The sequence below is a fragment of the Pyrus communis genome, chromosome 10 (assembly GCF_041283825.1).
Source record: "Pyrus communis isolate YQ-2024b chromosome 10, ASM4128382v1, whole genome shotgun sequence".
Taxonomy (NCBI): Eukaryota; Viridiplantae; Streptophyta; class Magnoliopsida; order Rosales; family Rosaceae; genus Pyrus; species Pyrus communis.
Window position 1 is genome coordinate 26,935,106 of NC_142574.1, and position 68,609 is coordinate 27,003,714.

At 35.0% G+C, this 68,609-nt stretch overlaps 5 protein-coding genes and 1 pseudogene across 6 annotated transcripts in view; 3 read left to right on the top strand and 3 right to left on the bottom strand.

Annotated features, from left to right (window-relative positions):
- The window catches only part of LOC137729491 (CBBY-like protein), a 3,929-nt gene extending 3,653 nt beyond the window's left edge, over positions 1-276 (bottom strand). The window contains exon 1 of the mRNA XM_068468452.2: positions 1-276. This exon is cut by the window's left edge and continues 48 nt beyond it. Coding sequence (XP_068324553.2) covers positions 1-230 — 230 coding nt within the window. The 5' untranslated portion in view covers positions 231-276.
- A 3,747-nt stretch (positions 277-4,023) lies between these two features.
- Positions 4,024-8,362, bottom strand: LOC137729492 (CBBY-like protein). The gene is made up of 11 exons (XM_068468453.2): positions 7,995-8,362; positions 7,765-7,814; positions 7,599-7,662; positions 7,182-7,230; positions 7,001-7,069; positions 6,293-6,354; positions 5,698-5,778; positions 5,211-5,365; positions 5,018-5,102; positions 4,452-4,595; positions 4,024-4,352 (listed from the first exon to the last, which is right to left on the bottom strand). Exons 1-11 carry the CDS (start codon positions 8,270-8,272, stop codon positions 4,250-4,252), a joined length of 1,140 nt encoding a protein of 379 aa, XP_068324554.2. The 5' UTR covers positions 8,273-8,362; the 3' UTR covers positions 4,024-4,249.
- A 13,543-nt stretch (positions 8,363-21,905) lies between these two features.
- Positions 21,906-23,403, top strand: LOC137730351 (transcription factor JUNGBRUNNEN 1). The gene is made up of 3 exons (XM_068469413.2): positions 21,906-22,172; positions 22,363-22,664; positions 22,952-23,403. Exons 1-3 carry the CDS (start codon positions 21,956-21,958, stop codon positions 23,348-23,350), a joined length of 918 nt encoding a protein of 305 aa, XP_068325514.2. The 5' UTR covers positions 21,906-21,955; the 3' UTR covers positions 23,351-23,403.
- A 2,488-nt stretch (positions 23,404-25,891) lies between these two features.
- LOC137728796 (nucleotide/nucleic acid binding protein) lies at positions 25,892-34,053 on the bottom strand. The gene is made up of 12 exons (XM_068467562.2): positions 32,352-34,053; positions 31,182-32,252; positions 30,748-30,837; positions 30,485-30,608; positions 29,856-30,179; positions 28,882-28,946; positions 28,037-28,211; positions 27,172-27,276; positions 26,994-27,095; positions 26,740-26,910; positions 26,332-26,463; positions 25,892-26,246 (listed from the first exon to the last, which is right to left on the bottom strand). Coding segments are annotated over exons 1-12 (2,514 nt in total). The 5' UTR covers positions 32,354-34,053; the 3' UTR covers positions 25,892-26,093.
- A 2,535-nt stretch (positions 34,054-36,588) lies between these two features.
- On the top strand, positions 36,589-42,024 carry LOC137727267 (putative phospholipid-transporting ATPase 4). The gene is made up of 10 exons (XM_068466134.2): positions 36,589-37,115; positions 37,473-38,932; positions 39,017-39,127; positions 39,266-39,542; positions 39,635-39,723; positions 39,844-39,937; positions 40,118-40,327; positions 40,400-40,624; positions 40,703-40,894; positions 41,031-42,024. Exons 1-10 carry the CDS (start codon positions 36,705-36,707, stop codon positions 41,727-41,729), a joined length of 3,768 nt encoding a protein of 1,255 aa, XP_068322235.2. The 5' UTR covers positions 36,589-36,704; the 3' UTR covers positions 41,730-42,024.
- Positions 42,025-43,011: 987 nt separating this feature from the next.
- Positions 43,012-48,205, top strand: LOC137729511 (uncharacterized; annotated as a pseudogene). The gene is made up of 3 exons (XR_015951802.1): positions 43,012-43,168; positions 43,371-43,473; positions 47,898-48,205. The product of XR_015951802.1 is annotated as an uncharacterized LOC137729511 (transcript).
- The last annotated feature ends 20,404 nt before the right edge of the window (positions 48,206-68,609 follow it).

Genomic DNA, 68,609 nt, shown 5'->3' on the forward strand with positions numbered 1-68,609 from the left:
TTAGCGCCGGAGAGCGAGCTGAATGCGGCGAACCGATCGAAGTGCAGACATTTTCCGGGAAAAGTTGAGTTTCTTGGGAAAGTGGAGGAAAATGGACGGACCAAGTTGGGGTTGCGGTTGTTCTTCGGGAGGGCGAGGAAGCGAGCGGTGGTGTTGTTACTTGACAGGAAAATGGCGGCGGTAGAAGAAAAGGGCTGAGCTCGGAGAATTGAGCGCGAAGCGGAATCCATGGCAGTTAGAAGAAGAAAGGTGCTTGCTTGAAAACGGTTATTGTTGATTTGCAGCTGACTGGAAGAAAAAATCAGCTTTTATAGCAGAATAATGGCGGTTATTCGTGAAATGACACATATACCCTTCCTGGATTTTCTACCTCGCGTGTCCTCGCGACCCGAAACCAACCCGAGAAAAAACCCGATATAATATGGGGGTGATCCGGCATGTCCAATTTCTGTTAAAAGCCCTTGAAGTTCAATATTTTTTTTTTTTAAATTAATTTATTATTATTTTCTTTTTAAAAGCACCAGCTTGATGGCTTCACAGTCCACCATTGGAGAATGGAAAGACTCACAAAGGCATTTTAGCGTTTTTTCGGCCACATCGTGTGATTGACTAGCGCAAAAAATTGAATCCAAAATGTATCTCATGGAATACGAGCCTGGAATTTGTCCCCAATTGTTAACCGTGATAGTTCCCATGAAGTTCAAGCTCGTTTTTGGGGATTTTGACCCAAAGTGTTAATTATAAGTTTGAAGACAATACAGTGATGGTGAAGTCACTAAACCCAGAAGAAAGATTTGTTACGTCTCTTCGTGCCTGCATCCTTTCTTCCATGCGTGAATTTCGTCAAGGATGGGATTCTGTTACTTGTTTCTAAAGGCATACATAATTCTTAGCAATTACATCCTCGTTGGAAATTCATCTGCATGATTGGATGCATAGAATTAACCGTGCTAAGATATCCTCTCACATTAGAAACGGTCTTCTAGCAGCTTGTTGGTTTTTATGACGTATATGTTCAACAAGTCTTGAATTTGACGGACATAAAATCACTGATTATTAGAGAATTAATTTTTTTTTTTTAAAAGCACCAGCTTGATTGCTTCACAGTCCACCATTGGAGAATGGAAAGACTCACAAAGGCATTTTAGCGTTTTTTCGGCCACATCGTGTGATTGACTAGCGCAAAAAATTGAATCCAAAATGTATCTCATGGAATACGAGCCTGGAATTTGTCCCCAATTGTTAACCGTGATAGTTCCCATGAAGTTCAAGCTCGTTTTTGGGGATTTTGACCCAAAGTGTTAATTATAAGTTTGAAGACAATACAGTGATGGTGAAGTCACTAAACCCAGAAGAAAGATTTGTTACGTCTCTTCGTGCCTGCATCCTTTCTTCCATGCGTGAATTTCGTCAAGGATGGGATTCTGTTACTTGTTTCTCAAGGCATACATAATTCTTAGCAATTACATCCTCGTTGGAAATTCATCTGCATGATTGGATGCATAGAATTAACCGTGCTAAGATATCCTCTCACATTAGAAACGGTCTTCTAGCAGCTTGTTGGTTTTTATGACGTATATGTTCAACAAGTCTTGAATTTGACGGACATAAAATCACTGATTATTAGAGAATAGAGACTATTGGATAGTGTATTGAGCAATTATAGGGTTAACTTTTGTTAAAGACCAAACTCTATGTAGTCAGGTTTTTATGTGTTTCAGTTTATAAAATTATTAAATAAATTATATAATGATTATATATTATTACTTAAATTACTTATTTGAGGACACCCAGTACACTACATTAGCATTTTTTCTTTGTTTAAGTGGGAATTCTTAGGTTCGATTTTATGTGGATGACGAGTTTGATACTAATTTATTATGACTTGGTCACTGTGTAACTTAGCCAAAAAATCCCTCCACCTCTAAGCGTAAATAATAACGTTGTATTAGAAATGAAAGAAAATTACGTACTTGTGAAACTTTATACACACACAGACACACGCACTAGTATATGCCCACATAAAAAGTGTGTGTGAGGAGAGAGAGGTTGTTTTTTATTTTATTTTTTTAAATTAGAGATGATAAACTTACATGTAGGTGAAGTTTAGAACAAAAAAAACAGCAAAATTTTGTTTTATGAAATTACTTTACTGTCCTTAACTTTTTTGATAAGATTTTCACATTTTTTAGTTGACAAATAGAGTTTCATTTATGTAGTTTTATATATCCCTTTTTTTGTGCAAGTCTCTTAAGATTTTGGCGGTCATGGCTACCATTGACTTGGATGACAAACCAAATTATGTTGAAGAAATCCTCTTTTCTTGTGCATGAGCTCCTCCATTATATGAAACAAGAAGATGATGATGGAACTAATAATATGGCGCTAAAGCTTGATATGGCGAAAGTTTATGATCGTGTTGAGTGGGCATTTTTTAATGCTATGATGCGTAAATTAGGTTTTGATGATACTTTTTGTCTGTGGATTTGGAAAATACTTGGGTCTTCACGCTGACTTTGGAGCATCGAAGAAGAAAATACTTGGGTATGTCTGGATAAACTTGTTTGGCACCGTACGAAGATTGGGGTGTATTATGTTTAAGCCCGGTTATTGGATTGCTCAAGAACTTAATCGCAATGGGGAGCTAGGGCGGAAGGGAGTTGGGGAGTCAGAGTGCAGGGTAAAATAAGGATAAGGTGTGGTCTTCTATTTGGCGTTTGGAGGTTCCACATAAACTCCGGCATTTTATTTGGAGGTGCTGTAAAAATATATTAGCGGTTCACTTTAACCTTAACTGGCGGATAATTCTACTCAATACTACATGCTCAAATTGTGAGGATGCGATGGAAACACAAGACCATTTATTTTTCCAATGCCCATATGCTCGGGTGTTTTGGTTTGGGAGTCCACTCCAACTAGACTCGACTTTGGTTCAGGGAGAGGATTTTTTCAAAAAATGGAAGTGGTTATCCAATCGGTATGAGAATGTTGAAGAAAATGGGAAAATAACGAGATGGGTGGTGTGTGGATTATGGAGACTTTGGAAATGCAAGAATAGTTTGGTTTTTGAGAAGCATGTTGTTCAACCAATTGAAGCTGTTAGGATGTTACAACAACAATGGAGGGAGGTAGAGCTAAGGGGAACAAGGTTTACGAATGGAGGTAGGGCATCGGCAGGCTAGGGTGGAGAGTGCGTTGCCATCGTGTTGGTAGCGGTCTCCATTTCGTACAATTAAAATTAATTGTGATGGAGCTTGGGTTAGAGAAACGGGACCGGGAGGATATGGTTGGGTGGCATGAAATTTTGCTATAATTTTTAAAGCCTCATAAGGTGTGGGTAACATTTTTTGTGAGTCCAGTCTTATGGCGGAGGCGGAGGCAATACGTGCAGGATTAGTGGCGTGTGTGGATAAAGGGTTTGATGTTGTCCAGGTGGAATCGGATTAAAAAGAACTTGTGGATATGATCAGCGGAATCACTCAACCAAACGTCGTGATTGAAGGTTTTTTTTTATATACATTTAGTGTATACAAATGCAATTGAGGTCAGTAGATTTTATTCTTGCTCCCCGGGTTTGTAATCGAGCAGCACATCTAGTGGCGTCTTTTGTCTTATGTATAAGAGGATTTCATACATAGGATTCATTTGAGCCAGAATGATTGTTGAACACTTTGGCTTCTGATGTAAACGTTTTTATTCGAGTTTAATAAAATCTTTCTTTCGACCAAAAAAATTAAAAAAAAAAGGTTTAATGAAAGCTACTTAATTACGCAACGGATTAGCTCTTATCTCACATTTAACTTAATTTATTCCCAATTTTCTTATTGTGGCTAATGTGACTGATTGATTGGAATCAATTAGGATTTGTACTTTAATTTGTTCCATGTCCCGTTTTATTTCTTGTTAGTACTTTAATTTGTCTTCCTTGTAGCCCAATTGGTTAAGAGCATTCTCCCGTTCACTCGAGTACAAATTGGTTAAGAGCATTCTCAAGTTTGCTTCTAGTTGAAGGTACACATTAGATTATAAAAGTTGAATTCATACTCTTATATTGCAAACTGTGGCTTAAAAATGTTACAAAGCAGCTCTAAGCTGAATAAACTATACTGCATCAGATTAACAGCTCTAGTTCTGTTCTAACTTTTGACAGATCCCTCTATGGGAGATGAATCTTCCGGCATATCCACAATGGAAAGAAAAATTTACAGCTCTGCTAATAGTCCGGCAAAAGGAGGAACATGATTTGATTTCATGACCGTCTCTTGTTTCGCAGTTTAGGGATGGTCAGGTCTGCTCCTCCAAACCCATCCATTATCGCATTTGCTGAAGGGAACTCAGCTCTAGCCGTCAAACTACAGAAATCACACGAAAAAACTTGATTCAATAACAAGGATTTAAAGAAGTTGTAAACTGGCAGGAGTTTGTTCCAAGCAACTCAAACAAGCCTTCACCTGCTTCTTAAAACAACACATGGCATGCCCACTCGCTCAGCTCCAGCCACACCAGACTGGCTTCCTGCAATAAGAACACAATCGCATACAGGTAGACCGGCAACTTCAGCCCCAGCTCGCAATGCAGCAATGATCTTCTCTAAGCTGGCAGAAAACAATTAACACACCAAAGGGAACAAGAGTCACTTAGGCACACATTACTACTCACTCATAAAGAGTATGAGAAAGAATAGACTATATGACACTGAAACACTAAACTTGAGATCAAGAAAAGTCAATGCAACAGCTAAGAAAAGAAGGAGAGGAACTTGTACCATAACAGCAAAGGATTAAACACTAGATATATGATATCACACTTTAAGTTGAGTGCTGAATCATACATGCATAACCGCACAAACGGTTCAAATTGGTATATAATCTCTTCCTGGTCTAATGCAATCACAAGTTTCTCTTAAACCCTGAACATCATAAAAACCCTAAAACAAAAATAATAGGTAGACACAAACCAACTCTGATGGGGCCGAATTAACAACAACAAACAATAAAACGAAACGAAATATGCTAACCTTTCAGACGGGCTAGTATCAATATCTACACTCAGCTTTAGCAATGATGCAACCTCCTCTGCAATCCTTTGCTTCTCAGCAGAAACTGCCCCAGAAATCAATAACAGAGCCCTTTAGTACCCAACCTTCTGCACTGGAAAAATGTATATCACAAAACATATACATGACTAATTAACGAAGATGAAGAGTCTACCTGATTTTATTGCCTCCTTAGCTAGTTGCTCATCCATTCCAGAAGATAATCCTGTATCATTTACCAGCTGGCTATACAAACTCTGTTCTACCTCCTTATCTCCAACAATCTTTAGCTTTGAAACTCTTTCCTGACCAAGCTTTTCAACAATTGATCTGACATTTACAACGAGACAAATAGGTATTAGCGTAGTCCTCTACCATTGACGGAGTACCAGAAATGCGATTTTTTAATCAGAATAGCACCAGAAGCACATTGCAAGAGGAGAAATGTGTCACAGTATTCTAGAGCAGTAGAAAGTATTCAACCCATTCAGAAACAGGAACTAAAATCATAATAAAAAAACTAATCATTTCCTGTCTATTTGTACTTAATTACAGAATGTAACTTGCTAAAAAAAAAAAAAAAAAAAAAAAAAAAAAGAGCTAATGAAACTTAGGTTGTTAACTGTCTGGAAACTTAACACAATAAAAACGTATGTTAATACCTGGCAATTTGATCCCCACTCTTACTATAAGTTGTCAGTACGACCACAGGTATTCCTTCCTTGTATGCCTCATCAATAAACCTGCAAATGGAAAGGAGAAAATGAGTCTAACTAAACATGGCATTGACATGCATATGAAATCTCACTAAAAGCCAACTGATTATTTTGGTTAATCACTTATAGCTTCCTATAGATTGAGGATCATCAGTTCATCTAACCAATAGACTTCTGAATATTTATCAAGAATAAACTCACAGCAGGCCCACTCTAAGCCAAAACTTTTGAGAACAAAGTCTGGTATTCTTGACATAAAATAACAGCGCTTTGATACATAGGTAGCAAGCTAGCTTCGATTTGACATCATTTCCTTGGCAACACTTCAGAAAAATTTCCAAATGTTGGTAGAAAAGTATAGCTGAAGCCAAGAATGACTAAATGAGTACTGATAAAGAGGTTTTGACATGGTTTTGGTCTATGCTATTCATATTTGAAGCAGGTAAAAATGTAAAGCAGAAATTTAGACTCGGTATATTTGAGAGCTAAAAGATTGTGTAATCATCCAAGTAAGTTTTCTGTAATCAGATCAGAAACTCACTCTTCAACTCCAGGTCGTAACATCAAACTTTCTGACATCAAAAACTCATCCATTGCAATTTTCTGTCAAGAACAAACTAATATTAGCTACTTTCATTGTACAAGTGGAAAATAAAATAATGGGAGAGCTAAAAGGATATTTATTAAGACCTCTCCCATTCATTAATGTGTTTTACACTTTTACCTTGTACTGTAAGATATAAAATAATAAACTATCAAAGTAACAAGTGAAATGAGTTTGCAATTACATCACATAAGCAGCTATATCTTTTGTGTAAAAACGATAGTTTTCATATGTAGCTTCAAGCAGAAAATCAAAAAAAGGTTCTGTTGTTTTTAAATCAGCCTGCTCACCCACCCTGGAAAAATATACAAGCAGTATACAGTGTTTAACCAAAAGAAGATTCCTAATTGGCCCTGGAATTATAAATTTTTCCTTTTTTTTATTCCTCAGTATAAATAACTATATGATCAAAATATATTGATTCAAAGACTATAACATTTCCTTTTGTGTATGTCCTATTTTCCGATGCAATGCTGGACTTTAAGCTTTGAAAAAATCATTGATCATAATCCTACCAAACCAGCAAAACTAATCCATCCAGCCAAGTAAAATAAATTAACTAATAATAATTTAAGCCTTGTACGAATGACCTAAGTCTAGACTTGTATCCCTAAAACCTAACTTAAGCACTGAATAAGACCGTACCTTCTTTTGCAGAACATTTTTCACAAATGACGCCTTCTCACTTGTCGGCAATGAACTAGGCCAACCAATCTGCAAGACAGATTATAGTAGAGTCAGAAGAAAAAGATACATAACGAAGGAAGTTTCAAAGAGCTACTTCAAGCTATTCATACTTTTCAAAGACAACAAAAGAGTAACACACCCGATTAAAATACAAATTCACCATCTTTTCCTCATCACCAGCACTCATCCTGAAAGATTAACATAAACTGTATCTAAGAACCTTTGGTATAAAAACTGATATAAGCTTTATCCATATGCTTTCACACTTTTTTCAAAACTAAATATGAGGAAAATAAGGCAAGGCATGTCTGTAAAGCGAACAAGTAATCTGGGTCCGAATCTTGTAATTTCCACATCGAAAAACTCTTACGACCCAGATACACATGTGGAAATGTCATTCAATTGACTCATACTAGATTGAAGCAAAGTCATGAATCATGATTTCAAGCCTACTAAATAACTTAAAGAAAAAGCAACCAAATAAATAACTTAAAGAACAAGAAACCAAATAAATAATCTAAATTCATGATCTTTACTCATAATTTTAATTTCCTACCTTAGGAGGTCCAAGTAAACAGGCTCTGGCCAACTTGCACAGTCAAGTCCAAGCTTCTTAAATGCTGCCAATATATCACAAGATAATACAGTGAGATTAACACATAAAAACACAATTTAATAAAAAAGACTTAAGACATTAGGATTAAATTACTGCATTTCCACACCTGCATTGAAGCTTTGGCGGTTCCCCAACCGATAAGCATCCATAAGAACTCTGAAAGAAACAAAGAGAATCATCAAGAAAAAGGTATCCGAGAAAACCCAACTCCAATTGCAGCAATAAATCAAGGGAACCACCAAAACACGAAAATGAAATCAAAGAAGCAAGAAAATGTGAAAAGAAAACAAATTAATCGAAATGCTTGGAGTAAGAAGGGGAAAGAAATCGTCCTACCCGTCGACTTCGAGAAGAACAGCCAGTTCCTGAGATGGGTTCTGGTCCTGAACGCCGGAGAGCGAGCTGAATGCGGAGAACCGATCGAAGTGCAGACATTTTCCGGGAAAAGTTGAGTTTCTTGGGAAAGTGGAGGAAAATGGAGGGACCAAGTTGGAGTTGCGGTTGCTCTTCGGGAGGGCGAAGAAGCGGGCGGTGGTGTTGTTACCTGGCGGGAAAACGGCCGCGGCGGAAGAAAAGGGCTGAGCTCGGAGAATTGAGCACGAAGCGGAATCCATGGCAATTAGAAGAAGAAAGGTGCTTGCTTGAAAACGGATATCGTTGATTTACAGGTGACTGTAAGAAAATATCACTCGTCTCCCTCATGGATTATCTGTGTAGCGTGTCTCGACGACCCGAAACCAACCGGAGAAAAACCGATGTTATTTGGGCCTGATTCTGCAAAGTCCAAATTCTGTTAAAAGCCCATGAAGTTAATAAATTAGCTCGTTTTGGGGGTTTTGACCCAAAATGTTAGTTAATAAATTAGCCCATTCTTATTGATTAAAAAAGAATCAACATTTAATCATTGTTTAAAATTTCTTTTGATACGATCGATATTTACATAGAAATATCTAAAAAATCAAAGAAAGATATGAAAATAGGGGGTGAAGTTTGAACTTCACTTCATGTCAGGGAAACTCTTAAGTTTAGGCTAACATCGACATATATCGTTCATATTTCTGACACATCTGTAAAACATCGAAGAAACTCTTATATTTCGTCCAAACCAAGGTTTGATAATCCCTAAAGTTATATTACGTCCAAACCGATATCAATATTCGATATATCCGTTGATATTTCTCCAAATATGCATATCAATATTTTCATCGATACTAATAATTTTAAACATCACATTTAATATGAGGTTTGACTCCAGCTCCGAGGTTTATGCCAAGGCGATAATGACTTGAGCTAAATGTCATAGATGAAAAATCCACAAAATGGATAATAGGAACGATCATCACTAGATGACTCTGATAGTCTAGGTCATAAATTTGATCATGTATGTATTTGGTTATGGAATTTTGCTAAGAATGTTATATCTAGAAAAAGGGTATGTTTGAAAGTGCTTTTAATAAGTAAAAGTACTTTTAGATCACCAAAAGCGGTTCTAACTGTGTTACGTAGAAAAGTTAGAAGCAGAATGAGGACGGACCTACTTATATGTTACAAGTTTAGGGTTTAGCCCAAGTGCAGCCAGTGGCGGAGCGAAGATTTATTGTGAGGAGGGGCCTCACACAAGTATAGAAGAAAACTAAACCAATAATGATTATAAACTTACTAATGCAAAACATCATAACATATATCGAAATAATTAAGTAGTCAAAATTAACATATGCATAGTTAATTTTATCTATTTATAGTAATTATAATTATTCTCGACGAGTTTCATATTTTGAAACCATTGCATGATGTCATCTATACTACTTGAAGTATTATTAAACTCAATAGAGAACATTACTAAAAATTTTGCAAACCCTAAAACTCAAGGAAGAGGCAGGATAGAATAGAAACAAATATTTTATAGAGAATAATGGAGTTTCACAAACCTTATTGTTCTTTATTCAATAAATTTGGGATTTGGAATGGCTACTTATATGAAATTCAAGAAGAATAGGTGGAATAGCTCTGCTAGTGCATAAGTGAAAGACAATTTTTTTAATTAAAAGTGAATAATGGGTTTTAATTTAATGTCATTGGTTTGTGATAATGACTATTTGATATATTATACTTAATTTTGGGATGAGATTTGGATGAAAAGATAGATAAATGATTGGATTTTTGTGTTAAGTGTTGAGAAGGGTTGCAAAGCAATAAATAAGTATAATACTAATCTTGTTTTTTAAAATTAGGGTAGGCCTAGGACTACTCTAATCCTCATGTGCCTCCACGGCGGCGAAAAAGGTATTTCAAAGCTCAACCATGCAAGGAAGACAAGGGTTCTGTTGTATTGGATGAAATGAACGTTTCAGTAAGGGAAATATTTTTGCTCATCACCCTTAAGTGATGGTGATACTTACCACATTATTTATCACCGTTGAATAAATTTAAATTTTGAGATTTATGTATATTCACATTACATATCCCAAAATTTAAATTCGTCTAACGATTAGAAATAAGATGATCAGCATAGTGAGAAAAACTGATACCTTTGACTAAAAGGATTGGCTTCTCTATCTTTTCTCCATTTCCCTTTCCATTTGGAAAATAGAAAAATGAAACCCTGAAGTCAAATTTAGAATTTTGACCATTCTTCGTCATAAACAGACTTTCTTTTTCTTTTTCTTTTTTTTTTTTAAAAACAGAACTTTCTATTTTAGTGATGAGTCAATAATAGTTTAATAGTTTCGGTTACAATTTTTCTATTTTGGTCCTATCTATATATTTTTTTAGGTAGCGATTAATTATGAGATTCATAACACATCGAATTTCAACGATCCGATCTGTCTATTTTTTGAAGTTGCGCTTTATAGGTCATCCTTATAAAATATTAGTCAGACTACTAATATTTAAGGCATCTGATGGAGTTCAAAGATTTGATGAACATTATGTTATAAGAAATATTTAAATTTCATCGTGATAGTTAAATGAGGAATGATTTCAGGTTAAATTAAATTTTCGTAAAACTGATCTATGAATCAAGACGTAGCAAATAAACAATTTGGATAATTTAAAAAAAAAAAAAATGAAAATCTCTTTACTTAAAGAACCTGATTATGCATGTATTTATAAAATTGTATGTTTTGATTATTGCATGTTACGTTTTCAATTGTACATGAACATAACATTACCTATAATACAGAATTCTAATGTTATACAATATTTACGGTGAAGGTAACAAATTTATATCTGTCTCAAATGTATACACTTACACATCAAGATATATAATTGCCACTATTTATATTAAAATCTTATTAATCTCCTTAACCATCGGTACGTAATTGAATACAACAAACAGATATGTATGGCTTAAAAATACGTAGAAAATCTAATTTGTAGCTTTTAAAAGAATAAAAAAAAAATCGAACGATGTACGATCCTTGATCTCGACATCAAATTCACACTCATCTTTTGATGATTGAAGATAATTTTTTTTATAAAAGAGGGAAAAGTCTCATCTCATGCCGTCATTGATCACACCCTGACTCTGGGGCAGGGAAGTGACTTTGAATCTTCTTATCTTACTATTAAAACTGTCTTAATTCTCACCGACTGACAAAGATTTTTGCTCTGTCCTGTTTTTATAGATGATGAGATGGGAACCGGATCCCCTCCTGAGCAAAGGATCCGAATCGTTAAAATTTGATTAAACGATTATAAATAGGAGGTTCTTCTAAAAGTTATAATAATTACAATCGTTAGATCAAATTTCATCAGTCCTTGTGATTTGCTTAGGAGGTGGATAGGAGGGGATCCGGTTCCGATGAGATGAACTTTAGTTTCGTAATCTGACTTTTAGCATTACCCTTTATGCTCATACGATCAATTTCATTAATACTGATCTGGGAGCAATGCCAAAGAACTCTCTTGAAAATGACTTTCTAGACTTTCTATAATCACCTTATAATTTGACACAATATATTATATTTTTAACAAAAAAATACAAGATTACAAAGAATTTATAAAAAATTTCAATTAAAGAAAATCTCGTCAGCATTTCTCTTGGTTTAAAATTATTTTCCATTATCAAACCCCCACTCCCATTCCTCCTAGTTTAGTCGTAGAGTGTCATCATTTCTTTCTTTTTCTTTTTAGCCAACATAGAAAGACTTGGCACTGGACTAACTATATTATATAAATTTCCACTAATCTAGAAAGAACAACATAAAAAAGTTTAATTTTCCTTAGCTTGACGTGGATGATAAAATGTTCAGGGTTACTTTTCCTCGTGCCTAAAACCAACAAAAAAAAATAAAAAAATGAAGAAGACAAGTACTTTAGAAGCCTCGACTTTGTCAACCGATCATATATAAACATATATATGTGTACTTACACGTATACCATGAACATGAACATGGACTATTGATCAAGTTGATTAACTCCTATATGAATTCTTTAAACGTATGCACTATGACAATACAAAATAAGTTCTCAAAAGATTTTGCATCAACATTTCAACCTTGTGTAAGATTAAAATCCAATTTTAGTCCCCCGTACATTTAATCATATCATTTATTAGTTATATTTTGATGTTTTATTTAGGAGTTTTTGAACATTTGTGACATCCCACATCGTCCGGAGGAGTGATCCTTATATGTATATTCTCATCCCTACCTAGCATGAGGCCTTTTGAGAGCTCACTGGCTTCGGGTTTCATAGGAACTCCGAAGTTAAGCGAGAAGAGGGCTAGAGCAATCCCATGATGGGTGGCTTCGGGTTCCGTGGGAACTCCGAAGTTAAGCGAGAAGGGGGCTAGAGCAATCCCATGATGGGTGACCCACTGGGAAGTTACTCGTGAGTTCCCAAAAACAAAACCGTGAGGAAATAGTAAGCCCAAAGATGACAATATCGTGCTACGGTGGTGGAGCGGGCCAGGAAAGTGGTTCCGCCCCGGGCTAGGATGTGACAACATTAGTCCTTGCAAAAGATTAAGATTAAAATTAAAAAAAAAGAAAAAAAAAGCCCTCGTGCTAGATTAAATATTCAATTTAATCCCTTGAAGAGTGCTTTTATCAAAATTTACATTCAATTTTTGTTATTTAATGTGTATTTTTATTTAATCTCTCCATATTTTATTAATATGCACATATTTATTTATTTTTAACTATAAATGAACGTAAATGAGAAAATATTAAAAGACATTTGTGATACAAAAATATATAAAATTGACTTTTTTGTACCGAAATATTTGTACCTACATGATTGTACCGAAATATATTATAATGAACCTAAATGTATGTACCGAAATGTATTATATTGAATTAGTGTACCTAAATATCAATACCGAAATGTATGTACCAAAATGTACGTACCTAAATCTCAATACCGAAATGTATGTATGTAAATATCAATACCGAAATGTATGTACCAAAATGTACGTATCTAAATGTATTTACCGAAATATAATATATTGAATTAATGTACCTAAAAGTCAATACTCAAATGTGTGCACCAAAATGTACGTAACGAAATGCATTATATTGAATCAATGTAATTACATGTTTGTACCGATGGATATACCGAAATATTCAAATATATTAATGTACCTAAATGAAGAACATACAAAATTGTTATCGGAATATATATTATAAAAGAATTAGTTACCCAAATGTTGAATGTGACATCCCACATCGCCCAGGGGAGTGATCCTTAAATGTATATTCCAATCCCTACCTAGCACGAGGCCTTTTGGGAGCTCACTGGCTTCGGGCTCCGTAGGAACTCCGAAGTTAAGCGAGAAGGGGGCTAGAGCAATCCCATGATGGGTGACCCACTGGGAAGTTGCTCGTGAGTTCCCAAAAACAAAACCGTGAGGGAATGGTAAGCCCAAAGCGGACAATATCGTGCTACGGTGGTGGAGCGGGCCCGGGAAGTGGTCCGTCCCGGGCCGGGATGTGACAATTGGTATCAGAGCCTAACCCTGGTCGCGTGTGTGCCGACGAGGACGTTGGGCCCCTAAGGGGGGTGGATTGTGACATCCCACATCGCCCAGGGGAGTGATCCTTAAATGTATATTCCCATCCCTACCTAGCACGAGGCCTTTTGGGAGCTCACTGGCTTTAGGTTCCGTAGGAACTCCGAAGTTAAGCGAGAAGGGGGCTAGAGCAATCCCATGATGGGTGACCCACTGGGAAGTTGCTCGTGAGTTCCCAAAAACAAAACCGTGAGGGAATGGTAAGCCCAAAGCGAACAATATCGTGCTACGGTGGTGGAGCGGACCCGGGAAGTGGTTCGTCCCGGGCCAGGATGTGACATTGACGTTAAAATATATTATGATGAATGAAATAAAAATTAAATTTACATGTAATTGATACATTAAAATAAAAATAAAAAGATAAATAAAATAGAAAACTTGATTTTAATCCTTAAAAAAGATGAGTTTTAGATTATAACCTTTTGAGAGATTAAAATCTAATTTTAGTCCCTAGTACATTTAATCATCTCATTTATTAGTTATATTTTGATGTTTTATTTATCTTTTTAGTCCTATTTTAATGTATAAATTACATTTAAATTTAATTTTCATTTCATTCATCATAATATATTTTAATGTTTATATTTAGACAACTAAGTTGTTTTATAATATATATTCCGATAACAAGTTTGTATGTTCTTCATTTAGGTACATTAATAGTACGTTTGAAAATTTTGGTATATCTATCGATACAAACATATAGGTACATTAATTCATATAATGCATTTCGGTATGTACATTTTGGTACACACATTTGAGTATTGACTTTTAGGTACATTAATTCAATATATTATATTTCAGTATTGACATTTAGGTACATTAATCCAATATAATACATTTCAGTACATACATTCAGGTTCATTATAATATATTTCGGTACAATCATGTAGGTACAAATATTTCGGTATAAAAAAGCGAATTTTATATATTTTGGCACAATCACTTCTGTACACTTATGTATTTATATATTTTTGTATCACAAATTTCTTTTAATATTTTCTCATTTATGTTCATTTATAATTAAAGAACTAAATATGTGCATATTAATAACATTAAAATTTAATGTGGAGAGATTAAATAAAAATACACATTAAATAACAAAAATTGAATATAAATTTTAATAAAAATACACTTCAAAGAATTAAATTAAATATGTAATGTAGCACCTGATTTTTCTAAAATTTTAATATTTTACAATGACTAATGTTAAAAAACCCCTTTATTTTTTCTGATATGTTGACCATTCTTGTCATTTGAATTTGAGCGTTTGCTTGTCTGTACATACACAATTGATCAGACAAATAATCCGCGAACACGAGCCCAGTCAAACAATCATGGCCTGCCGCGGGAGAAGGAATGGCCGCCACCTAACAATTGGCATGCAAATTCAATATCTGTATGATTTCACAAGAAGTAATCAAGGGACGTTTAGATTAAAAGTCACTAAAATGTATCGAAAAGTTTGACCTTTTTGTAAAGATAGTAATCAAGTTTTTCCGGATGAAAGTTTTTCATCTTCGGTTTTACGTATGAATGAGAGACGAGAGTAAATAACTTTACATGGAACCCAATGAGAGCTTTAACATATATAATTAACGGTTGTAGCTTAAGTTCATCTTCCCTTCGAACTCTTTGCAACCAATTTAAACATGAATGCAACACGACTGCATGAGGCACCAGTGGAGCCAATTAAGGTCCACAAGGGCCACTTTATCCTTCTCACCCTTTTGAAAATATGTCTTATATGTTACATCCAAATTTTTTCATATTTGTCCATTAAACGTAATCTAATATTATATTATATGTGATTAAGTGTGAGAATGTAAAAGGAAAAGAGTCTCACATTAGTGAAAGGTGAAGTCTTGCGAGAACTTAAAAGAGGTTAGATTACTCCCTGTATTGCCAAGTTTTATATGGAACACTAAATTTCTTCATGGTATCAGAGTAGGTTAGCCCATGTGTGAAGCCCCAATGGCTACATGCACTCCACGTCATCCAATTTGTGTTGTCTACGCGTTTGGCTTAAAAATTCGCCACATGTGAGAAGGCATGTGAGAATGTGAAAGTAAAAGAGTCTCACATTGATGAAAAGAGAAACCTTGCAAGGACACGTGAGGGGACGTGTGAGAATGTGAAGGTAAAAGAGTCTCACATTAATGAAAGGATAAACTTTGCAAGGACTTATACGAGGTTGGGTTACACTCCATATTACCAATTGGTTTTATTGTGAAATACCAACTTTCTTCATTAAGGATCCTGAGACTCAGGACACTTAGGTTTACAGGTGCATGTCACTTCATTCCTTGCCTCAAATTTTTTAATTGATTCACATGTGTGTCTTGAATTTGTTTGAGTTTTTTCAGATAAATTTAAATAAGTATTTAATACTCTTATTGTTTGTTTTATCTTTTCAATATCTTTCCTCGATATAATTTTGCTTATACTTGTATTAAAAAAATTGGTTCTATGTAGCATTAGTATTATTATCATGTATCAAATGATTTTGGAATGATAACACGATTAGGTTGTAAATATCAAACTTGTATTATTCATAATTATTATTATTAAGGAAAACTAATGAAAATGGTTTAAAATTTTTGAGTTTTAATGATAAGGACAAAATAAAGGATAAAGTGAATAGTACCAGATTTGACTTTTTAGTGTAAAAATGTGGTTTTTCGTTACAGTGAACAGTACCATGGTTTTTCGTTAAAACTCCCTTATTATTATTGACGTGTAAGATTCTACATTTAAAATTAGGTTGGCCCTCCTAACTCCTTATTAAAATCCTGGCTATGCCACTAACATGAGGTGATGAAAATGACATGAATTACATGCATAGAGATTGAGACTTAACAATACTGGGAAGGGGAATCGTATTTTGCAAACAAATATAAGTAGCATTTACGCACATCTTTTTTGTTCCCTTTTCTTTTTTCAGAGTGGCATAATAACGTTTGTAGAGTGTCAATAATAGTTTAATTATGAAAAATTGCATAAGACCCTAAGAGTGAGAAGTGAAAATGCCAACAAGGAAGCCAATTTTTGTATGAATTAATCTAAAAAGAGAATTTAAAAACTAAACAATTCTAATCGTTAAACCACATTTTGAAATAAAACGTCTTTAAATACACACACCAAGTCATCGACATCATGTATTCATGACTTTGACCTATTTATTAACAGATAGTATTACAAATGCTGATACAGTGCATGACACATAACTGCCCTGAAAATTTGACTTAGTAACAGAAAACCAGTTTTACATTCTCACATAGGAAGAAAAACAAAGGTTTGAGGTTTAAACAATGGACACTTTGGATGCGGTCCCTAATTATCAATGTTCTTTGATTGAAACCTTTGTAGTTTTTAGTTTTTGATTGAAGTCACTGACATTAATATAATGTATTTCTATGTAGGTTATTATATTTTTAAATTACAAATAAATTTTATAATTATTTATATTAATGAGATTTTAAATAAAACCCATAATTTATGGGATTAAAATATTAAAAATGAACTATACTCTCCAATATATATATATATATATATAATTTACACACATGGGTACATTCATCAAAACTAACCAAAAAATTATTGTACCAAAATATGGGTACATTATTCAAAAACACAAAAAAGGTTCATATAACAAATTGGTATATTTAAGAAGGGAATTGTTATTAATACTCCAAAAATCTCATTTTACACTCCAAACTTTCTATATTAGGAAAGAAAAATACACTTGTGAGGAGTGTAAAATGAGATTTTTGGAGTGCCAATAACACTTCCCTTTAAGAATGGGTACATATAAGATTGTACAAACTTATTCTAGTTTTATTTTTTATATTTTGGAAATGTTTGAATTGAAAATTAATTAGGAGTTTAATAAGGGTGTGAGTATTAAACTCTAAAAGAATTAGATAAAAATTATGTAACTTACATGTAATTTGATAGGGAATTTACTACACACACAAACGGGCTAAAAACTCCTATAATACTTGCAAGAATGACAAGGATATTGTAGTATAAACAGTTTTCGCAAGGTCGTTCTCCACATGAATTATTAAATAAATTGAAGCAAATCAAATTCCAATTAATTATTGTAAAGCAGAAAGTTGAGATGATTGATTTTTATGACCTAATTTAATAAAACGAATTTAATTAATAAAGGAAACTACTATGCAATATTAAAGATGAAGAAAAAGGAAACAGATTTGTAGAAATCAAATTACAGAAAGCACTAGGGATCCACCATCACCTAGCAATCCTATGAAATTTTACCAATTACTTATGATCTACACATGCCACTTTAAAGGTTAGGTTTTCCACATGAGAGTGTAACATCCCACATCGCCCAGGGGAGTGGATCCTGTAAGCCTTATATGTATATTCTCATCCCTACATAGCACGAGACCTTTTGGGAGCTCACTGGCTTTGGGTTCCATCGGAACTCCGAAGTTAAGCGAGTAACGCACGAGAGCAATCCCATGATGGGTGACCCACTGGGAAGTTCTCGTGTGAGTTCCCAGAAACAAAACCGTGAGGGCGTGGTCGGGGCCCAAAGCGGACAATATCATGCTACAGTGGAGTCGGGTTCGGATGTGGTGGGGACCCGGGCTGGGATGTGACAATTTGGTATCAGAGCCTAACCCTAGTCGTGGTGTGCTGATGAGGACGTCGGGCCCCTAAGGGGGTGGATTATAACATCTCATATCGCCCAGGGGAGTGGATCTTGTAAGCCTTATATGTATATTCTCATCCCTACCTAGCACGAGGCCTTTTGGGAGCCCACTAGCTTTGGGTTCCGTAGGAACTCCGAAGTTAAGCGAGTAGCGTGCGATAGCAATCCCAGGATGGGTGACCCACAGGTAAGTTCTCGTGTGAGTTCCCAGAAACAAAACCATGAGGGCATGATCGAGACCCAAAGCGGACAATATCGTGCTACAGTAGAGTCGGGCCCAGGTTGTGGTAAGGGCCCGGGCCGAGATGTGATAAGAAACTTATTATGCTTTATGAAAACCCTTTGAAAAACTATGCAACCCTTATGAAAACCCTTTGAAAAACTATGGAACCCTTAAGACGTGGTGTTCATCTTAAGTGAAATTACAATTATTAATCACAAGAAACCATCACCAATTTCAGGGAACCTTCCGATCAAAATTGCATCAAATTACTTTTCTAAATATCCTAATGATGAGCAGGCATTAAGATAATTATATAGTATTAATCACGGTGTTTAATAATTCAAAGTATGCATGCAATCAATCATAAGCAATTAAATAAAAATTACATATTCATGCTAAGGCTCAAAGCTTCATGCTAGTAAAAGGAATTAGTTATGCATGTTCACAATGAAAATCATAAAAAATATTATTGGAATAAAAGGAATGAAAACACCTTAAAACTAGAAAATCTCCAAGAACCCTAGCAATTACTTTCTATCTCCAAAGTTGAATAATAATAAGCGTAGCCATAAACTAGGGCTGACTAAAACCCTAAATATCAGCAAAAAAAGCCAGCCGCACAATCCCTAAGAACCAAAAAGCACAGCCATAAACTAGGATGCTAACTAATAATAAAATATACTGAAAATATGACTTTAGCTCCTGAAACTTAAGTTTCTTTACATAAAACCCGACATAATTTTTTTACTTGAATAAAATCCATGACTAGGCTCCACATAAGAAAATTAATTAATTTTGTTTGCCTTTACACATTTTGCATTTTTCATATGCCTAAAATACCCCTAATTACAGTTTTAATGTATACATTTAATTCTATGCAGATTTGAAGGGTGGGATTAATGAAAAAAAAGCACTAATGTTATACTTTCCTTAAGACTTAGTAATTGTTTTTCAAATTTGCATATAATTAGATTTTTTAATTTAATCTTGTCATTTTCTTACCAAATGAAAATCTGAAAGGGCACTATAATATGACTTTTACATAAAAAAAACATAGGTAAGTTATTTGGACATATGTATTAGTACTAAAATTTGCCTAGTATATGTAAAAATACATGCAAAATAATTTACCTATAAGATAAAGCATGTTATTTGGTTCAAAATAAATTTATCTATACTTTACATAATAATATAGGTAAATTATTGCACACATACATATTAGTAATAAAATGTACCCAATATACATAATAATGCTTGCAAATAATTCAACTACAAATAAAGGAAATTTGATTAAAAAAATAGTATATCTACTACTTTTTGTTTATGAATTTCAATTTTCCATTTTTTTTTTTTACAAACATAATGTACTTACAATATAATTTATGTCACATCCCGGCCTGGGGCGAATCACTTCCCGGGCCCGCTCCACCACCGTAGCACGATATTGTCCGCTTTGGGCTTACCATTCCCTCACGGTTTTGTTTTTGGGAACTCACGAGCAACTTCCCAGTGGGTCACCCATCATGGGATTGCTCTAGCCCTTTTCTCGCTTAACTTCGGAGTTCCTACGGAACCCGAAGCCAGTGAGCTCCCAAAAGGCCTCGTGCTAGGTAGGGATGAGAATATACAAATAAAGATCACTTCCCTGGGCGATGTGGGATGTCACAATTTACCTTATTGTTTAATCTTTTAAAAGAATAATGTATCTACTGTTTTATTTTGATGGAGATAATTTTTGTCACATCCCCGCCCGAGCCAGCACGCCTTGATTTTGGTCAGGGTGTGTCAGTTTTTCTTGGTTTATCACTTACGAAATAATTTAGGCAATGTTTAACTTTACCAAAATAATGTAACTACTATTTTAATTTGCCTACAAAATAAATTTTATTTGATTCAAAATTAATTTACCTATATTTTACATATAAATATAGATAAATTATTTTTAACACGCAAATATAATAACAAATAAAAAATGTCTAATGTATGTAATAAAATAATTTGCCTACAATATAAAAGAATATTAATTGGTTCTTTTGTGTGTGTGTGTGTGTGTGTGTGTGTGTTACTAATATTTGTGATACAAGAAAGGTAAAATTTCCCTATGGGGTTAATTGCTATAATTAGGGTGAGTAATCATATTTATTGACATATTTAAGATTTTGTGGCATAAGTTGTAAATATTTTGTAATAATTGGTTACATATTTGTCTATATGGTAGACTATTTGAAACTTGGATTTTATTTGAATGTTTAATACTAGATGGGTTTTTATTTGGAAAATAGGAGTTTCAAGGATCTTTCTCTAAAGAACCCATTAAAACATAAAGTCCTAATTAAGTTAGGATAAACTGCACATAAGCTGTCCAGCCACGTTTTAACCTCAAATCTCCTCCAGATCTAGCCCAAGATAGCTTGTTATAAATATAAGAACGTTCTGAACACATCTCCAGAAGGCCACAAACCCATCCGAGGTCATCTTGGGCTCCAAAAAACGCAAGTCAAGCACAAAACGTCACTATTCCAACACTGCTCATCGCTCCTTTATTTATTCACCAGAATATCACTGCTTGGTGGAAAAATATGATATTTTGATACGATTAAACTAACTAATTGACGAACATCCTCCAACTAGAATTACTCCAAAATTCGTTCGTTTAATCATATTTTGCTCCAGAGAAAGTCGAAAGTACTATATTGAAAATACAATTCAAAATATCAAAATTCTTCCAAAATATTAACCAAAATAATATAAAATCTACTCATCATAATTCATTAATATATTAATGCTAGGGACTTTGATCAAAATCTAAAAATTGATAAGATTTTAGTCAATGAACATTAGAAATTAGGAACCGGATACCAATTTTTCCTACATAATTGCCCCAATTTGTTTTAAATTGTAAATTTAGTCAAATGTTCCTCTATTAATTGCCTATTAATAAAGGGAGTAATGCAAGGAAGATTAAATTTGTAGACTTATTTTGCAAACTAAATGATGTGTCACCAATAAAAAATAAGCACGTTTATCAACGTTTAAGTAATAATTCAATCATCAATTTTCATGTAATTTAATTTACAAAATTTTATGTACAAATTTAATCTCTCTAGCATTATTCTAATATAGGAATAATTTTCAATCCAATACGACACATTTTTTTATAATTGTCTTTGTCTCTAAGTCCAAACATCTCATGATATTATCTCCCTCACTTCTTAACCTTTTTTGCCTCCCACCCAAAAGTGACAATTTCAATATATATTTGTCAGTCAATACACGCGACTTTGACCAAATCAATCTCTTCACACTATGAAGGATGCTATAAATCCTCCAATATATAAATGGATAATCAGAATACACCAAGAGAAAGAAGCTAAAGAGAAATGGAGGTGGTAAATCAGAAGATGATGAGTACTTGTGATTCAAATAACATGATTCATAAGGATCAAGATGCAAATATGCTTCCTGGGTTTCGCTTTCATCCTACTGATGAAGAGCTTGTGAGGTTTTACCTTCGTAGGAAGGTGGAGAACAAACCCATTCGTTTTGACCTAATCAAGCATATCGATATTTACAAATATGACCCTTGGGATCTTCCAAGTATGCTTCTTTATCTCCTTCAGTTTCTAACTACTTCAAATTGTTTCCAACGTATCTGTTCATGATTTTATGTAGATACAACTTGTGAGTAAAGCATGCATGCAGAAAATTAATCGATTCGTACGTACAGTGAAATTACGTATTATTTTTTGTGTTTACTCAAATTTTGTTTCTCCATTTGGTAATGCAGAAGCTAGCGGTAGTGTTGGGGACAAGGAGTGGTACTTCTTTTGCAGAAGGGGACAGAAATACAAAAATAGCATAAGACCTAATAGGGTGACAAAGTCTGGGTTTTGGAAAGCCACTGGTATTGATAAACCTGTATATTCGGTTGGAGACTTTCACAGCTGCATTGGCTTGAAGAAATCCCTAGTTTACTACAGAGGGAGCGCTGGAAAAGGCACCAAAACCGATTGGATGATGCACGAGTTTCGTCTTTCAGCTAATTCAAGCAATGATACCTCTGACATCAAAAACAGTACTCAAGAAGCTGTAAGATTAATTCATCTTAAATAGCGATTTGTAGTATTATATATTCAATATTCCTAGTTGTACATTTCTTACTCGATGTTTGGCATCCACTAATTATCAGACTCTGAATTAGATTACACATTTAAAACGACATAATTTTTTTTTTAACCACCGAAAACGACCTAATTGAGAAAATATTTTTTAACAATATAATATCTTGAAAATTGCTTTTGTCCATTGAAAAGTTTTTGTTATTCAGTATAAAGATGTTATATGTTTACTAATTAATTATATTCATATGATTGCAGGAAGTTTGGACACTTTGCCGGATTATGAAGCGCAATAATACTTCGAGTGGAAAGTATACATCAAATTGGCATAAGACAACCTTGAATCCCAAACAAAGTGTGGCTGACTCGAGTTCTAAAACATGCAGTTCTGAGTCAGATACAACTTTTGGTGCTTTGGCTGCTAAGGATCAATCTGAGAGGAGTCCCCTTGTCCATAATGATCATATTTATGAAGGGAACCAGTTCTTCCGAGACCAGCTGAGCTTGAAAGACGAAGTAATCGATCCATACTCTTACATAAGCTTTCCGAATAGTCCAAATGAATATGAGATGTTAACATCGAACGGAAACTGGGATGAGCTCAGACCAATGGTCGACTGTGTTCTAAATCCATCATTTCTATTTAGTTATAGCTAGCTAGGTAGCTAGTAACATAGTTAGGGCAATAGACACGCCCACAAAGCATGCGGGACTTTGCATGAATAACATATATTATCACAGTTCCTTTCTTTTAAGTTTCTATCAATCGATTTATTAAAAGAAATTGTAGTAGTTTGACAAAATAAGCGTCCTCTCTTGTTTCTTCAGAGAATAAATGAAAACTCGCGGGCACAAATAATTAATTAACATGTAATTGAAGTCAAAGTTTATGTGTATTATTATTAATTTTTGATGATTTGGGATATAGGGGGAGCAGCAATAATAGTATGGGATAACGTGCAATCTATTATTTGACTAGTTGTGTGGATTTGTAGCACAACTCGATCACTATCTTGTATTAGTTTGACTACATTCGTTCTAGCTAGATGAAATTTCAATCTTACTTGGCGGCCAAAAGCTACATAGCCTATTGACTCCTTTTATTCATCAGCAGCCGCAAAACCACGAGATATTTATTTTAAAACTATATTTCATTAGAAATGGTATATGGAAATTAAAAAGGGAAGGGAAGATACATCACACGCAACTAAAAATGTATCCTAACGTAGTGTTACTAATCACGTGTTATAATCACAGTATCATGTATCATTAGTATTATGCTTAAGTTATATGTCTTATGTCCACAAAATATCAATCATTTTATAACACATGGATTAATATACCAAGTGACGATCACAATCAAAAGTCTTAATATTAATGAACGACAAGATTGATATTTTTATAGACTTGGACTATAATATTATTAAAATAAATACACGGGTTATGTGAGTGAATTGACAACATCATACAATGGTGGAGGTGACAAAGAAAATTTATGGCTAATAACACATGAAAGCTAGACGTGGTATATAAATGAACCCAAAAAACCTTATAAATATGTAAATTAATGAACTTCTAGAATGATAAGTAAAAAGTCTCATCATATGAGTACTATATATTTAAAGTTTGAATTAAGTTGTATAAAAAAAGTTTGAGTAGTGCTATATGTCATTTTTTTACTCACCACGTTTTATCACCATGCCTTCAAGACCGATTTGTATATACGAGAGAAATTTTTGTGAAAGAAATGGTGGGTAAATATAATACAATTAATCTTCTTTTGTTACAGTCGCTTGACGACTTCATCAAATCAGGGTTGGCATGTTGGAAATCGAACAGCTCCTCGAATGAAATGAAGCCATTGCGATCCTTGTCGATCTCCTTCATTCGCTGGACTTGGTCCGGCAAAGAAGAGCCGACTGCTTTGAGTGCATCAGTGAACTCAGTCAATGAAATCTTGTTATCGCCATTGTAATCAAAGCGCTTAAGCACATGCTCACATTCAGCCTTGGCATGATCATTAGTTTAACACGAAACCAAATAGTTGACAAATTCGTTTGAAAATGTTTTTAAAATAGCAAAAACGTTTTTAGTGAAAATATTTTTGGAACCAATCCTTAATAAAAATTCAAGTGAATCGTGGAAAAGCACTTGGAAGTGCTTCTTGCAGAAAGCACTTCCAAGTGCTTATAGAATTCAAAAATATTTTCTCTAAAAAACGTTTTCAGCCATTTTAAAAACACTTTCAAACGAGCCTTTATGTAATCGATTATTGATTAAGAGCTGGGTTGTTCTTGGACCTGGTCTTAATGCTTAAGAAACGGATCATTACCTAGATACAAGGGAACCTTCTTCATATGGACATATGTTAACCGTAAATTATGTAAATTATTTTCTATTAGGGCCTAGACAATTTTAAAGTTACTTAGTACGTGGTACCCCTATGAAAATTACCCCAAAAATTAATCAATTACTAGTTAGCTACTGCTTACGTGGGTGGAAAGAAAACTTAAAAATTAGGATCTTGGTGCTTAAAAAATTGGGATCTTGGTGCTTAATATTAAATTATTTTCTCTCCTTGTTAAGATAATATCTCTTAAGACTTAACAGAATTTCTGTTTAAGTTTAAAAGTTTAAACGTAAGGTGCCACTCAGTACTAGGTCTAATGATATTCCTCTTCACTTGTAAGGAAAAGGTCTTAGGTTCGAATCTCGTGAATGACGAATTCGATCCCAAATTAGATTGCCTATTGTGTGGCTTAGTCTAATTCCCCTTCTCCCTTAATATAAAATATATCACTGTACTAAAAATAATAATAATAATAATAATTGTACAGCTTAGTCGAACTTCCCTTCTCCCTTAGTGTAAAATATGTCGCTGTACTAAAAAAAAAAAAAAAAAAGTTCAAAGGTAAGGTGAAAAATTGCCACTTTTTATATAGTTTAGGGGGTAAATTAGCTGAAAAAATAGTTTAGGGAAAATTTGACAATAAGTTGGCCAAAATGATCAGTTTTAGTTTTGTAAATCTTTTTTAAATTAATAAAGTGTTTTAACTATATTAAATAAAAAGACACACAGCATGCTGAAAATACGTAACATAAATTCGTCATAGCAAATAAACAAGATTCCATAAAATGAAAGCGGATTTTCCCGACGTAAATTGTTCCATAACTCGATCGTTAATTAGGGTGTTCATCTTTGGTGTGGTGAATGACCAATTAAATTTGAACATTTATGCAATCAGAGTAGCATTTGTTAATTTACACAAAACTTGTACGATCCCATCAAAGCAAAACTGGGGCTACCCTAACAAAATTAAAATTAATTATACCATAAAACAAAAGAAAACAACAACTCAGATAATCATCTAACGCAGACGGTACATAACAAACTGAAATCTCATTCAATTCTCTCAAATTTGAATTTGCCTTCGTCCGAGGTGGCCAAGTGCTTCCTCTTCCTGGAAACCCCGTTTTGCTCGTCTGCGAACTGAGCAGCTGTTCGCGCTCGTAATTCTTCCAAGCTCTCACCTTCCTTTGCTCTCTCCAGAACCTGCAATTCGTAGGAACTAGTCATACAGCTGATTTCTACTTTATAAAGGAGGATTCACATGTCTAAATTACTTTCAATGCCTTACCAGATGACGACCGTACAAATGGGTGCTCGAAAGCGCTCTAAGAGCATTTTCGGCCTCTTGCTTTGTGATGAACTCTACAAATGCAAATCCTCTATGCTGTCCAAACTTCATTGGCAACCGTAAACTTTTAATCTGCATATAACAAGAAATTAAAGGCGATTCTAGAATGACAATACATTGGAAAATTGCCGTAGGGAGCAAGGACACGGGATAACACAGTGATGGCTAAAACAACATCGTCTTAGGGTTCACGGATAACAAACTGTCTAAAATTTACTGTTTAAGAATTATAGTAGATACAATCAAACAAGGTGTGAAATGACGTACTTCAAGTCATAAGCACAAAATCTGCACGAAAAATATTAGACGATCCAGAATCTAGTAACTCATCAAAGTTCAGTAACTCACCTGGCCAAATGGACTAAATAGCTGTCTCAGTTCTTTCTCTGTGGCCTCAAAAGCTACATTTTTCACAAGTAATTTTGTCGAACTTTTATCCTTGTCAACCTTTTTAGGCACTTCATCTTTCTTGGCATGACAAAGTTGCAAAATAAGAGCATGCCCGTCCAAAATAGTTCCCTAGAAAATGGTAAATATTAATTGCAATGAATTTCCCCAATTGTACACCGAATGCAATAATTTTCACCAGATTCTGGCTTCACCTGTAAATCCCGGCAAACATTTGTGGCTGTCTCCACAGAATCGAACTCCAGAAAACCAAAACCCATTGAAACATTCTTGCCATTCTTCAAGTGTTTCTTTACCTGCATATAGAGAAAACAGGATATAGACAAGAAAATATATCAAGTAAAATACCGCTTCTAGGCAGCTGATTATTACCTTGACACTTAATAGTTTTCCCTCCTTCACTTGTCCACTAAAATGCTTTTTCAAACTCTCGTCTGATGTCTTAAAGCTCAGGTTCTTGACATATAGAGATCGTGACTGGAGAATGTTACACAACAAAGACAAAATAATTATTATATTGGCTAGGCAAGACGTAACAGAGCAAGGAAAATGTAAAAGAAAACAAAAATAAGCCACAGGTGTAAAAATTAGTAGACAAGAAATGGCAGCATAAATGTAAAGCTATAAGGAAACCTCCAAACGTTACCAGCTTTAATCTCTTAACAGAATAATCAACTAAGTTTCGTCAACTGGTAAAAGTTATGCCTAAAGAATACACAATTTTGACATTATTGAACTTTAAATGGCAGTTAAACGGAAGATAAATTGCACAATATTAAAATTGCAGAATTTCTCATCAACAAACTAGAGTTTTGTCTTGTAGCAGTAACACAAACAATGCTTTGCATAGGTTCCTATTAGATGATAAAATCAAATAATTGAATAACAAGATTACACAAGCCATATATACACCATACACTTATAGTATACAACATATATATACACGTATATAAAAGGCTCTATGGATGGCTACAACAGCCATCAACTAAGGCAGCATTATAAGCTCGCATCAATAAACACTTGAAGGCGTTTAAGTAGGGTCAGTTGGAACCCAGCCATAGATGGTGGTCTCCTAGCAATACTAATTGTGTACAAAGGATTGTGAGCATTCTTTAACTGCACTTAGGAAGGTAAGACGTGGGCACACCAAATTTGTTTGTCATAAGAATAGATGTGTAGACAAATGAGGAAGAAGAAATAAAACTACAGAAAAACAGAAAAGCATACAAACATCAACCTCAACTCTATCTGGATCAGCGTCCACATCTGCTATTCCTCCCACATACTGCTCTAACATAACCCTTTTGACATCATGCTCACCAACAACAGCACTGTTCTTTTCAATGCTCTCTGTTGTTGAACTTGGAGTAAGAACATTGCCAGGAGCCCACTCCAAATATAAAGGACCATCCCTGTATCATTGTACATAGGGAAAAGAATGGTTAGTGTCTGACATAACTGAGTAACAGAGTTACAAAAAGAATTTATTGCAGCTATTGGTACAAATGCCCATATCAACAGATGAGACGATCAAGCAACTATTTTCAACAAAGATTACACAAATTTTTATTCTTCTACATAAGCACCTGCTTTTATACAATAGATCATGTACCACAACAGATATCCTACAGAAGAAACCCATATACTTGTGCATAAAGATACCAAGTGGATAAGGGAAATTTTCAATTTTCATTTTTGTGGGCATGGTTCTGGGCCTTATACTCGTCGGGACTTACATTTGTTGAGAATTCGTTCTGTCACTGACCCAAGGGCAAAGATATGAGAAGTAAAAATAAGTAAGCCATCAAAGTCAATAGATCTCTGTTTTACTCTCTTTTATACTATGTATCTTTTATTTGTACTCAAGGAAGCTAATAAAAACCAGCTCGTTTCAAAACTATGAGAATATTAGAAGGCAGCAGCCACACCCACCCACCCCCCCCCCCCCCCCCCCCCCCCCCCCGCCCCGCCCCAAACCCCCCCCCCCAAAAAAAAAAAAAAAAACAGAAACACACAAAACCCCCAACAAAGAGGATACAACATGAAAAATGGATCCTACATACAAGATTTTGCAACACTTACTTGTAGCGCTTGTATGCTAAACCTTTAAAAGCTGCTCGAGCATCAGCAGGTTCAAGAAAAACAACCTGAACATTAATAATTCAAGAAAAGAATTAGTAGAGAATCACTCTTTAACAACACAACATCATAGTAGACTAATATGATCAGTAATCTAGAAGTTTCTTCCTCTCTGCAGTATCAAAAGAGTGGGAGAATAAAAGTACATAATAAGGCATCTGATCAGCCAGTGTCAAAGAGGAGTTGAAAAACTCAACTAATTAGAAACCAAAAGCAAAGTGTCCGATTTTCTTAGACATCACCAAACTAATCTCTTCTAATCTAGGATGGACGCAAGCCAAGTATGGCCAGTCAAAACAGATTTCAAAAAATCTTAATGACTCATAGAACCGTGCCACTTCCACACTTTCATTGCCTTAGTCTGAATGACCATCGTCAAGCTTTGTTCCACACTCCGGTAAACTACCAGAAACTATCAGACTACAAGTCAAAAAGTCCACTCTCCAAATTAGTGAACAACTTCAGACCTATTGAACTACGGTAGGGTCACTTAAAAATTGATATACCTATCAAAAACAGTTTTTCTTGTATCTCACTCATCCCTTCTTTTCTTAAATAAAACTATATTAGAGAACATAGAAAAGTTTCAATACCTTGATCAGAACGCCAAAAATTTTATATCAGGTGGTAGGGCAAGGAATTAAAAAAACCGTTGACAAAACAGTAGATGAATTTATGCATTCGCAAGGCAAATCATTACAATGATGTCTGAACTGAAATGTGAAAGGTAGAGAGTCTAACTGCCTTTTAATTAGCAGTCAGGAACATGATTTCCAGAAAATAATTTACAAGAACCTAAATACAAGATGAAAACACAGTAAACATGTTTTTAACATCAACCTAGCAGATGCACATCTGCTGTAAACTAAATCAAAATTAAGAAACAGCCTTTGATGAAAGAACACACGAATACATACCAAGGCCAATGTCTTCGTCTGCGGGAGAACGACTTTTTCCAAATTCCCAAATTTCCCAAACATCTTCGCCAGTTCACCATCAGTAGAACCATAAGGCAAGTTCTTCACCAGTATAACATGGTTGCTTCTTTTAACACCATCAGTTTTCCCAGAAGCAAAATTCTCTAAAGATTCCACATTTATACCAGCATTTGTAAGAGACTTTTTGGTCTCTGCAATCACTTGAGTTTCTCCCAAAGCAATCCGTACAGCAAGATCATCAGCTTCTCGGTCAAGCAAATCACCCTTGCTCACACCATACTTCCGAGCTATGTTCTCAACAACCTATTTAATATGATATAAAATTAGAAATGAAGCACTGTCAAACAAAAATAAGAAATGAAGCATCATCAAACAAAAAGAAAGTAACTCAATAAAGCACGGCAGTAAAAGTTGATGCTATTCCTACCAGCGTCAAAACAAGACAAAACAATTAAGGTTTTGCATGTATTAGAGAAATTATTAAAATGATGAGAAGTATGGAGGGCGGTAGAACAATCTCAAAATCAAAACATGTTCAGATACCACCTGTTTCTGGAAAAAGTGTGTGTTAATACAATACTGTGAGTTTGTAACTGTGTTTAACATACCGTATCAGGGTGCATAAACAAACTGTTCCATGCTCTTGTATCACCACTAGCTTCAGATGCTTTCCTCTTATCCTCCCTTTGTTTCTTAAGAGATTTTGAAGCTTGGCTTGCTGAATCATCAGCCCTATGGGGTAAGCAATGTCAAATTCAACCACAGAGTGCAAGTACGAAGTCAGAACAAATCCCAATAAAAGAGTAGTCACAATAAAATTCCCTAGAAAAGCGACATTAGGGTAAGCAGGCAATTTAGGATAACTACTTACCCTAGCTTCTCAGTTGGATTCTTTTGCCTTGCTGGCATAACATGCAACAATCTTCCTTGGAAAATTGAACCATCTAATGCTTCTAATGCCCTTCACCAAAAGAGAGGAAAGACGAATCAACAATGATATTTATTAAGAAAACATGTGTGAATTAGCAAACCAAAACGTCATGCACTTGCTCAAACACCATAACCAATATAAGAGACTTGAACGCAAAAAAATCAACCTAGATAAACTGGGAATTGAAACGGTTCTTTGGCAAAATTCTACTTCTTTTGAATTTGTTAGGACACAAAACTTGGAAAAAGTTGGGCCTTGGCATATCAAGGCATGGTATGAAACTTGAGAAGTACAAGGTTTACATAGCATGATATTTGTCATGGATGATATCATTAAGTTATTGAACCATGTGAGCTTTGAAGCAAAATGAGTACCTTTCTGCACATTCTGGAAGCTTGTAAAGAACATAAGCGAATCCCTTGGAACGATTCGTCTCTTTATCAATAACAAGATGGACCTGTGCATCTCCAAATTTGCTAAAAGCCTCTTCCAGCTCCTCCTCAGTTGCTGTAAATGGCAGATTACGAACAAAAAGACGACCACTCTCGAAAGCTTCTTCATTCTCATCATTCGAAGTGGATGACGGATTGCTCTCGTCAATTACTTGGCCATTAGCATCCTCAGAAGGCCCCTTCTCTCCATCCTTTTCTTCGTGAACTCTAATTTGCTCCTTTGCATTGACTTTTGGAGACTCTTTCTCCTCCTCCTCCTCCTCATCACCATCATCATCATTATCCTCTGAGCCACTGCTTTCGGAATCTGACCATTCAGTCTTCACTCTGCTTTTGAAGTAATCCATATCCGAAATAACATCGTCCTTAGCTACATTGCGCTTATCATTCTTCTTAACACCTTTCTCTACCTCCTCCATAGCCGCCGGAACTGATTTCTCCTCACTATCCTTCTTGGTTTTTCCAATGTTCTCAGCTCCTGATTTCTCCTCGCCTTCCTTCTTGCTTTTCCCAATTTTCTCAGCCACAGGAGCCGCCACTGCATCGTTCGCCCACAATTTCGACTTAGCCCTCGGCTGCATCACCTCCAAAAACTCCTGAAGCTTAACATCACCACTCTCATCTTTCACCTCAAGACTCCGGCTTTTCACTCCACCACCGCGCTCCTCCTTCTTCTTGCTCTTCTCCTCGCCTCCACCCCCTCCCCCTTCCTTCTTCGAATGCCGGCTCCACGGCCGAGGAATCTCCGGATCCCCAACCTTCCTCGCAATCTCACAGCTAATCCTACAAGTATCTAAAAACGACCTGTCGTAGTATTTCATGGCCTCCTGAGCTTCCCTCTCCGTCCGGAACCCGATGAACGCGAACTGCCGGCTCTTCCCCTCCTTCGTCCGCATCAGCTTCGCGTCCGTAATCTCTCCTTTCGCCGAGAAGAACTCCCGGAGCTGGTCCTCCTTCACATGCTTGGGCAAATTCTTGACGCAAATCCTCGACCTGAAAATTGAAAAAACCTTGCGGTGCGTTAGAAACCAGGCGAAGTGAAATTTTCCCGGGAACCAAACAGAAAGTGTGCGAAAATAAATTGGAACTCACATCTTCAATACGAAGTTTGAATTGCAGAGCTGACGACGAGATTCTTCAGTCGAATTTTGGGAAGGAAAGACGGTGCCGTTTTGACGTCTGGTTCTGGAAATCGAGTGTGTTGAGAGAGCAGGGTTTAAGGGTCTTGAGTTGCGGTGGCGGTGAGTGTTCGGACGAGTTACAGAAATAAATAAAATGTTTTTTCTCTTGGGCTTTTTGTATTGGGTTTTACCCAAGACGAGGGTTTTGTGTAGAATTTGATATGGGCCGAATCATACTGGGCTGGGCTAAAAGAAACAGAACCAAATCGGACTATAAGAAATTTAACTAAATCCATGCCTCATAATTGACAAAATAATGAGGGTCATGAGATGTTGGTATGTCTTATTTTATTAGAGAAGTAGTATAAATGATATTACAAATACGTAGTAAGTGGCGTTTACTTTCTTTTTTATTTATTAATAAAAATGATGGAGAACGGACGGACTAAGGGTTTCTGGGTGTAATGGTATCACCACCACAAGGGAAGATATATGCCTCGATGCGACTATCACCGAAGAGTTAATCTCTCATAATCTTTCTCCACCAAATTTATTATATAAAAACTCGTTTTTGTTATCATTTGAGATACTCTTCTTTTAATTCTTACGTGTGTTGTTGACAAGTGTTGAAGTTGAATAGTCGGTCGCTGCTGATATTTAGCAAGTAACAGTCACCGATGACGTACGGTGCGATCTGGATCATTTTCTAAGAGATATAAAAAGGTTAGTCGTCTGTTTACGTAGACCACTTAATTCGTAATCACATGGGAATTCATACAATAATTTCGTCACATTAATTTCTTGCTTGGGTGTTCAGTTTCATGTTGGTTAATCCACAAAAATGATTTCAGTTGATTTAAGGCATTGGTTCTATGGGAAAATGTTAAGAATACTCTCTTAAAAGTGGGATTTTTAATAGACTTTCCGTCAATTTACGTTTTTGGCACAATTCCGATGCTAGCATTATAAAATATAATGTAAAAAATATGAGGTTGCAAAGAGTCCATGAGAGTCTTATTGTGAGAGTCTTATTACATTTCTCTAGTTCTAGGATTATGGAATCAATAACAATAATCTATAATCATGCATGTTTGTAGATGTCGTTTTACCGCAGTGGCGAAAAATAATAATGTTTATGTAATATGGTACGAGTTGATCTCCACAGATTTCATTTCCTCCTAACATTTAACAATTTAACTCACTAACGTTATCGTTTATTAAAAAAAAAAAAAAAAAAAAAAAAAAAAAAAGAATTATCATGCATGTTTTTTTTTATGAACCGTTGTGCATGGAATGGAATCATAATTAAGCAGATTTCCTCCTAACATTATGAACTGTTGTGCTCGGAGGAGTCGGCATTTTTCTTATTTCAAATCTAGGGTTTTTAGTTTAGAATTTACTACGGACGGCCTCTTGTTTGGGCATGTTCATTGTATTTTCTCTTAAGTTGGGTTGTGCTTTTACTTGTTTGTTTTGGGCTGCCTTTTCTAAGCTTTCCTTACTTTGTAATAGCCATCTTTACTGATGAATTGTATTATGTTTGACAAAAAACAACTAAATTTTAAGAGATAATAGAGCACACATGGCAACAATTGAGTGGGAAAGGCAAGATGGAAAAGGGCAGAAGAAAGTTAGCTAGCATCCCCTAAACTATTTGTCCATAGACTCCGACTGCAGACAACATGAAGACCAAATACAGTGAGACGAAATAGTATCACATATTCAAAATGTAAAATATATTTAACATATAAGATGAAGTGTCGATTTAGTTTTTGAACTATAATCTCAGTGAAAATTAGATCCCTAAATTATTTGTTTAGTAAAATAAGTCTCTAAATTCATTAGAAATTGCTAATTTCATCCCTACTATTATATTCAAAGTTATTTTATCCAATTTTTCGTCAACTTAAGTTACTTGACACACTTTAGAGTGTAATTTATCCTTCAAAGTTAACTTACACACTTTAGCTCATATAAGCTCTTAACATTTCAGGTTGCGGATCTAGCGTGTAATCCTTCAAAGATAACTTACACTATTTTTTATGAAAAATTACCAATTTACCCTTCAAAGTTAACTACATATACTATTTCTTTATGAAAAACTGTCGATCTATCATCTAATGTATATCATATGCAATTAACGTGACCTAAATTGACGAAAAAATTGAATATAGTAGCTTTGAATATAATATTACAGATGTAATTAGCAGATTTTTATAATTTTTACTGAGGTAAGAACTCAGGAATTAAATTAACAGTTCATCCTAACCTATATCAAAATAAGCTTGAGTTTAGCCAAATTTACTAGAACCATGAACTCTATCATCTGCATGTTCAAATATTCTTTTATGTAATTTAGATAGTTTAATATATAATCTTATCGTTTGACAAAACAAATGTTTATGATGAAGTCAAATTTTTTGCTTTTATAAAGCTTTTGTTCTCTTTATGAATTAGGAGTGCACTAAAAAGTTGGCTTTGAAATTTCTGGCAGAGTTGGTTGAATCCAAAGCAAGACAAACGTTATTATAATCCACATATGGTTAAATATAAACCAACAGGATCCTCTTTAGATTTTTTTAAAGAAGATTCTGGAAATTCGTGAATTATGTACATTTAATGTACATTATATGGTCAATTTTTATTAAATACTATTTATGTTTAATTTTAAATAAAAATATTTAAAATAATTTCTGACAGCACAATGTACGATAAATGAACAAAATTGACGGATTTTTGGAATCCTTGTCGAATGAATCCTCACAAAAAGAATCCAACGAGAATCTGGATTCAAATACAAATAAGGCACTAATTGTTTTTTTCTTAAATAATAATCTTCATTCAAGAAACTTAATGGGGTTGTTTGACTTTATTTAGTTTGTCTTTCTCCCAATGTGATTTCGAATACCAGTTCTCGTATCCAGAGGCATCTTGGACACGATTGACTGAAAATAATTGTAGTGCCTTAATCGAATGAGAAATGTTATTCTCCGTGATCTCACGTGTTTAGCATAATATTTATAATATTGGTAAAAAAATTGTGTTAAAAAATGAGGTAACAAAAAATTTATAAAGAATTTCATTTTAAGAGAGTTTTTTTAGCATTCTTCTGATTGAGTATTTTCTTCCCCATACCATCATTCGGCAAAATGTGAGGTGGTAACATTATAAATCATTGTTCAAAAAATGTGTGGTGGCAAAAAATCTTTAGAAAGTCTCACTTTTGAGATAGTCTCTTTAACATTTCTCTGTTTTTTTAAAGGGTAATGCTAAAGGAGCTAAATTTTTAAATCAAATTTGCAAATCAAATGAAATGGTTGTAGATGATTGGATTATTAATTAAGTGTTGGTTAACGTGCTTGTTCTTATTGGTGATATATTATTTGGTTTGCAAATTTGGTTAAAAAAATTGATCTCCTTAGCATTAGCCATTAAACTCTTTTTTAAATCACATGATAGGAGAGATATGAAAATAATAATTTATTGATTACCCTCAGTTACTTGTATTTTATAATACGATTTAAAAATGTTTTTCTTTATTTATAAGTAACATATTTTAGTTTTGATATGGTTATTTGGTTATACTTAACTATTAATAGTACAGTGTAATGGTATTTCTTTTCATTGTTAGTAGCATACTTTAGATTTTGATATTGGTATACTGTACCATAAATGAGACATGTTTGGAATTGCCATAAGGAGAGCTACTGGTATAACCGTATAAGTAGCTAAAAGACATGTTCAAGCTATATTTTAAGTGTAAATTACTTAAAGTTTGAATTGAAATATGATTATTTGATTCAATTCTCAAATCTAGAGGCAATCCGGCAATGGTTATGTGGACCAACTTTCATTTGGCTTTTTATTTTATATATTTTTCGGATATCTAAAAGGTGCAAGAAAGGTTGATATTTCTTAGGTATAGGACAACAAGGAATTTGTTATTTCTGCGGAAGTACGGCTAATGGAAAGAGAAGGCCTGCACCTTCTTCTCGGTTTGATCCAAGAAACTGCAACAATCTCACCATTTGGAAGAAGATCTTTTTAGAACATATTGAAAGTTAAAAGGAAAGACAGAAATATATATATATAGATATATACATATATACATGTAATATACGACAATTCTCTTGTACCATTTTTTATGCGGAATTTTGGTGCCTCCCGTGATAGCAAATGTTAAAACCAACACTACAGTTTTCATGTTCACAGCTTCAGATTTAGTCACATTTTCTTGTAGTTAGAGAGAGAGAGAGAGAGAGAGAGAGAGAGGTTTGCAGATGTAAAAGAGTGAAGTCATAGTATTACATCTTTATCGGTAAAAATGGCAGGATCGTCTGGAAGAACAAAGAGGAAGATAAGGTGGAGCAAACTGTATTCTTTTGCATGCTTCAGACCTGTCACAACTGAGAATGATCCAAGCCAGCAGCTCCTTGGCCAGCCGGGGTTTTCGCGGGTGGTTTTCTGCAACGAGCCTCAGCTGCACAAGGACAAGCCTTACAAGTACCCCAAGAACTACGTCTCCACAACCAAGTACAATGTCATGACTTTTCTTCCAAAAGCGCTTTTCGAGCAGTTCCGAAGAGTTGCCAATCTGTATTTTCTGTTGGCAGCTGTGTTGTCCGTCACTTCTTTGGCTCCTTTTCAACCAATAAGTTTGATTGCTCCCTTGGTCTTTGTGGTGGGGGTTAGCATGATCAAGGAGGCAGTGGAGGACTGGCACAGATTCTTGCAGGTAAACAAGAAAATACAGTAAAATATTTATTTTCAATAAATTCGTATATTCATAATTCTTGAAATTTTAGCTTCTCTTTTTCTACTGCAGAAGAAAATTAGTTTGATCCAAAATTGACTCCCCACTTTATTATTTGTTGAAGAATGTAGATTTTTCAGCCCACATAAGAAAATAACCGAATTAAATACAACTTATATTGAACGGTTTCACTGCTAATTTATCCTTCCTTATTTGCTATTTAGTATGATCACGAACCCCCATGACTTTCCTGTTCTATTTTGCTAGAAATCTTCATTTGTTCCTCCACTTTAATAAACTTTCTGGGACTATTTACAACAAATTTATCTTGTGTTCCAGGATTTGAATGTGAACTCAAGAACTGTAAAGGTTCACGTTGGAGACGGCGAATTTATTGAAAAACCATGGCAAGGACTGTGTGTAGGAGATGTTGTGAAGGTTAACAAGAATGAATATTTTCCTAGTGATCTCCTCTTACTATCTTCCAGCTATGAGGATGGCATATGTTATGTAGAGACCATGAACCTTGATGGAGAAACTAATCTCAAGGTTAAACGATGCTCGGAAGCCACGCTTGGCCTTGTCAATGATCAATCATTTGGTTTATTCAGGGCTACCGTCTGTTGTGAGGACCCGAATCCTCATCTCTACACCTTTGTGGGGAACTTAGAGTTGAAAAATGCATCATTTCCCTTGTGCCCTGCCTCACTTCTCCTAAGAGATTCAAAGCTTCGGAACACAGATTATATTTATGGGGTTGTGATTTTTAGTGGACCAGACACAAAAGCGGTGAGGAACTCAACAAGATCACCATCTAAGCGCAGCCGGATTGAAAGAAAGATGGATCTTGTCATCTACCTTCTCTTTTCGATGCTTCTGTTGATTTCACTGGTCACTTCGATTGGTTTTGCAGAGTTTTTGAAAACGGAGATGATTAAGTGGTGGTATCTTTCTCTAGATGATAATGATCCATTTTTTCAACCACCAAGGCCTGAGGTATCTGGTTTCCTACAATTCATAAGGGCTCTTATTTTGTATGGTTACTTGATCCCCATTTCTCTCTATGTTTCCATTGAGGTTGTCAAAGTTTTACAAGCCATGCTCATTAACAAGGACATCAAATTGTATGATGAAGTTACATGTAAATCAGTTCAAACGCGAACGTCAAATTTAAATGAAGAGCTTGGTCAGGTGGAGATGATTCTGTCTGATAAAACGGGGACTTTGACGTGTAACCAGATGGAATTCAGGAAATGCTCTATTGCTGGAATTTCGTATGGGGGTGATGTAAATGAAATCGATCGTGCAGCATCTAAACGGATGAATGTTGATGTTGAGTCATATTGTTTTAGTATTGATGAGTTTGAAACAGCAAGCCAAAGCTGCGAAATGTTTGAGTTCTCAGTTGGTGACATTAGCACCGAAAGGGCTATTCTAGGTGGACAAAGACATGAGCAGAATTATTCAAGTGCAGAAAACTCGAGAATCTCTAATGTGGAGGAAGAATTTGCCATCAAGGGTTTCAACTTTAGGGATGGCAGGCTTATGAACAAAAAGTGGATGTACAGATCCAACTTATCCGATGTAACAATGTTCTTTCGAGTCATGGCTCTATGTCACACAGGCATACCTGTTGAGGAGGATGAGCTAACTCATAAGCTAAAGTATGAGGCAGAGTCACCAGAAGAAGTATCTTTTCTAGTTGCTGCACAAGAGTTTGGATTTCAATTTTTTCGAAGAAGTCAGTCCAGTATGTTTCTTAAGGAATTTGATCCTCCCACGGGAAAGGAGATTGAGAGGTAAGTTCCGTAACTGATTGAGACTATTTTCTTATATAAAGTTGTGTAGTATAATGCCTAAACATGATATGAATGTACTTTCAGGAAGTACAAACTTTTGAACCTTTTAGAGTTCTGTAGCGCTCGGAAGAGGATGTCTGTTATAGTAAGCGACGAAGATGGTCAAATCATTCTACTCTGCAAAGGTGCAGACAAGTATGTTTTCTACGCCGAAAATTATCCATTGATCTCTACACCGTGTTTTTTTTCCTTTTTATGTTAAAGGTATCTTAAACTTGTGTTATCTGTTGTTTTTTGCTCTAACTTGTATCTTATATGAATTTTGGTTTTCAGCATTATCTTCGACAGGCTTGCAGAAAATGGAAGGTCATACCAACAAGCAACGACTCTACATCTTTCCAATTATGCAGAAGATGGATTCCGCACTCTGGCATTTGCTTACCGGAAACTTGAGGCTGCTGAGTATGAACAATGGAACTCAATATTCAAGGTGGCCAAGACAACAATAGGTCCCGAAAGGGAAGAAGTGCTAGAGAAAGCATCTGAAATGATCGAAAATGATTTGATTTTATTAGGGGTTGCTGCTGTTGAAGACAAGCTACAAAAGGGGGTTAGCTATCTGTCTTTTTCTATGTTTGGATTTTGTATGTTTACATGCTCTTTCTCATAGTCGATGTGTCTTCTTTTGTGCATACATATCAGGTTCCAGAATGCATAGATAAACTTGCGCAAGCCGGAATAAAAATATGGCTGCTCACCGGTGACAAGAAGGAAACTGCAATAAATATAGGGTAAAGCTTGTGGAAAACCATTTACTTGGTGTACTTGTAAGTCTTAAATAATCAGAAAGGCGTTGATGGAAGCTAAATTATTTGTCTTTGGCTTTCCTTTTTGCACATTCGCATTGGCAGATTTGCTTGCAGCTTACTCCGGCAGGATATGAAGCAATTTCATCTGAGCTTGGGTAGAGAAACTGCAACTATTCCAACTAATAACCAAACGAAGGTGGAACTGGAAATTGATCGCTTTGGATAGCAGTTATATTAGAATACTTTTATGTGAATTTGGCCATCCAATAGCTCAGAAAAACTAAAAACAAAAAAAACAAAAACAAAAGGGAAAACATGATACTATATTATGGAAGTTGAGTTGGTAATCACAAATTTTGTTTTTTCTAGTTTCCAGGCGATGAAAGACGACATTTTAAACCAACTAGAAAGTTTTCACAAACTGAAGTCTGAAGAAGGCAATGATAATGCACCCTTGGCTTTGGTAGTAGATGGAAGAGCTCTTGAAATTGCTCTCAGAAGTGATGTGAAGGACCAGTTCTTACCATTGGCTGTTAATTGCGCTTCTGTCATATGCTGCCGCGTCTCTCCAAAACAGAAGGCTTTGGTAGGTCTATTAGAGCTTTGAGTCCAATGAAAATATTCATGCATATTCATTCTTTGTGTCTTCAAATTCCAGATTACGCGACTGGTAAAGGAACATACTGGGAAAACAACCTTGGCAATTGGAGATGGGGCAAATGATGTTGGCATGATTCAAGAAGCTGATATTGGAGTAGGAATCAGTGGCATGGAAGGAATGCAGGCAGTCATGGCCAGTGACATAGCATTGCCTCAATTCCGATTTTTGGGGAGATTACTTATAGTTCATGGGCATTGGTGTTACAAAAGGATTTCAAAAATGGTAAATGCTTCCATTCTACTTTAGACAATAGACGATATCTTTATCTGATGCTAGGCTAAGCCCCCTTCCTCTATCCAGGTTCTCTACTTCGTGTACAAGAACATTGCGTTGGGGCTCACGCTGTTCTACTACGAGTTATACTCAAGATTTGCAGGGGAGGTCTTCTACGATGACTGGTATATGGCCTTGTTCAATGTGATTTTGACATCTTTACCTGTTATATCATTGGGAGTCCTTGAGCAGGACGTTTCATCAGAAGTGTGCCTCCAGGTAAACAAACTAAACGAAAATCACACATACACATGAAAAGGCGATAGTTCTTGTACACAACGGTTGTTTGCAAGAATTTCTCGTGTAAGCTATGAGAACCTTAATGGGATTTTCTGTTTTCTTTTTTATGGAACAGTTTCCAGCTCTTTATCAACAAGGACAGAAGAACATATATTTCACGTGGTACCGGATTATCGGTTGGATAGTAAACGGCGTGGTTGCTTCTCTAGTCATATTCCTTGCAAACATATACACTTTCTCCCCTAAAGCATTTCAGAAGAATGGCCAAGTTGCAGACATCACACACCTTGGTGCCATGACATACACCTGCATAATCTGGACCGTCAATTGCCAGATTGCGCTGATCATCAACCGGTTCACTTGGATCCAACATCTTTTCATATGGGGTAGCATCATGATCTGGTACGTGTTCTTGTTGGTATACGGTGCATTCCCTCCTGCCTACTCTCAAAGAGGATTTCGTGTCCTAATCGAAGCTCTTGGCCCTGCACCGTTGTATTGGATTGTCACATTATTCGTTGTGGTTGTTTCGCTGCTACCCTACTTCATTCACATCGTCATCCAACGGTCATTCTTTCCGTTGGACGATCATGTGATTCAAGAAATGAAGCACTGCAGGAAAGATGTTGCAGACAAGCAAATGTGGGAGAGGGAGAGAAGCAACTCCATGAAGATGACTCAGGTTGGGGTTTCGGCTCGGGTTGACGCGAGAATTCGGGTTCTGAAAGAACAGTTGCACCACAAGAAACAGTTGATATACAGATCAGTGACAAGCAGTCCAATACTTAGATCACTGACAAACAGCCCAGCCTAGTGGAAATTGGTCACCTTCCTATTCTTTTATTCATTAACTTGTAAGCATTGTCTTCATATAGTGTGTTCAGTTTCTTGATAGTTTCAGTGGTAAACTGTTGTTTCAATTAAATAGGCAGCCGAAGCAGAGACTGAGTTGCAAGCACAACGAATCATGAATGGTTTTGCAAGATAAATAAGGGATTGTTTGGGGGTTAGACCAGTTGATAAGGATTACGTGCTTGTTACGTTGAATTCGAATTTTAATTGTCTTGTATATCAATTAAATTATTATAGAACATCGTCTTTGCCTAAATTGTAATTAGCAAAAAGGCTGTGGATGCAATTCCTAATCCTCTAAAAAAAAATTATGCAAAATTTCTCGGCCTTTAGATGTTCATCCTAAAATTGTTGAGCCACAGCAAAAGAGTTTTACAATTGATATATTTATTTTTAAAGTTAATTACATCGACATCTTTTGAGACTTTTTGCATTTTCACGCATCCACTTCTACTTTATTGTTTTTAATATAGCTCCTTGAGATTTGAAACTTTAAAATAAAACCACCTAAAGTCTAACACACTTTTATATGAACCCTTAACTGCAAAATGGCATGCCATGATTTATTAAATAAGAAAAAATAATATCACCAGGCTAAAAGTTAACACCATATGTTTAGTTTTAGTAGTATCAAATTGTTACATACTATTAAACGAGAAAGCTTTTGAATATTTTAAAGTATCATAATGTTTTTTCCCTTTTTTTTCCAAGGGCTATGTGAAAACTTTGTAAATCATGAGGGTTTATGTGAAAAATATGAATACAACGTAGGAAGCAGAGAGTGTGTAATCTAAACTACTTGTATTAATAAAACCTTCTTTGTCAATTAAAAAATGATGAAGTGAAAGATATTTAATTTTCTATCATACAAAAAAATGATGAGCAATATAGTAATTTTACAAAACTAAATTTTATTGAAACTTCACCTATAAGTGATGTTAAAATATTTTTAATATTAAAAAAGTAAAAAAAAACCTCCAACTCTCACCCACGTTGTTTCTCCATCTCTACTTCCCATTTTAGAAATAAAAACAAAAAGTGTTCATACACATAAAATGTGTAGGCATGCTAGTTTAATAAGATATCAGCAGCTTTTTGATGAAAAATTAATGGGAGGAAGTTTGTGAAAATAATTTGAAACTTCAAGTGACATAGTGCAATTTTTGAAACCTCAGGACTTTTGTGAAAAGCCCAAAAAATCACGTTTTTTCAATTTTACCCCAGAAACTGCGCTGAAGAAAAAAGAGTTGAGGAAAATCCCATCATTTGTGCCAACTCCACTGAGGAGAAACGGCAGTACCCAGAAAGTAGAATCAGTTTGGGTTGAGGATGGAAGGGGTTTTAGGGCAGAAGAGGGTTGAAGATGTGAACTGGCTCTGCTCCCTCTATGAGTCTGAACTTGTGAGAATTATTTACATCATTAAAGCAACTTAATTTCTTGATTTATTATCTTTTTGCTAAATTTAATTTTTGAATTCGTTTGTTAATTTTCAATGTTCATATCAAATTTTTCATAGAAAAGTAGACAATTTGACGTTAAAGACTGGAGCTTTATGGTTAATGGTGTCGAAAAATTGGAATTAAACACACAATTTTATGGCAGGACATGTTGATTAGCATAAAAAGGATTGTTCTTCAACGTGCAAGAATGATTGGGTGCGATGAACTTGCCCAAAAGTTTGATCTCAAGGTGCTTCGAGCTCTTGGTATGTCGGATAGCTTTATCTGTTTCGATGTTTTTTGTTGTCGAATTTCGAATTAAGCTCTTGATATGAGCTGTAAAAGAAGCAAAATACCTCATTGTATTGCATTGTATGTAAAGTTCCAAACTTGTGTTCCAACACTTTGGTATTCGGGCACAAATAGAACGAGAAACATTGTTGGCATCATCGTCTACAAGACCTTGACACAAGATGTTGTAGATGTCAAGAGGGTAGGAGATAGAATTATGGCAATCAAGATTGTAATAGGACATGGTCTCATCACTGTGATTAGTGCGTACGCACCTCAAGTAGGGTTGGATATGAGTTTGAAGGAGAAATTTTGGAAAGATCTTGGAGACTTGGCGCAAGGAATTGCTCAGACGGATAAGGTATTTATAGGAGGAGATTTAAATGGACACATGGGCAAGGAGACAGGCAACTTTGGAGGTTTTCATGGTGGCCATGGTTTTGGGGAGAGAAACGAGGATGGGGAAACCATCTTGGATTTTGCAATGGCATATGATCTCTTCTTAGCCAACACCTTCTTTAAGAAGAGAGAAGAACATGTGATCACCTACAAGAGTGGGTCGTCAAAAACACAAATAGATTTTCTTCTAATGAGGAAGGGGGATCGTATAACTTGTAAGGATTGCAAAGTTATACCGGGAGAGAGCTTGACTAATCAACATTGCTTGTTGATGATGGATGTACATATCAAAAGAGAGAGAAAAAAGAACAAGACCTTAAAGTGCCCAAGGACTAGATGGTGGAATCTAAAAGGAGAAAAACAAGCATTTTTCAAAGAGAAAGTAATCACCCAATGCGTGTGGGATAGAGAGGGGGAAGCTAGCCAAATGTGGGATTCCATGGCTAGTTGTATCCGAAAAGTAGCAAAAGAGGTATTAGGAGAGTCCAAGGGCCTTGCTCCACACCAAAAGGAGTCTTGGTGGTGGAATGAGGAGGTACAAACAAAGGTTAAGGCTAAGAAGGAATGTTGTAAAGCCTTATACAAGGATAGGACCGATGAAAACGGTGAAAGGTATAGAATAACGAAGCAGGAGGCGAAGAAAGCTGTGAGAGAAGCTAAGCTAGCGGCTTATGACGATATGTATAAGCGACTAAATACCAAAGAAGGAGAGTTGGATATCTATAAACTAGCTAGAGTAAGGGAAAAGAAGACAAGGGACCTAAACCAAGTGAGGTGCATCAAGGATGAGAATGGAAAGGTTCTTGCTACAGAGAACGCAGTCAAAGACAGATGGAGAGGTTATTTTCATAATCTTTTCAACGAAGGACATGAAAGGAGCACTTCTTTGAGAGAGTTGAGTAACTCAGAAAAGTGTAGAAACTACTCCTTTTACTGTCGAATTAGAAGGGAAGAAATGGTTGTAACTTTGAAAAAGATGAAGCATAGAAAAGCAGTGGGCCCAGATGATATACCGATTGAAGTGTGGAAAGTCTTGGGAGAGACGGGTATAGCATGACTCACAGACCTTTTTAATAGGATTTGAAAACGAAGAAGATGCCACATGAGTGGCAAAAGAGCACTTTGGTGCCTATCTACAAGAATAAGGGCAACGCACAAAATTGTATGAACTATAGGGGTATTAATCTAATGAGTCATACAATGAAGCTCTGGGAGAAAGTCATTGAGCATAGACTGAGGCAAGAGACATGGGTCTCGGACAACCAATTAAGGTTCATGCCAGGGCGCTCAACCATGGAGGTAATCTATCTCTCACGAAGATTGATGAAAAGATATAGAGAGATGAAAAAGGATTTACACATGGTCTTTATAGATTTGAAAAAAGCGTATGTTAGGGTCTCAAGAGACATTCTTTGGAGGGTTTTAGAGAAGAAAGGAGTACGAGTAGCATATATCCAAGCTATAAAGGATATGTATGATGGAGTAAAGACTGCCTGCCGTAAGAACTCATGAAGGACAAACCAAAAGCTTCCCCATAACTGTAGAGTTACATCAAGGCTCATCTTTAAGTCCTTACCTTTTTGCATTGGTAATGGATGGGTTAACGGGACATATTCAAGATGATATTCCTTGGTGTATGCTTTTCGCAGACGATATAGTGTTGATAGATGAAACTCACGAAGGGATAAATGCGAAGCTTAACCTTTGGAGAGAAGTGTTGGAATTTAAAGGTTCGCCTAAGTCGATCAAATACAGAATATATGGAGTGCAAGTTCAATGCAAATGGAGGCCCAAATGAGTTAGGGGTGAGGATCGGAGACCAGGAAGTACTAAAGAGCGACCGTTTTCACTACCTAGGATCTATCTTGCAAAAGAACGGAGAATTAGATGGAGACCTCAACCATATAATACAAGCTAGATGGATGAAGTGGAAGAGTGCATCAGGTGTGTTGTGTGACCGTTGTATGCCACTGAAGCTCAAGGAAAATTTTTATGGGACAACAATAAGGTTGGCAATGCTGTATAGCACATAATGTTGGGCGGTGAAGTATCAACACGTACATAAAATGGGTGTAGCGGAGATGAGGATGCTTCGTTGGATGTGTGGGCACATGAGAAAGGATAAGATTAGGAATGAGGATATCCGAGGTAAATTAGGAGTAGCCGAAATTGAAGGAAAGATGAGAGAAAATCGGTTATGGTCGTTTGGACATGTGCAATGAAGGCCTACTAGCGCTCCGGTTAGAAGATGCGACTACGGGATAGAGGTCCAGTGCCGAAGGGGTAGAGGAAGACCTAGGAAGACCTAGGAAGACTTTGGAAGAGACCCTAAGAAAAGATTTAGAGTACTTGGATCTAACGGAGGATATGACATAGAACCGAGCGCAATGGCGTTTTAGGATTCATATGGCCGACCACTTAGTGAGAAAAGACTTTGTTGTTGTTGATTGATTAGCATCTCATCAGAAGCGGAAGCTTATGAACGTTCTTAATTATGATCTCCGAGTGCATGGAGATTGCGGTATGTACTCAAATAATGAAAGCTAAAAGGATGACATTTTAACTTAAATTCTATCCAGTTATGAGGGAGGTTGCAACAACATAAGTATTCCTTCTCAGGAAATGTATCAGATTCGGGGGGAAAACTCTGCTCGTCTTTTGTTTAGTAGTGGTCACTTAAATTGTATCACACATGTATACTTTCATTGATTTCTCTCTCATGTGCTTTATTATGAATCTCAAATTTCAATAGCCAGAAATATGTTTTCTGTTAATCGGTGACATTCTTTGCTGGAACTATATGTGGCTTCTTACTGCGTCTAGGCTTTCTAAGAATAAGGCGAGGGACAAATAAGCCATTTATACTTTGTTTGTCAACTTTGTAATTAAAGTAAATCCTGGTGTTTTTTCCTCAGGCCTTTCACTTGCAAAAAATCTATGGATTATATATTGTAATTGCCTTGCACGGAGGCTGGACTCAAGAGGCAACAAGTATGTTGTCCTCAGCTTAAGAAAAGGGCTACTTGTGCCTTTTTTTTTAACAACTGAGTGAAGATCAAATGAAACCGAGCTCAAATATGCGGCTTTTTTATAGTCATTAAGCAAGTGCACAATACGGGGCTTGACTTTCATACAGTTCGGAATATGGTTGATGGTTGATGGTTGATGGTTATATGAACTTCTCTTATCTTCCATTGCTGCATCTACATTTGTGTTGAAACTTGTCTTTAGTTTTGTTTCGTAGTGGAATGGGTTTGGGGTTGAAAAAGGATAACCGAATCAATGGTCCGGTTTAAGGTATGTTTCAGAATGACAACTGAATATCTGAACCTGACCTGATTAGTTTATGCTACGAAATATCCTTCCCTTTCTTTTATTACACCAAAGTAGGAATACCTTCCTATTGGCTACTTCCTTTCAGCCACCAGGCTTTCCCTCATCTCTCTCACTTGAATATCAACATCTTTACCGCATTTTTACTGAGGTTTCCATAACCTCAAGAAATTAATCTGTGTTATATCTCTCTTAACTTTATTTCTTCTAGCTGTGGCTGCTTGCTTTATTTTCTTGGACTTGTTCTACGGATGGGCACTTGAATTGCCCGTCCTTCTTTTCGAATAATCCTCTTTATGATTCTGTTTTTGAAATACTGAAATTAGGAGAGGAAAAGAGCAAATTCTTGCTTTATTTGGTGTGGCTTTGCTTGTTTTGTTTGCGAAGGTTTGGTTTCATACCTCTAGTACAAATCAAATTCGGGATAAAGTTTGGTTTGCATGGGTGTTTCACTGTTTCGGGTTTGGGATTTGATAAGGCCTCACTATATGTTGGTACTCCAACCTCCTACTTGATTGGGATGCCTTTTAATGTTACCTGTTGAGTCATTTATCAAGTTTCAAGTTACCAAATAGCTAGTCCACTTTTAGGATGCTTTTGTTTGAGTATTTATGTTCTGCAGCTTGGAATTCTCTGACTTGTATTACGTGGCTGAGGATTTGTGCAGCATTTGTTCTGATGGAATGTGTCAAAGATAAAGAATTTGTCATTGCCCGCGTCTGCTGCACTTATGGGAAGTTGCAATCTGTTAAAACATAACCTTGGTGATATTACGAGTCTTGAAGAGATAATGGCATGTATTGGTATTGAATCGAGAAAGGGTCCAATAAAAAGGTTAGGTCAGACAACAAGGATCAATCTTGTTTCTTTTTTTGGAAACAATATGATGCTTGTGATTGTACACGTAATATGTGTATATGTGTGTACTGTATGCAAATGACTAAAAGCATTTGTGAACGTACATGGACATGTTTATGCGGGTGAGAGTGGCTAATCGCCTTTTCTTTTCCTAGACTATTTATTGTCTTGTGGTCCTGGTTGTTCATGCATGTGGTATGATTGTATGTCTAGTAATGCAGACAAAATACGCCGCAGGAAGCACTACCGAGTCTTGATTTCATGCTGGTAGTATTTACATGATGTTGATAATGATTGTACATACTTTATCGAGTTTCTGGAACCGCGGGAATCCTGATAAAGTTTATGAAATTTTCTTATTGGTATGCATAAGGTGTTACTTTTTTACTCTCTTTATCTCCTTGCCATTAGTTGATTAACTTTAGTTACATTTTTTCTGCACCGGAAGACCGCACAAAGAAACTACACGAACCCAAAAGAAACAGAAAACTGAAACCAGTGAATTATGAGATCAGGAACTGCAGAGGCAGAGGAGACCATTCACATGTTTGAGACACCAGTGAGTTTCGAGTGCGCCGCTTTTGGAAATAGGTCTCAAATGTGTTGCTGTACCCGAACAGATCGAACACGGGCGGAATTCATCTCCTTTTGATCTATTACATCACATGTGTATGAACTATGAAGGCCAAGGTCTAAATTCCTTGGAATTTTGTACATAATTCTGGAAATATTAATGCAAGGTTTCATTATAATTAATTTAGTCATGTTTCTACTTGCCATTATTTATGTTAAAAGAATAGCTGGTATATTTTAAACTCGATTGAGATTAATTCTTGAATGGCGATTGTATACTCTCATCCATCCCTTTTTTAGTATGCGAAGTGGGTGCGCATGTGTGTGTTGGAGAGATTTTGTGTGCTGGAAGCCTGCATATGGATTAATAAACTGAAACCCCATGAGGGCTTCGTGGGATTTTTAGGGTACAGAGAGAACTCATTGTTTGTCTCTACCACCTATAATGGAAGTTAAGCAAGAGATTCTCCCCTGTAATCGTTGTAATGTGTCTTTATCTCTATTTCTCTCGTCACGTGATCAATCTGAATCGGTAACGGGGTTATTGGCTCATATCCCTCTTTTTTCTGTATGGTATGTGTGTTAGAGAGAGAGAGAGAGAGAGAGAGAGAGAGAGAGAGAGAGAGAGAGAGAGAGAGAGAGAGAGAGAGAGACCCCATTGCAGTTAACCTTTTGTGCTGCATGGTTTGGTGAACCTCATTGGTAACCCTAGGGGACAAAAGAAGGGAGGTGATGTTTGAAGGCAATAACATATTAAATCAAAACAGCTTTTTTGAAATTGTGTTAAGTCATTTCGCCACTCTATCTTCTTGTGCTGGTGTGACAAGAGCATGATTTTCTGGTTGGCCATGCTTGCTTGCTTTCTTTCTTTGTTTGTTTGTTCTAGGCACCGCATGGCAACAAAGGCTATTTGGGCCCCCCATTTTCAACCAAATTTTATTTCCAACTTTTCTCAAACCCCCATTTGCCTTCCCACTCCATTTCAGTTCTCAGCATGCATCAAAACAGACACAATTAAATCAAACAAAAGTAATTAGGTCAATGTTTCCGTCTCTTGCATTCAAGTTTGAATCTCCGTACCCGAGTAAAATAACATACTCATATATACTTTGCTTCAAATACCGGGTCATCCAAAGAGAGCCTCAATTGTGGAATTTCCTTTTGGAAGCAGTATAGGTCCACTGAGCAAATGGAAATTTCTCCAAAATGTCAAACTCATCATGCCATGACCAAGATATCTCCCATGCTTGGTTTTGTAACCTCCAAAGGAAGAGCATAACGTTAAAGTTGTAGTTCATAAAGTATGATTAAGGCCAAATTAATGATTAAAGATATTCATACTTGTCCCGTCAACCCCCGCCAAATTATTTCCTTTTCTCTTTCACATGCTCTAGCCACGTATCTGTTTGTTTTATCCATTTGCACGTGTACCATACAATGCTTTGAACCTATACACTTATACGGCAGCGCTTGGCTGCTAACTAACTTCTTAATGTTTAAAATATGTACCGAGTTACCATGCAAATAGACAAAAGTTTATATAGGATCGTCATATCATATCATCAAATTAACCTAGCATATGGAACTGCCCCAAACCATTTTAATTAAAAAGAGAAACGAAAAACTCCCAGTACTGTTTACTTTAACGAAAAACCACATTTTTACACTAAAAAATCAATTCTGGTACTATTCACTTCACCCCTTATTTTGTCATTTTCATTAAAACTCAAAATTTTTAAGTCATTTTTATTAGTTTTCCTAATTAAAAATAGGTTAACTTTGAATTTGGACCATAATAATTTGGTGTTACATGGAGGTGAATGTTTGACAAGGAGATGTTTAAAGTTACAAAAGCACTTGTCAACAGGGGGAAACATGCATGAGAATCTTATCTCATCTTAATCATAAAGATTATTTGTATATATTCTAGTGTCGGTTTGTTTAAATTAACAATGGTCCCCTAGCTAATCACTTGTTATTATGGATAATGGGCATTATTGGACGCAAAAGGTTTGCTTAAGCATCAAGGCACTCGCTCTCGATGATGTTTATATCTTCCAATTAAAAATATCCCCACCATGTGATCACTAAACATGGGATGTCTCAACTAAAAAAATGTTCTCTTACCTGCGAGAGATGTTTTAATGTTCCAGGAACACATCTGGTTCATCACATGTAACAATACAATTGGTTGGAAACTTAAAAATATTTTTTTAACTAATTGTATTATAACACTTGAGATGGTTTTCAACTTTTGTTGATGTTTCACAATTTTTATATAGGAACCGGATACCCTCCGGACCCAAAGGAACTGAGCCTACTCATCAAATTATTCGGACCATTGAAATTTGATCCAACGGTTACAAACAAGAGACACTCTAAAAGTTATAATAATTGTAGCTATTGGATCAAATTTCAATAATCCGGATCATTTAATCCTTAAGCTCGGTTCCTTTGAATCCGAAAAAGAATCCGTTTCCTTTTATATAACTCAATAGGACTTCAGATGAATGGCTAGGATGGAGACCTTTCAATGTCAATGGCATAATTTTCAAAGAAAGGAAATATAATAACTTAAAGAAAGTATTTGATGAAGGGGTCAGTGTCATTGCCAATAATCCTTGATCTTGTTCAGGCATGTCATTAGTCCAGGCAGGATCTTGCATTTGCAATCAAGAGAAAATCTTGGTGACGTTACTTCACTAGAATTACTTTTAGTTATTAAATACTCTAAAGATAAAAAAATTGCAATTATGTCCATGGTTTAAAAAATCAACACTATCTGCGATATTTCGGTCGATATGTCGTGCTTTTGAGGCATCGGCATGGAACGAGGGTGAAGCTATTTCTTCACCTCATAACAAAAAATTAGTTGAAGCACTGGTAAAATATTCGTAAAATCGACAGGTATCGTAAAAATATCGCCCAAACTGACAAAGAATCCCACAATATTGACCTTGACGACGACTTAAGGCGAGTTATAGGCTGCACCGGCACTTTCAGGCCAAACTGTTCAATTTTTTGTTCTCTCTATCTAAAATAAACCAAATGATGACTCATTAACATGGAAAAATGGCAAAACTGGAATCATTACGTTTGATTTTCAGTCTGGGGCGGCGCAATCTCATTTGAAATCTGGTTTGAGGTGTTTATGAAAGGAAGATGGACATGTTTTGGGTTTTAATTCGATACAACGCCGTACAAACCTGGCGTCTTTATTTCCTTTTATTTGAAAGAGTGAGCTTTGGATTTTGGAGTAGTTTGGAAATTCATTTTGTTTAGTGACTACTAGTGCACTGCATGTCTCTTATCCAAAATTCAGCTTTAATTACGACAATTTACTTGTATTTTGTTATATGGGCTACTAATAAACTTATTGGTAAAAATATATTTTCGAACTATCCATCAATATTTCTGCAAAATGGTACGTCGATATTATCGTTAAACTGATGTTTAAAACCTTGATTATATCACATAGATATTATACCATTACCGTATATATCATTTTTATTGGTAACGAAAAGAATTAGTCAAGAATAGACTATTGGATATATATATATATAATGTAATCAGAATTGAATGAACTGTTAATTGAACTATTGGAAATTTGATGTGGAGGATAACCAAGATTAAAGATGCCATGAAACCAGCTATTATAAATTAATAAAAAGAATTGTACAAATGATTGATAAGTGTTTACTTTGAACTTGAGGTATTCGATGAATTGATTGTGAGTAATAATTTTATGTCATTCAAAATTAGTTGTTATGAAAATATTCCTAATGAAAGTAATGAATTCAAAATAATGATATAATTTGAAAATAATTTTTATTGCAAAACTTACACTAGGACTTACAATTAATTTACTGACGATTGTGTTAGCAAATTAGAAATTGAATGGTGAAAAGGATATTGGTGCACGTATGCATCCTTGACTTTTGAAAATTTAAAAGTGTTTACAATTTTGATTTCTTTGGGTACAATATGAACTCAAAGAAAATTTTTAACTGAGAAAAGATGTAGAAATTAACTTAATGTTTCCTTCAATTGAGTCCCCTTCATATAGACTTGGAAAAGAGACTTGGATGATTAATTGCTTTTATTGTGGAATGTGCAGATGACTGAATGATTCATTGCTTTGTTGGAATTATTGATGGAACTTTCTTCGAAAGCTTCACATGGTGACTTTGGAAAGACGATTGAATTTCCACATGGTAATTATCCTAGTGTTCACATGGTGACTTGACATGATGACTGTACTTTCACATGGTGATTAACTGTTTTCACATGGCTTTATGCAAATAGGTCTTTGGAGTCCTGGTAGTCAGCCCACTTGGCTGACTGTGTTTTTTGGCTTGCTGAGTTGGTTGGTTGCTATGAGGATACGTCTGAAGATTCAGAGTCTGAGGGCTTCTTCGTCTTCTTGTACTTCAGTATGGAGCATTGTTGCTTCTGTAAGTAATTGTTGAGCTAGGTCTGTGAGTTGGGTGGCTTTTTCTTTGTTTTTTGAGCTAGTTGACTTGGATGTTCCTTTGAGTGATGATGATGGACTAATGTTCGATAATGACTGTTCCGGAATGGCTGGCAAGGATGGTTATGCTAGTTGTGCCGGAATTGATGGAGTAATGGGAAATTCTGTGAGGACCTGATTGATGGTTGAATTTATCTCACCACTTGACTTATCTGATTCTATCGACTTTACCGGTTTTGACTTCATAATTCCACTTCATGATCCACAGGACTTTGTATTTGGCCATGAAAATTGGAAGAAGTGTAATTCTATAGTTGAATTGGCTTCTGTCAAATTTGAGTTAGAAACTGGTAGAGAGGACCTGCGTAAGCTCTTTTGGTAGAAGACTGGTTGTTGGGCCGTGAATTGACCACCATTTAGGGAACCTTGCAGGATAATTTAATTTTCCATTATAAAGAGAATGGTAGAGGATTTTGTTTTCATGGGTTTTGCTGTAGAGAAGATTGATTGAAATGGACTTGGTTCTGAGGATGGCTTGATAGTATTTCAATGTTTTATGTGGTGCTGTAGGATGATAATGAAAATTGGGTGGAAAGACTATTTTGGCTATTTTTTTTTGTGCTTGTTCTTGATTGAGATTGAAAGGGATATTGAAAAGATATTCACTGAGATTTTTCTTGACATATGGTGATGTTTTGGTATAACTAACTGGTTAGGATGATGATGATTAGTATGTTAGGGTTGAATAGGGATCATATTGACTGATTAATGCCGTTTGATAATTGGGACGTGGTGATTAGTAATTTGGCCTAAGGTTTCCTATTGTGGAACCTAAGGGAGTGAAATGATTGGTACTGGCTAAGGCCGATGAAGAATTTGGGCTTGATTCTTGTTTTATTGGGGGTGGTGGTAGAGTGGTTGGAAGCCTTATCTGATCAGGTCTTCTTGCTATCATTCTTCCCCTGCAGAAATTCTCTTGGTAGGAAATTAATGATGCAATTTTGACTACCTTTGATGTATGCGATTTCAAAATAAAAAAATACTTAATATAGTTTGCCATCATGCAAAAATCTGTTTTGAAGCAATGTTTTGAACATTTTTTTGTAAAACATGTTTTGCAGAATTGCAATTGACTCTGACTAAAAACTTTTGATTTAATAAATCATCTTGAAATTTACTAATACATAATACTATAGATAATATTTCTTTCTTAATAGTATTATAATTATTTTGTGCTGGATTTCATACTCCTGAATGGAAACGAACAATTTGTTTAGGAGATTCGGAAGAAATTGACTGTTTAAGAATACTCCCGAAACCAATTTCAGAGGCATTAGTTTCAACGATCTTAAATGAATTAGGAGTTGGAATGCCAAGAAATGGCAACGTCTTAACATGTGACTTGATCTGTTTGACTATACAAGTATGAGTATTTGACCATGGTGAGAGATTTTCTTTTAGATGATCAAACAAAGGTTTGCATTGTTGCCTAAGATGTGGATAAAATTATGCAACATAATTTAAAAATCCTAGAAATATCTGTAATTGGGTTTTGTCAGTGATTTCATCTAGGAACTTATCTGCATACTGAATTACTCCATCTATTGGTTGAATGGTTGACTGGTGGATATTGTATCCTAAAAATCTAATTTTGGTTTGGAATAACTTAATTTTGGTATCCTAGCAAACATATTTAAGTGTTTCCAATGCTCATCTATCAATTTGTTAATATAAACAATTGAGAAATGACTGTATTGATTAAATATTTCATTCATGATATTCTGAAATTCACCGGATGCATTCTTAAGACTGAATGGAATTACATTCCATTCATAATGGCTGAAATGAGTGACAAGTGTAGTTTTGTATTTGTCATCCTTATGCATTTGAATCTGTCAAAATCCAGACTTCATGTCGAATTTTGAGAAGATTACAGCTTGACTAAGTCTCTTAATTAAATCTTTTTTGTTAGGAATTGGATATCGTATCCATTCCAAGACTTCATTAAGAGGTTTGTAATTAATAACTAACCTAGGAGTTCCTCTTTCTAATTTAGCGTTTTTCTGGATATAGAAAACAGGACAAGACCAAAGTGATTTATTTTTCCTAACGATTCATTTATTGAGAAGTTCTTGGATTTCTGTTTTGCAGAATTACATAACTTCTTGACTCATTTGGATTGGTCTGGCTTTTGTTGGTATTTTCTTTTCATTAATTTTCTTATTGTAAGGAAGTTTAACAATATGTTGTTTTCTGTGCCAAAACAAATTTCATTAACAAGTTTCTTTTGAAAATTGTCAATGGTTTGTAACAAAGATTTGTTTGTTAATTGTTCTTCGATTTTTTTGCAATTAATTTATTCTTTTAGGAAATTATTTTGTTGTGCTTTTTTGGTGACTAGATTGATGGTTTTCGAGATACTATATTTTTGTAATTGTCTTAATTTTTTTAGATCTGTTTTCATGCAGAACTCAAATGTGGTTTTTTGACCTAGCATTTTTGTGGTTATGTGATTGTGGTGTACTTTGAAAGGATATAAAAGAGCTATAAAGGGAAGACCTAAAATGACTGGGCCTGAAATGTTTTTGATCAAAACAAATGGGGTTTTAAAACAAACATTGTTTTGACAAATATGGGCTTTTGGGATTTCATATTTTAACTGCATTGATGACTGATTTGCTTCACTAAGAATTTTTGTTGATTTATGAAAATACTTAGTGGGAATTAAATCTTCTTGAATACAATTCAAGTATGCACCTTAGTCAATTAAGACAATTGTTTCTAACTGGAAGTATTCAATTATTATTTTTATTTTAGAATACCATTTCTAGATCCTAATTTTTTGAAGTAATCCTAAAACTAGGCTTTCTGTTGGATTTTACATGGACTTAGATTCTGATTCTTGGTTGGAGGAAGAACTAATGTGTTCTTCATCATTATTGCTAAGAAAAGCTTGTGTTTGGATGCTATTGAGCTGTGAGCAGATTTCTATGTTTTCTGATTTTAAGGATTTAATTTCTTCCTTAATTTTATTGACTTCTCTTTGTAGATCTTTGACCGTAATTTCTTTCTTGGCCTTATTATACCTTTCCAAGGTTGTGCTAATACAGATTTTTGGTGCCAGTTGGGGTTGACTAGTACTGGGTTCTTCAGGGGAGACTAACTTCTTAAGTTTCTTTAACTAAAATGACTTTAATTCGGGGTCATCTACTTTGCTACTTAACTCGATAAGAAGATCTTCTTGTTCTTCTTGTTTATTGAGGACTTAAATCATTTTACAACAAGTATCTGTGCATCTTATCTTAATGTCAAGGGATGAAAATCTACTTGAAGAATTACTGGAAGAAGACGAATTAGAACCTAAATCATCTTTGGATTGGTTATGGTCTATTTCTTTTAACTCTAAGACTAGGATTAACTGGGTTTTTTCATCCTCAGAGATTTTCAACTGATTGATTGTTTTCTTGACTCTACATTTGTTTGCATAATGACCGAATTTGCCACACTTGTAGCAGTTTCCTTTTTGTTCTTGGTTTTTGAAGTGGAATTTTCCTAAAGGTTTCCTCTTCCACTTGCTGGACTTAGGTTTCTCATAAAATTTATTTGTTTCAAAATTCTTATTTTTGAATTTATCATATTTGGGGTGTCTTCTACTAGAGTACCAACTTGGATACCTATTATAGGCTTCTGATTTTTTCTTTTTGTTGGATGGAGCAATAGGAGGTAATCCGTATTATTCACAAAATGTTCCTAATTCGTATTTGGCTATTGACTTATCTTTGTTGACTTGTTTCGTAATTTTCATATCAATACACATTTTCAATCCTTTTTTTTTTATTTTATAATATTAATAATATTTCCATAAGTAAGGGTATGATATAATATGATATCTTCTTCATTAACTAAAACGTTTATGATTTTATGGGCAAATAGATTTCGTAATCCATTAATGAATTTTTCTTTCCAAAATGGTTGATTACTATCCTCTATAAGCATGACTCTAGACATGAAAACATCTTTGTACCACCTAAAATCACTTAGGGTTGGACATCTTAAGTTACTAAGTTGGTCATGAATTCTAGAGATGACATTACTGGGTGTCCCTATGAAATGTTCTATAATGGTGAAAAGTAATGTGTTGATTGTATCTTGGACTCCTCGTCCTATATGCTCATCAAATATGGGTGTTCCATCTTCGTCTCTTTTGACTGCATTTTTAATCTCATTTCTTGATTATTTAGTGAGATGTTTTTCCCACTAGGAATGGAGCATTCCTGTAAATCCAGTGACCAAAAGGTCGACAACTTGGGGGGTTTAATTGAGGTTATGATTGGTAATATAATTATTAGCAACCATGGAAATGTGTTGTAATTTGTTCAAAAGTTCTTATTCAGATAATTCATCTATGTTCCATTCATAGAGTTTATCAGCTGAGATTGAGAATTGATTTTGGACGTTTCTTTCCTCAAATTGAATATTCGAAGGTGTTGGCCTTGGATACCAATTTTTGGTAAGAGTTGTTGGGTTGACTCTTTTGTTTGTAATTTGTTTTAGTCAAGATTTTGTAAAGCTTTTTCTACTTTTCTGATGGAATTTGTTTCACTTTCGCCTTCTAAATCCCATATTGCAAAAGTTGTTTCTGGTTGAGGTTCATCTGGGTGTTGTAAAACATTGACTGTTTTTTCTTGTTTTAACTCTTGTAGCATTTGATCTATTTTTTTACTTGTGGAAATTGTTTTCAAAGCAGTTGTGCTAGAGGAAGATTCTGGGAAGTGACTAAGGGTTTTTCCCTAATTGTTGGTTTTGGTTGAGAAAGTCTATCTATTTTGGTTTCAATTTTGTCTAACTGTTTTCCTATGGTGTGTAGACTCTGGTTTGTGAAATTTTTTTTGCTCTATAACTGGCTTAACTCATATATCTTCCTTGGGGAGTTTAAAAGGAATGGCTGGTACTTGTGTGTTTATAGTTATAATTAAAATTGTTTCTTGTGGAGTGTGACTTGATTTGTCTTCTTTAACTCAAATTTCTTTGGTGATGACTTCTAATTTCTTTTCAGATGACTTCTAATTTCTTTTCAGACTCGTAATATTTTTCATCGAAATTGAAGAAAAATACTTCAAATCTGTGCTTTTTCATGAAATTGGTCCATTTATTGTAATGTCTAATTTTTGTTCTTTTGAATATTTATTTCAAAAAATATTCCTTTTGGGAATATTTTCTGTTGCTTCGATGTTAGCATTGAATTTCTTCCATCGAATTTAGAATGGTTTGTCCAGTACAAGTAATCAGTGGTTGATTTGACTTGCTTCGAAGTTGGATTCTGTTGGAGAGGTTTGATCTCCTTGGTTCTGAGTATTGGGCTGATATCTTGGGTGAGTCACCTGAGAAGCTGTTTCTATTAATTTTAGTTTTATGTTAATCAGGTCATTGATTAATTCTTGTTGGGTAACTACTGAGCTGGTTTCTACTGCTTTTAATTTTCTATTGACTAAGGAATTAATTAAATATTGATCTCGACCCACCATATTGGCTGATGTGGATCCAAAAAAAGAATTCCTACTAGGTTCTAAAGATTTGTGTGACTGGGCTAACTCGTGTAAGTGGACACTAGATTTTCTAGCTGGGGGGTTAAAATTGATTTTAATTGTTCCGTCAAAATATTATTTTATGTTGTCTAGGTTGACTAAGCCATTTTGTATGTGTACTGGTTTGCTTTCATTGATCAAGCACCAATCTGAAGGTAGACTGATATCCGACCATTCGATAGTTCTGGGTATTTTGATGTTGGCATTTTCTTGATTGGTTTGTATCAAGAGTGTGTGGTCTCGTGGACTTTTAACTAAGGCTTGGAAATTTATGTTTGTTCTTGTAACTTTGTAGTAAACTCTAAAAATTAAGGCTAATGGTTGGACTCCTTCAAAAACTTGGTACTCGAAGGTTTTGATGTTTAATATGAGCGCTTTCAGTATGTGGGGAACTGAAAGACTTATCGTGAGATCTGAGAAACAATCAAAATGAATTGGTCCGTTGTAAATACTTGACTCAATCATTCCATGAATGCTATCACTAAAGTCAGTGAATCTTGCATCTCGGAGACATAAAAAAATAGAGGTATTGAGGCCTTTTCTCGTTAAGGGCTTGACTGCTATTTGGACTAGACCTATGTGAATGTAATTGTAACCATCTTTTCTATGAGTTTTAATTTGTTCTGGTGTGAATAACTAACAAGTTTCATGTTCTTTACTAAGAGCATAAGTTTTTTCAACTATTTTGACGTGATGTTCACTTCTAAAAGAGGCTATTGACCATTTCTTTTTGTAAATGTTTTTACTAGAAACATTAGGGATATTCCAATCTCCAAAGTCGACAATGTCATCTGTTTGAAATTCTAATTTTTGTTCTTCATTTATTATGTCTGGAATTCTACCTAAACTGGATCTAGAGCTAGTGCTGGCCATTGCATTAGATCTAAATAATCTACTCATAATGCTCAAAATGCAGATTTTCAATATATATATATATATATATATATATGTCACATCCCGGTCCGGGCCCCCACCACATCCCAGGCTCGACTTCATCGTAGCACGATATTGTCCGTTTTGGGCCCTGACCACGCCCTCACGGTTTTGTTTTTGGGAACTCGCACGAGAACTTCCCAGTGGGTCACCTATCATGGGATTGCTCTCGTGTAACTTCGAAGTTCTGATGGAACCCGAAGCCAGTGAGCTCCCAAAAGGCCTCGTGTTAGGTAGAGATAAGAATATAAATATAAGGCTTACAGGATCCACTCCCCTGGACGATGTGGGACGTTACAATCCACCCCCCTTAGGGGCAAGTCAGTGAGCTCCTAAAAGGTCTCGTGCTAGATAGAGATGGGAATATACATATAAGGCTTACATGATTCACTCCCCTGGACGATGTGAGATGTTACATATATATATATATTTAGGACCAAGAAGTACTCATTTTTTACTCACATTTTGTAAGGGTTACTCTATAACCTTTTTTAAGGATTTGAATTGTCTATTTTTCATATCATTATTCATAGATTATCTTGGCAAAAAATTAGACAAATCCAAAACAATTAAGACATCCATTTGTAGTGAAAAAAATAAACGAATATAGTTCGGCAAAGAAATACTAAAAGGACTATCATTTAATCAAACGGTCATATAGTTTAAGATTTGAATGATTTTGGCAAATATGATCTTTGAAGAAAACCTAAAAGATAAATGGTTGAATAATTGAAATACATTATGGAATGAGCCTTACAAAATGTGTGTCCTCGGACCCATACATATGCATATAAAAAGATCAAACAAATGATGCATGAACTAGTTAAATAGCATATGGCCATGAAAATATGACGACGAGAATTATGGACTTTTGAATCTGTAGACATTGGATCAATGAAGATATTAATTAAACATTTACACATTAGTAAGACAAAAGTACACGTGATATGCTTATGGTCCCTCTACATTGGAGATGTATTGGGACTTTAGGGTTTTAAATGTGATAATTGAAAGCATGAAGCCAATATAGTGGTTAGGTGTTTGGGGACAGAAAGTGGATAGTTTGTACCAAGTTCGGCCCTTTTGCTTTGAAAATACTCTAATTCCCTGCTTTTCTCTACCAGTACCAACGCAAAGGGTTTCCCTTTCCCTTTCAATTAAGGATCTTGAATTTGCTTGCATGATGCCCAAATGAAATATGGAGGTTGACCACCACGTGGCTGTCAATTCATCACTGTGGAAAATCTTGATATATTTTCACCTTCTTGGTCAACAGCACCTAATTTGCTTTGTCCTAAACCGCTGGTTGGTGGTTGAGTCTCCATGAGCCAAATGATTGATTAAGCGAACTCACCTGCCGCTAGATTTTTTATTTTTTCTCGTTCTCATGGCCTATATTCAGATCAGATGCTTAATACTTTTACGTACGTACATACGTACGTATGTATGTATGTATGTATCTACCTTATATATACACTGTATATATGGACTCCCCTACTAAGCGAGAGATTCTTGTGTGAGGCTATCGAACATGATGAGCTATGGGTGTAGTGTGAGAGAGGGGTGAGACATAAATGGAGCCGAGCAACATGAAAAAAAATTAGGGGTGAATGGTTTTTTTTTTTTTTTTGTCTAAAGTTTGTATAGATGCGTGGTCTGAGCGTTGGATCTTAAAATTTCTCCCACTAAAGGGATCCCATTCAACTGTATCAAAACGAGAGGTTATCACCTATATACCCACATGATAAAAAAATCATCAACTATGTATGGGTAATAAATGTTCAGTAAGTTTTTGTTAATGTGTGTGTATATACACAGAGTAAGGGGTTTCGATACTGGTACAAAAAAATTTATGTGCTTTTATAAATTTAGGGTGTTAATAACAACTCTTTATACATACATGTTATCCATGTATATAAAATTTCGAATAATACTTGGCTACTAAAATGATGAGTAGGAGCTTCTACTAAAAAAATTTCGTTTTTGATTCATAGACCTTTGTGTTTATGATAAGAACCGTTCAAATTATAAATCACTCTATAAAGATTATGTCTACAAAAAATTAATTAAACTAAGATCATTTAGTCATCGAATTGTATAAGAACAAATGGACGGAAATGGTAAAAGCATTACGAACTGTCTATCTATTTGCTAAAGTTGATCTACTTAATGACATTAGTTTTAATTGATATTCTGTAGACATGATCTTTATAAAGTGATATAATATGAATAGTTCTGATCATAAATACGAAGATTTATAAATCAGAAACGAAGAATTTTGAGTACGTGCTCCTATTTTTATAGAGTGATATAATATAAATGGTTCTAATCATAAATATAAAGATTTATGAATAAAAAATGAAGAATTTTGAGTACGAACTCCTACTCATAATTTGAGTGGCAAAATATTACTCTTCTTACAAGGAGCTACCGATACGTAGCTAAATAAGGGTAGTTAATTCATCATAATTTCATTAACCTTAAATTTGATTCGGAGTCAAAAGGCAAATAGGGTTAATTCACAACATGCTGAAAAGCCACAATCAGTTCAAGACTTTTCCTTTGGCCAACCCTAATTGCAGATTAAAGAGTAGAGACGGGACCTATACTTATCATCACTTGGATTTTCAAAGTCTGTATGCGCCCAAGAACCTAGAAATTTTAGAAATTTATATACGGCCAAAGAAAAAAAAAAATTAGGTCAATTAGGCCTTATGTCGGAATTCAAAACTAATTTATTATAATCATGCGTTGTTCAGGTGTGTTATTATTTATTTAGCAATCACTTTATATAAGATAATTTAACAATGAAATAGCAAATTGTGGATTGTTTTGATAATTAAAATCTTTCTGTTTAACCTTTTGAGTTTTAAGTTCAAATCTTCTTATTCTTTTTAATGTAAATGAACGTAGAATACCAATAATTTTACTCGATTTAGAATAGTAGAGCTCTCTTTCCACAAATTTCAACGGCCACTTGACCTAGTTTTCTTTAACCATCACCAGAACATTAGGGTAGTGGAGCTCTAATCAGTGTTCTTGAAACGTAATGATGGACCAACCGCCAGTAGACCCCCAAGTTGACTGAGGAATAATTATTAAGACCACAAACTCTAAAGATCTTGACATTGAGCAACGCACTATGAATTAGTTTGCTTCTGGGACCAATAGTATTTGCATCCTCCAGTCCATCCCTTTCTTTGCAATTTTATAAATATATACACTATGCCCTTTTGTTTTTTGTTGGTGGATTTGATTTCGGTGTACCTAAAAGTAAATAGGGGAGAAACAATTTCCTATATACTGTATATCTTAATTTTTAGGTATGTCGTATCCAAAATTAGTGACATCCTTCTAACTGTTTAGAATTGATATGTGGCTTTTATATATATATAATAATAAGTGATATATTTTTTAATTACAAACTTCCTGTTTGACTTTTAAAGCTTTGCAATATGCCACATTTGTTCTGTTTTTGGTTTTTATTTTTTATGTATGAGATATAAAGAAAGTACGTACAGGAAAGGAGGGATGAATTAAAATGGTGATAAGAGAAGGAAAAATAAGAAAGACTAACGAAAAACAAAATATTAAAAATGAAAACAACTTCACATAATACTTGGTTTTTAAATTTTAAGTTTGTGTTGCTTTCATTTTGTATTTCTCATACATCTTTCCGAACATTCTTCATTCCTCTTTTCTCCTAAGTTTATCATTTCTTTTATTTTTCTTTATCTTTCTCTTTTTAATTGGTTTCATAACTTTCCATGCATGCTTGGTGTTTTCTATCCATAAAAAATGTAACATCTCACATCGCTCAGAGGAGTGGATTATGTAAGCCTTATATATATATATATATATATTTTCATCCCTACTTAGCGTGAGCCTTTTGGGGACTCATTGACTTCGGGTTCTGTAGGAACTCCGAAGTTAAGTAAGTTCGCAGGAGAGCAATCCCAGGATGGGTGACCCACTGAGAAATTGCTCGTGAGTTCCCAGAAACAAAACTGTGAGAGCGTGGTGGGGGCCCAAAGTGGACAATATCGTGCTACGGTGGAGTTGAGCCCGGGATGTGGTGGGGGCCCGGGACAGGATGTGACAATTTAGTATCCGAGCCAATCCCTGGCCGAAAGTGTGCCGACGAGGACGTCGGGGCCCTAAAGGGGGTGGATTGTAACATCCCACATCGTCTAGGGGAGTGGATCGTGTAAGCCTTATATGTATATTCTCATCTCTACCTAGCGCGAGGCCTTTTGGGGACTCATTGGCTTCATATTACATCAAAACTCCGAAGTTAAGCGAGTTCGCGCAAGAGCAATCCCAGGATGGGTGACCCACTGGGAACAAAACCATGAGGGCATGGTGGGGTCCCAAAGCGGCCAATATCGTGCTACTGTGGAGTCGAGCTCGAGATATGGTGGGAACCTAGTCCGGGATGTGACAAAAACAAAATTTACTTTTGGGAAATCATTTTTCCAGACTAAAACGTGATTTTCATCTCAAAAATACTTTTATACTGTTTAGTCATTAGAAAAGATATATAAAACCAAAATAAAAATAAAAGCATTCTTAGCATGTTGGTTTTGGGGATTGACGACTTGGATATGCTTTTCAACAAATTCAAAAAAAAGGCAAATGGGTCTCTAGAATAACAAAAATTTCATAGTCTTCCAAAAAAAAAACAAAAATTTCATATGGTTGATGAGTGTCGTTTTCATATATATTATTTTTTATTTATTTTTTTGTGAAGTGAACTCACAAAAATTAAATAAATTAAACAAAAAAAGAGGGGAGGGGAACTTCAAATCTTTAGTGACACGTGTTATTTTGACTCAACTTATCTTTAGTTTTTAATTTTTATTGAGAAAATAAGATGAAGAGTTAATACTGTTAAATGATGTTTAAATAAATAATTAGGTGTTAACAAATTAGATAAATCACAAAAAAGATCATACAAACTTTTAGAGGCAGAAGATTTGAACTCGGAGGGTCCTAAATTTTCAACAGTAATGGCACATACATATTCATGTCCTATTCCAACTACCACCACCACCTGTTTTAAACGAATAATTAGTTGACTTGCATGTAATGTTGGAAGATGGTCTCGTTATATACAGTTATACCAGTTCTCATTCAGACATGTGCATGTGCCCTTGTATAGGGAGACGAATGCCATGCTTTGCCCGATTAAAAGGTACTAATTAATTAGCATGTCGTAAAAGTAATTCTACGCATGCATGCATGCCTCCTAAAAGTCTCTCTAAGATTTGTATCCGAGAGTCCAATTTGAATAATGTAATTTGTCTAATGTCAAACACAAATCATGAAATGATGGCTAACATGAATTTGAATAAAAGATGATATAGAATTAGACGATCACTATGCATTTCAATAACAAAATTTGAGAATACTAAAGAAATTCAAGACATGAGATTTAAAAGATCTATAATCTTGTAAAAAATTTTGTTTGACAATCAAGTTACGTAACATAATGTGACATAAGCAAGGAATGAATGCCTCCCCAAAGGTATCAATTAATCTAAGCAACAAAGACAAGTAGGGTGATGCTAGTGTTGGTGATATTGTGTGGGATGGTGGTGATTGTGCTAGTGGTATAAGGTGGTGACAAGGTAGTGTAGGGGGTGATGGTGAAGGTACTAATATGGCGGTGGCCGGTAGGATATGACGATAAAAAGGATAGTGATAGAGGTGTTTCTCAAAACTCGATCGTAATTAAACTATGCTTTGGGTGAAGGACTTGCATGTCTCAAAGAATTTAGGCGAAGTGAGAAAGAATAGACTACAAAAAAGGATTAGAAATGCATTACATAACCATTACAATTTACAAAGGCATGAGGGATTAGTGATTAGTGTGTTTCAGCGTGAATACTATTTTGCAATAAATTGTGTATTTTGAGTTTAGGTATTACGTTTCTGACAAAAAATCCATTTTCAGAAAGGAAATGACGAGACGATTCCAAACAGTTGATTCGCGGAGTCTAAATGTGGATTTGGCGTTTCAATGATGTTGAATAGGTCAAAACTGTTTATAAGGTTTACAGTTATTTTGGGAATTTTTTTAATTCTTTAGCAACTAGGGTTTGCTTAGAGTATTTCATTAAATTTTAGGGAGTTTTAACGAAAAGCCGCGGTACTGTTTAATTTAACAAAAAACCATATTTTTACACTAAAAAATCAATCCTGATACTATTCACTTTACTCTTTATTTTGTCCTTATCATTAAAACTCAAAGTTTTCAAGCTCTTTTCATTAGTTTTCTTTAAATTTTAGGGTTGTATTTTTCGCATCTTAACACATTATTCAATTGAAAATCAAGAGTATCTCTCAAGTTTTTGGTGTTCCAAAGTTCTATCTAAAAATGACCGTTCGTGATCACATAAACATAATGCATTACAAGATCATTACAAAGACATGTATAAATGATTTGTCAATAATTCCATTCAGTAGTGATTTCTAATCTTCTCTAACTAATATTTTGTAGTCTATTTTTTTCTCACTTTGCCTAAACTCTTTTGGGCTTGAAACATAGTCAATATCTTAGAAATCACATCTATTTATTTGAATTTAAAGTTGGAAGTTGGTGTTTTCCAAACCCTTATTGCTTGTTTCCAAATAATTTATCAAACATTAATACTTTTAGTTCAAAAGTTCACACTAGACATGTGGACCCAATTTGGACTTGGAAATTGTTTAAATTTCCAATATGCAGCACCTAACCTCAACCTTGACAAAAGAAATGAAGACTGATACAACATGCTAGACATATGGAGTTGTTGAATTATGAATGCACCTGACCGAAACCTAACCAACAAAAGTAAGGTCATACACTACGCCTAATAACATAATTGATTAAAGCGTACAAGATCTTATTTGTTTGTAATTTGTATATATAATGCATCACACTCCATGAATGCACATGTTAATTTGTGTTAATTTAGATCAGCACGTCTGGTTTCAATCTAATTAAATTGTGTTAAACATATCACAGGTAATAGGCATGGATGCAAGTACACAATTGTGTTTCCATGAATTTAATTTACACATAGTGTAGCCTAATATCTGATTTCCTTAAGAAAAATTCATGGACCAGCCAATATTTAAAATTTAAATGATCATGTTGATTCAAAGCAATACTATTATGCGCATGAAAATTTTCTGCAGGGTTATTTCTCCTCATGATTCAATATGATTTACAGTTTAACTTCTCTTGTACGGTTAGTGTAATGATTTGAACTAATGTAAGGTTTTCTAGTTGGTAATCATATTGCATCCTAGTAGAATCAGGAGTGTGGGTGCACTTTGATCCTCATGCCATAAGTCAACGGCAATTACTTATTACTCCAAAAATTCACATAGCTATGTTAAAAACAAAAACGAAAAAAAAAAAAATACAGCATCTCAGTTATTTAATTGGTGTGTGCGTGTGTGTGTGTGTGTGTGTGTGATTATAAATAACCAAAATTGGGATTTTCAAATATTATTTAGTGTAACCATACAAAAGGAGAAGACACAAGCGTTTGGCAAAATGCTAGTAGGTTAGAAATCTGAAGAATTACATACTTTTTTGTGTTAATGTTACACATGGCCCTATTTATTATAATCTCTTTTTGTTTTGATTTTATACAATGATAAATTAACACTAAGATCGGGGTGGGAGAATAAATTAAGGATAACATCATTCACACACTCATTTCTATTTTTCACACACCCATGTTAATTTTTGACCATCGATCTTCTTCAATTCATTCAATCCGACGGTCAGAAATTAAGAGGGTTGTTTGAGAAGTAAAAATAAATGTGTGGATAACACTATCCGAAATTAACATCGAAGTTGTTATTCATGACGTTTAAACAAAAGACCTGTAACTCACCGATGAAGAGAAATATCACTAAATTGCACACCGTAGAACTTTTGACATCTTTGTTGAAACTAGACAATCACATTTTTTTTTTAAATCAAAATAATCTACATAAGATTTTTAACATTTTTTTTTAAGATGCTCCAAATGACTTATCTTTTGAAAATTAAACAAAAAGGAAAACTTATCAAAGACTTCAAAAATATGGATTAGACTCTTTTGTTTTGGACTTAATTATTATGTCTGAAGAAAAAAAAAAAAAAGGTACTCGTTTTAGAGGCCAATATACCTTTTCTTTTTCCTTTTATTAAAGACAAGGACTGAGGTACATACATGGGACGAATTGTACATTCAGGAGCAGTAAAATTTGCAATCCAAATTATCCCCTGCACATTGGCAAATAACAAATGCTCACTAATTGGTTCTGCTTTGTTGTAATTGGAGCCCACTAATCGGTTTTAAGCCGAGATGGTTAACTATTTTGCTAAAATATTTTTTGTAGAAATTGGACCGAAGTGCCACCTTTCCAACTTTTTAGAGCGGAGTGTCAAGAAATTTCCCTTCTTTAACTTTAAAAGATCATCTCTATGTACCATCTAAAAAAGAAAAGATTTGGAATACTAGGTTTTTTTGATGCATGCCAATCTACTATTAATCCACAGTTTGAAGTCATAAGAAAATCTTCAAAGAAGATGTCAAATTTTAAACATAAATTTTAAATTTGATAATTTATGTGGCACTTTGACATCATTTAAAATTTTGTTATCCATCTGATTTGTCAATTTTAAACATATAATAGAAATTTATATTTATTTTCTATGCATTGGTAATGAAAGAAAATGAATTAAAAGGTATAAAAATACTTCAACAGTGCATTGGTAATGAAAAAAATTTAAAGGCAAGGGTTTAAATCAATAAAAAAAAGCAATTAACGATTAATTATAAAAAATTTGAAGCTGCTGCCAAATTTGGCAGTAAATGGGGAAAATGTCATTCCATGTTATGTCACATCAAATTTGACTTCTCGATTGAAAAACATAACTGCTGTCTTTTTTTATCGTTGCTTATCTGGACATTTT

Coding starts and splice junctions, on each gene's coding strand:
- LOC137728796 (XM_068467562.2), bottom strand. Junction 28,947..29,855: donor AGACGAAGACATTGGCCTTG/GTATGTATTCGT, acceptor ATTAATGTTCAG/GTTGTTTTTCTTGAACCTGC. Junction 26,464..26,739: donor TATTTAGTCCATTTGGCCAG/GTGAGTTACTGA, acceptor TGTTATATGCAG/ATTAAAAGTTTACGGTTGCC.
- LOC137730351 (XM_068469413.2), top strand. CDS start 21,956: ATGGAGGTGGTAAATCAGAAGATGATGAGTACTTGTGATTCAAATAAC. Junction 22,173..22,362: donor TGACCCTTGGGATCTTCCAA/GTATGCTTCTTT, acceptor TTGGTAATGCAG/AAGCTAGCGGTAGTGTTGGG. Junction 22,665..22,951: donor AAAACAGTACTCAAGAAGCT/GTAAGATTAATT, acceptor ATATGATTGCAG/GAAGTTTGGACACTTTGCCG.
- LOC137729492 (XM_068468453.2), bottom strand. CDS start 8,272: ATGGATTCCGCTTCGTGCTCAATTCTCCGAGCTCAGCCCTTTTCTTCC. Junction 5,103..5,210: donor TAAGGAGGCAATAAAATCAG/GTAGACTCTTCA, acceptor TTTCTGGGGCAG/TTTCTGCTGAGAAGCAAAGG. Junction 4,596..5,017: donor GATACTAGCCCGTCTGAAAG/GTTAGCATATTT, acceptor GTTTTCTGCCAG/CTTAGAGAAGATCATTGCTG.
- LOC137727267 (XM_068466134.2), top strand. CDS start 36,705: ATGGCAGGATCGTCTGGAAGAACAAAGAGGAAGATAAGGTGGAGCAAA. Junction 38,933..39,016: donor ACGGGAAAGGAGATTGAGAG/GTAAGTTCCGTA, acceptor ATGTACTTTCAG/GAAGTACAAACTTTTGAACC. Junction 39,543..39,634: donor AAGACAAGCTACAAAAGGGG/GTTAGCTATCTG, acceptor CATACATATCAG/GTTCCAGAATGCATAGATAA.